Source organism: Lepidochelys kempii, chromosome 1 (assembly GCF_965140265.1).
Source record: "Lepidochelys kempii isolate rLepKem1 chromosome 1, rLepKem1.hap2, whole genome shotgun sequence".
Taxonomy (NCBI): domain Eukaryota; kingdom Metazoa; phylum Chordata; order Testudines; family Cheloniidae; genus Lepidochelys; species Lepidochelys kempii.
In genome coordinates, this window is record NC_133256.1 from 125,125,773 (window position 1) to 125,197,861 (window position 72,089).

Below are 72,089 nucleotides of genomic sequence, written 5' to 3' on the forward strand. Positions count from 1 at the left end.
TTCTGCTTTATTAATTTTGGCAAAGGAAAACTTTAATACACCATTTTAAAGGTTACCAAAGAGTTGATTTCAGATCCAGTTTTCTGTAATTCTTTTTATAAACAGACTTCTGACCCTTTTACAATTTTTTTTCTAATTCACTGAATCACATTTTTACATCCTGTAGACAGTCAGTTTTAGTCTCTGATCTTGCAGAGGCCTAAGTACATGCTTAATCTTTTTGGACTACTTACGTGTATAAACAAGTCGGTGCTCCAGGCAGCGCAGTAAGGGGGCAGGGAACGAGGGGGGGAGTGTTGGCTAGAGGGCAGGTGAGCTTGAGGGGGTGGTCAGGGGCCGGGTGTGTGGATAGGGGTTGGGGCAGTCAGAAGGCGGGGAACTGGGGGGTTGAATAGGGGCAGGGGTCTTGTGGGGGGCAGTCAGGAAGGAGAGTAGGGGTTGGATGGGGTAGCGGGGGACAGTCGGGGGCAGGGGTTCCAGGGATAGTCAGGGGACAGGGAGAAGGGGTGGTTGGATGGGGCAGGTGTCCCGGGGGGGGCGCGTCAGGAATGAAAGGAGGGGTTGGATGGGGTGGTGGAGGGCAGTGAGGGGCAGGGGTCTGGGGGTGGTCAGGGGACAGGGATGGGGCAGGAGTCCCTGGGGGGTAGTCAGCGGACAGGGATCAGGGGGGCTAGATGGGGTAGGAGTCCTGGGGGGGCCATCAGGGGGCGAGAAGCGGGGGGGTCGGATAGGGGTCGGGGGCCGGGCCACGGCTGGCTGTTTGTGGAGGCACAGCCTCCCCTAACCGGCCCTCCATACAATTTTGGAAACCTGATATGGCCCTCAGGCCAAAAAATTTGCCTGCTCCTGCCTTAGTGCAATGCACAAAAATCACACCTTAGTCCATAAGATCAATAGTGGTTTTTAAGAGTGTAAAAATAAAAAGCAGATACACAAGCAAATTAGTGCAAATTCATCAAGTGTAATAGGGTCTTCTGTGGCTAGGCAGCCTAGTGGCTAGATTGCTGTTCTATCAGTCTGTAAGGGAGAGGTAGGGGACCTGGACCCTCCCTCTCTACCGAGTCCCAGCCCAGGGTCCTATGTAGATCAACTCCCTCAACAGGGGAGAGGGGGTCTCCCTCCTGGCAGGGAGTCAAGACCCTCTTCGCTGGGATACTTCCTAACCCTAACCTGAATGCTAATGTTGCTACTGAGCCAGACCAACACAGTGGAAAAAAGAAGAGAGGAAGAAGGAAGAAAAAAAAAAAGGAGTGGGGAGAAAGGAAAGGAAGAAGAGGACAGACAACTGATAAGGGAAAGGAAAGGGACAGAGAGTAGTAGAGAGAAAGAAACAATAAGACAAGGCAGTACTAAGAATTATGGGTGAAAATCTGGCCCCATTGTTATCAAAATATCTTGTAGCTGATGTAATTTCAAAACAATAAATCATCCCCCCACACCCTTGTTAACTAATTTTAACAGTACTGTGGGATACACAACAACAACATATAAAAAAGGGCAGGAAAATGGGTGTGGGGATGAGGCAAGCCCTTCAACTCTGCTAGATTTTCCCTTGTATCATTGCTTCTTGGATGACACTTGCTTTTTATTCCTAGGGGAAATTGTTCAAATTGTTGTCCCCAGGCAGCTAGAAACAGAGCCTAAATAATGATAGTCGGTGTTTCATTGCACAAATTCGGTGAGAACTTTAATGGTATTGTTTGCCTTAGTCACCTTTTCCACCCCACTCTTATGAACTTGAAAACAGGAAATGTATGTGCTTCTGCTTCTGATATATAACTTATGTTTCACATACATAGCTTTCTGTCTTATCATAGCAGTTACTTTTCTGTCTACCAGAATCTAGGGGTGGTCTAGTATGGATAGTAACTTCTTAATAAATTGGAACTAAGTTTCTGGTTTTTTGTTTTTGCTTTTTTGTGTTGTTTTTTTGCGTGGAGGAAGAGAGAAGAATGAAAACACCAGAAAAATACAACATTAAAAGAATACAGCATTGTGACTCTTTTGCTGAGCATTATGCTGCAGGTTTGTCTCATTCAACCCCAGTATTAGCAGCAAGTCCACACACATAACAGGTAAAATGTACACAAGGAAAAAATTACAGCTCTAGCTGCGATTATTACAAATGAATGCATTTTCCAAATCAAACTGGGAGGGCACAGGCTGTAACACAAAGAAGCCATCATTAGCTGTGAATTGGAGGAAAACTATTTTCCTTTCCTGGTATTAATAGGTTGAAAAATGTGACAGGATGCTTAGTTCCCCTTCCTTTCTTTAGTTGACTTTTCATCTGTAGGCAGCATCCTTCTTGCAAAATAAAACTAGGGCACAAAGTTTCCCATTAGTCTATGTTCATGGATGTCATTGCTCAGTATAAATTTATTATGGGGTAATCTAAAAATTGTATTCGGTTGACTTCTTCTACACTGAATTATGTTATCAAGATCAACAGCCACTCAACTCTTACTGTTAATCCATTCTCTCAAATATATCTCAACGATTCTAGATTAAAAATTACACTACCTCGCCTGCTAGCTTCTTCTTGTGTTTACCAACATTAGAGCAGACATAGCCAGTTAGGAGAGGTTTCAGGGGAGCAGCCGTGTCAGTCTGTATTCGCAAAGAACAGGAGGACTTGTGGCACCGTAGAGACGAACCAATTTATTTGAGCATGAGCTTTCGTGAGCTACAGCATCCGATGAAGTGAGCTGAAGCTCACGAAAGCTCATGCTCAAATAAATGGGTTCGTCTCTACGGTGCCACAAGTCCTCCTGTTCTTTTTGCCAGTTAGGAGAGTCTCTTATGTGTAGGGCCCTACCAAATTCACAGTCCATTTTGGTCAATTTCATGGTTATAGGATTTAAAAAATCATAAATTTCACCGTTTTAGATATTTCAATCTGAAATTTCACGTATTGTAACTGTGGGGGACCTGACCCAAAATAGGGTTGGGGTGAGGGGTGTCGCAAGGGTCTTGTAGGAGGATCACGGTATTTCCACCCTTACTTCTGTGCTTCTGACTTCAGAGCTGGGCATCCAGAGGGCAGCTGCTGGCCAGGTGCCCAGCTCTGAAGGCAGTGCCACTGCCAGCAGCAGGGCAGAAGTAAGAGTGGCCACACCACACCACGCCCCCCTCACTTCTGCGCTGCTTCTGGAAGCAGCACTGCCTTCAGAGCTGGGCTCCCGGCTAGCAGCCGCAAAGCTTCCTGCAGCTGGGGGAGGTTCCTGGAGGTGGGTCTGACCCAGCCTCAGGAGCAGCCCGTGCAGAGGAAAAGGAAGTCCTGTCCCCCCCCAGCCGCTCCAGGACTAGCAGCTGGAGACCGACAGTTAATGGCATTCATGCAGCAGCTCAGAGATGGGGCTCTATTGCCTCCGTATCCACACAAACACACCTATGCAGCCTGGGCTCTTTGAAATACCTGATGGCAAACTATACCAGGGGAAATGCTGCTTTGGGGTCTGAACCACTATCACAGAGTAGTGGGAGAGAGTGGTTCCTGAGACCTGGGATGAGCAGCAGCGTGCAGAACTTCTCAATGTGGATGGAGATCTTTATCTCTCTCTGTGGTGACTTGATCCCAACAGTGCAGCGCCACACCTCCAAGGGTGAGAGTTGCACTCCCTGTGAAAAAGAGAGAGGTGAATGCCGGGCGAATCTGGCTTCCTCACATAAGTACCAGGCTGGAGGGTCTTGGAAGTCCACATGGGTTCTATTCTGCTGGAGGTGTAGATGACAATATATCCACTGCTGCAGTGGCATTTGTTCAGTGGCAAATCGAGGGATTTGGGCAGCTGAGCTTCCTGAACGCTACTGAGCCTATAGATAGTACCTGCAATCAAGCCAAGGAATATTTTAACAGCAAATACTATCACTCCATGTAAGCAGTGGTGAATCACTGAGGCCAATGTCTAGGTATTTACATACTATAGAATTGTGAAGTGCCTGATGCCCGATTTGCTTTTTAACCAACTCTGAAATATTCAGGAGTGAACAGAGGGACACAATCTTTGTACCTCACAACATAGACACAGAATGGGGTCTCCATCACCTACTGTGATAATTGGAGACCCTGCATATGCACTGCTCTTCTTGGTTACAAAGCCTGTACCCAAACTATACAAACCTTGATGCCACCATCTTCTACCTGCTGGGACTGAAGTGTTCATTTGGTGGACTTAAAGTGAGGTGGAGATTGTAACCCTAAGAGCCCCTCAATAACAACTGGCAGAGGGCCTACTATATTGTAACTTATATCAGGCCTGACACACTCACTGCCCAACACACTGTTGTCACAATATGTATGTAAAGAGCATCATGTAAGGTATCATATGTAAACTGGTGACATGCTGGTCCCAAAAATCATTGTGTGATGTACATATATGTTGTGTACAAAGTTTTATATGTGTACTGAAAATATGTTCCTAAAATGTGTTTGGGAGGCAACGCGTTCACCATCCTGACAAAACCTAGACACAGGAATGTAGATTTACCTGTCTGCCTGGCTTGATTACAGGCAGAGGACAATGAAAGTATACTTACACATAAGGTAAACAGTCATCAAGCTAGCGAGTGGTGGAGGAGACAAGCACATCAGGGAACACAGTCCGCACCCCATGAAGCCTTCCTGGCTCTTGGGGCAGAGACAATAGAATTTGGGAAATATACAGGGAACAAAAAGACATTTTAGTTATCTATCACTTAAGGGACAGAAGAGGCCAGATCCCTAGGAATCTGTGAAAGATAGATCCTTCAACCTTATGGATGGAAATTTCTGGAAACTAACTATAGCTGAGAAATTGCATGGGACGAATATTGTAATCTCTTAAAATTTAGACACTAGAAACCATGTTTTGTTTTATTTTGCTTGTACCTGTCTTTTTTTTCCCTCTTCCATAGTATCACTTAAATTTCTGTTCTTTCATAGAATCATAGAAGATTAGGGTTGGAAGAGACTTCCGGAGGTCATCTAGTCCAACCCCCTGCTCAAAGCAGGACCAACCCCCAACTAAATCATCCCAGCCAGGGCTTTGTCAAACCAGGCCTTAAAAACCTCTAAGGATGGAGATTCCACCACCTCCCTAAGTAACCCATGCCAGTGCTTCACTACCCTCCTAGTGAAATAGTGTTTCCTAAAATCCAATCTAGACCTCCCCCACTGCAACTTGAGACCATTGCTTCTTGTTCTCTCATCTGCTACCACTGAGAACAGCCTAGCTCCATCCTCTTTGGAATCCCCCTTCAGTTAATTGAAGGCTGCTATCAAATCCCCCCTCATTCTTCTCTTCTGCAGACTAAATAAGCCCAGTTCCCTTAGCCTCTCCCCATAAGTCATGTGCCCCAGCCCCTTAATCATTTTCGTTGCGCTCCGCTGGACTCTCTCCAATTTGTCCACATCCCTTCTGTAGTGGGGGGGAACAAAACTGGACGCAACACTCCAGATGTGGCCTCACCAGTGCTGAATAGAGGGGAATAATCACTTCCCTTGATCTGCTGGCAATGCTCCTACTAATGCAGCCCAATATGCTGTTAGCCTTCTTGGCAAAAAGGGCACACTGTTGACTCATATCCAGCTTCTTGTCCACTGTAATCCCCAGATCCTTTTCTGAAGAACTGCCGCATAGCCAATCGGTCCCCAACCAGTAGCAGTGCATGGGATTCTTCCGTCCTAAGTGTAGGACTCTACACTTGTTCTTGTTGAACCTCATCAGATTTCTTTTGGACCAATCCTCCAATTTGTCTAGGTCACGCTGGACCTTATCCCTACCCTCCAGCATATCTACCTCTCCCCAGAGCTTAGTGTCATCCGCGAACATGCTGAGGGTGCAATCCATCCCATCATCCAGATCATTAATGAAGATGTTGAACAAAACTGGCACCAGGACTGACCCCTGGGGCACTGTGCTTGATACTGGCTGCCAACTAGATATCGAGCCATTGATCACTACTCATTGAGCCTGACGATCTAGTCAGTTTTCTATCCACCTTATAGTCATTCATCTCATCCATACTTTTTTAACTTGCTGGCAAGAATACTGTGGGAGACTGTTTCAAAAGCTTCGCTAAAGTCAAGATATATCATGTCCACCGCTTTGCCCATATCCACAGAGCCAGTTATCTCATCATAGAAGGCAATCAGGTTGATTGCCCTTGACTTGCCCTTGGTGAACCCATGTTGACTGTTCCTGATCACCTTCCTCTCCTCCAAGTGCTTCAAAATGGACTCCTTGAGGATCTGCTCCATGATTTTTCCAGTGAGGCTAGCTGAGCTGGTCTGGAATTCCCTGGATTCTCGTTCTTCCTTTTTTAAAAGATGGGCACTATATTTGCCTTTTACCAATCGTCCGGGACCTCCCTCGATCGTCACAAATTTTCAAATATAATGGCTCTGCAATCACATCAGCCAACTCCCTTGGACCCCTTGGATGCATTACTTCTGGCTCCATGGACTTGTCCATGTCCAGCTTTTCTAAATAGTCCTTAACCTGTTCTTTCACCACTGAGGGCTGCTCACCTGCTCTCTGTACCGTGCTAGCCAGTGCAGCAGTCTGGGAGTTGACCTTGTCTGTGAAGACCGAGGCAAAAAAAAACATTGAGTACTTCAGCTTTTTCCACACCATAGAATCATAGAATATCAGGGTTGGAAGGGACCTCAGGAGGTCATCTCGTCCAACCCCCTGCTCAAAGCGGGACCAATCCCCAACTAAATCATCCCAGCCAGGGCTTTGTCAAGCCTGACCTTAAAAATAGCTAAGGAAGGAGATTCCACCACCTCCCTAGGTAACGCATTCCAGTGTTTCACCACCTTCCTAATGAAAAAGTTTTTCCTAATATCCAACCTAAACCTCCCCCACTGCAACTTGAGACCATCACTCCTTCTTCTGTCATCAGATACCACTGAGAACAGTCTAGATCCATCCTCTTTGGAACCCCCTTTCAGGTAGTTGAAAGCAGCTATCAGATCCCCCCCATTCTTCTCTTCCGCAGACTAAACAATCCCAGTTCCCTCAGCCTCTCCTCATACGTCAAGTGTTCCAGTCCCCTAATCATTTTTGTTGCCCTCCGCTGGACTCTTTCCAATTTTTCCACATCCTTCTTGTAGTGTGGGGCCCAAAACTGGACACAGTACTCCAGATGAGGCCTCACCAATGTCGAATAGAGAGGAATGATCACGTCCCTCAATCTGCTGGCAATGCCCCTACTTACACAGCCCAAAATGCCATTGGCCTTCTGTTGACTCATATCCAGCTTCTCGTCCACTGTAACCCCTAGGTCCTTTTCTGCAGAACTGCTGCCGAGCCATTCGGCCCCTAGTCTGTAGCGGTGCATGGGATTCTTCCGTCCTAAGTGCAGCACTCTGCACTTGTCCTTGTTGAACCTCATCAGATTTCTTTTGGCCCAATCCTCTAATTTGTCTAGGTCCTTCTGTATCGTATCCCTACCCTCCAGCATATCTACCTCTCCTCCCAGTTTAGTGTCATCTGCAAACTTGCTGAGGGTGCAATCCACACCATCCTCCAGATTATTAATGAAGATGTTGAACAAAATCAGCCCCAGGACTGACCCCTGGGGCACTCCGCTTGATACCGGCTGCCAACTAGACATGGAGCCATTGATCACTACCCGTTGAGCCCGACAATCTAGCCAACTTTCTATCCACCTTATAGTCCATTTATCCAGCCAATACTTCTTTAACTTGCTGGCAAGAATACGGTGGGAGGCAAGAATACTGTCACTAGGTTGCCTCCCCTGTTCAGTAAGGGTCCCACACTTTCCCTGACCTTCTTGTTGCTAACATACCTGTAGAAACCCTTCTTGTTACCCTGCACTTGCCTTGCTAGCTGCAACTCTAATTGTGCTTTGTCCTTCCTGATTATATCCCTGCATGCATGAGCAATATTTGTATACTCCTCCCTAGCCATCTGTCCAAGTTTCCACTTCTTGTCAGCTTCCTTTTTATGTTTAAGCTCACCAAAGATTTCTCTGTTAAGCCAAGCTGGTCGCCTGCCATATTTGCTATTCTTTCTGCACATCAGGATGGTTTGTTCCTGTGTCCGCAATAAGGCTTCTTTAAAATACAGCCAGCTCTCCTGGACTCCTTTCCCCCCCATATTAGCTTTCTAGGGGATCCTGCCAATCAGTTCCCTGAAGGAGTCACAGTCTACTTTTCTGAAGTCCAGGGTCTGTATTCTGCTGCTTATCTTTCTTCCTTTTGTCAGGATCCTGAACTTGACCATCTCATGGTCACTTTGTTAATAAACTTATTTTTAGCTTTACTGTGAACCATCTGTGCTTTTATGTTGAATTAAAATGTGAATCCTCAGCTAAAATACAGGCTGGGGTGTGCTCTGTCTCTTTGGAGGCAGCAAACTTAATTTCTGTGAGTGTCCTGTGAAGGGGAACTGGACACTGCAGAGACATGTGTTTGCAGAATTCAGGTTCATTGAGTGTTACCAGCAAGGCAAGACTGGCAGAGTCTCGAGGAGTTTGCTGGTGAAGCAGACAGACTGAGGTGGCAGGGAGCTGACACACAATCTAATCTCCAGCAAAGCTCACTCTTGCTGAGGCAGTGGGGTAACACAGTGGTTTACAATTCTGGGAGTCCTGAACAGAATGTCACAGAGATGCCATCTGATGTGCAATGACAGTGCACTTCTCAATGCCGGTATCACAACAGCTGCTTGTTGTATTCTGCAGAACACTAGTGGAAGCAAAGGTGGAATATTTAACAGAGTATAGAATACAGAGTAAGGATGCTGCAAGTGGCCAAATGCTGCCAGCACCAGTAGTGCTCACCTATTTACAGTTATTTTGCAAAAGCAGGGGAGTGTCAATGTGGGAGATCCCTGAATGCAGAAGACTGTAATTTTTTTCCATTGGTTGTTGATGCTTATGATTTACATTACTTGCAGATGACAGGTTTGATATTAAGTAGAATCTATGTATGTCTCATATGAAGTAATAATCTGATTATTTGGGGAGAAAGTTTATGAGATAGTGAAGTAGTCAATGACACAGAAGAATTAAATATGACAGAGTTTGGAAGGTTAATAGTATTTTGCCTAATGACATCTTGACAGAGATGAATGGTGCACACCAACTTTATTTAATACACAATGTGCAGGCCAGCTGCAATATATAATCATCTCTGGAGTGACTGAAGCAAGGCACTACAAAAAAAATCACACAGAGACCAAAACATGGCTCATTACCAGGCTATGCAGTGAACTGTGATTGGGTTACTGTTCTCTTCCTCGTTAGGGCATGGGGGGAATGCAGTGGGCTTGACCAGGAAAGAAGAGGCAATAGTGCAGCAGTCCAGTACATATTGTTAGTATCCTGTGCCAGAGCACCATAGGGAGGAGTTGCTATGTGGGGGATTTGAGGGGAAAGGGGCCACTGTTTTTTGTTATAGCAGTGCAGACAAGGAGGAGCAGGGGATTTTGCCCTCATGTGATGCTGCAAATGCCCATCTAACAATAACAGTGCCATTCATGGAAACCTGGCACTTTGTTCCCCCACCTCTAAGTACACAGAGAAAATCAGTAAAAATAATAGTAACATGACCTAAGTAAAAAGCTCCATATCTCCCCAATTCTTCTCCTCCTCAACTCATTCCTCACCATATCTGTGAGAAGAGATCTGGGGACATTTGTCATTATCTCAGATGCATCCTAGTTCTGTATCAGGCACTCAGTGGTAATGCCCTCTGCCTCCTGCTCTCTCTGCTATATGGTACAGATTGCCACCATCAAGACCGGATGCCCGTGAACTGAAAACTGGCTCTCATTAGACATTATAAAAAGATCAGGCCTTCCTCCCTGCACTGGAGTGGCCTAGGCCTTAGGTACAGCACCTTGACACCTCGTATCTTCTCTCAGCACCACTTTCTGGTAATTAGGATGCCTAACTGGGTCAACCGTTCAGACCCCTGGTCATAAACCAAGATGTTCTGCATGCAGTTCAAATTATATTGTATCTCCTTGTCACCACACATCTGGAGAAGCATGCTGAAGTGGGCCTCAGGCTAGCTTATTGCATGATCTACTGGAGAGTTCCTCTGTGGTGTGATTCAAAAGAGACTTTGGAAGCTAGTAATGAAATGCAGAGATTGCACAGGAAGAGTGGATACCAGTGGGAGATTTAAGACTTCTGTAGCCCAATTTTTACAGATGAGGAATTTCCAGATAACTTTACCCTAGGACATTAAGATTAAAAAACAAAAAACAAGCAATCAATCGAAAACTCCACAAAGAAACAACTGACGAGGAAAATTTTCAATAACACCTAAGTGCCAGTGAAAGTCAAGGGCCTTCGGCACTTCTGAAAAAACTTACCCCATAAGCAGCATGTGTGTCAGGTGAATCACAAAATCAATCAATGTCAACCAGTAAAGAGAGGTGCAGAGAGAGAGAGAGAGAGTGACAGACTAACTCACTCCCTGAAAAGTTAAGAATGAGCAAGGGCTTCACCATTCTCAGAAATACATGCAGAACTCTTCTCTCTGACTCAGTTTTCCCTCAGTAAGTTCTCCACACACAGAAATTATAAAAATCAAGTTATTTCTCTTAGAGGCTGGCACAGAAGTTAGAGATTGTTATTCTTGCTCGTATTTTTAAGCAGTCAGGAGTGGCTCTGATATTATGGTGATGAGAGCCAAATAAGTACCTAAACAGATAGAATATGTAATTAGATGGTTCTCTTTCACAGAATGCATTCTCTGCTTCTCTCTCTGGTGATGGTTATTTTTCTTCTTCCTTCCTTTCTACTTAAACACTTGCAACTTTCACATAGACTTTGAGTCTTGGCACCTTACCACAGACAGGTGCCAACACTCAAATTCTGTGTAAAGCAACACGTTAGTGTTTAAGTAGGAAGGAAAGAAGAAGAAAAATAAAATTTAACAGCAGAGTTGGAGAGAAGAGACACGTGCACAGTAAGTTAAATTAGCAACTTGTTGTATGTTAAAATTCTATTATATAGCTATACTATATATTTCTAATTCTGGTGCTCATTACAGATTTGCAAAAGGGGGAACATACCTTGTTACTGAAGAAAGAGCACCCTGCCAGAGACAAAAGCAACTCCAAATTCTTTCTTGGTCTTATATTAGTCACTCTCAGATATTTAATTACATTCAAATAGAAATGATTTATTATATTAAAAATAATACTTTGTAGCAGAGTAGGATGTATGGGCTGCAGCTTTCAAAATCCCTATAGTGAATTAATGGAAACTGAATTACAGTAACTCACAAAAACAGAGAATGCTAAAATAAGACTGGTGACGCACCTTATAGAGGTATGCTAGATCTTTCTGCCTCTGTTATTTATTTACTTGTCTTCGGTATTAAAGGAGCCAACAGCAACTGGCAGTTTAATTGGAATGGTAAAGAAATAATTTAATTGAGCGCCTGACTTTAGTAATCCCCAGAAGTTTATCATACCCTGAAAGTAGGAATAGCAAGTGAATCACTATTTAAATATGTACTGTGTTTTGACAAACAATTCTTGAGGTCATGTTACGTACTAAAACAGCGGGCAAAAGAGAGCAGCGTATTATCATGCCATCATGGCGTTCTTATCTTAGCCAAAGAGGGACCGATTTTAAACTGGTGTAAAGCGCCATAGCCCCTTTGCTGTCAATGGAGCTACAGCAATTTGCATCCACTGAGGATCTAGCCCAGTGTATTTTGTTTTCAGAGAGACATAGCTCAGAGCAGCTTAAATTACTTACAGCATGGAAACTACAGTTCAATAAAATAGGAAGCCAACTATATAGCAGTTTATATAAGAACAATGCCTTCTTCCTTCCGATAAAGTGACATTGTGGTATGGAGATATATTTCTTGTAAAAAAAAAAGTGTTGGCAACCTATTTCATGTAATTAACACTGTAATTCATAGTGCAGTATCGAACTAAGCACTTAATAAAATTCCTATTGTATATAGTGCACCTAGATGTGTTCTAGGTGTTTTTAAATGATAGGTCACTTACCTCAATACAATGGGATCATAAAAGGACAACATACAGAAGAAAAGATTACACTTTTTTTAAAGGGAACTCAGGGATCATTTATGAAGCTGTGTAAAAAACTTGGTCTCAAGAAGGAATTTGAAGACATTTTTGTGGTGTTCAGAATCAGAGTACATTCCTGGTGCAAGGGACAACATGGAAAAAAAGCTTTAGGTGAAGAAGATAACAAAGGAGACAAACATTAAGGTTATGTCTACAGTAGGATGAAAGATGTATTATAAAGACATCTTAGCTTACGTGTTAAAATCCTAGTGGAGAAAACATATTAACTAACAGCACTTTAAAATATACCTTTTTTCCCTAGCATAGACATAGCATTAGGAACAGATACTGCAACAGTAGGAAAACTAATGAAAACAAGGTTTCTGTGGCCACAGATGTTTTTTCTATTGTATTATCTACACTGATGCCTTCTGTACAATAGTGTTCCTGCTGTTGTTACCCCTGGGGGAGTGGAACAATTGGGAGAAACAGTGGGAAACTTTCTGTAGGCTTGATATTCTGCATTCACATAGGTAGGTTACTCTTTTTCTATAACTCTTGTGCATACATTCTTCCTAATAGAACTTTGACTATGTAGTTACAAAGACTTGGCTTTTGTAGAGAGATCAGATCTGCTTACTTTGCAAACTACACTTAAGCTGTAGTGTCTTAATATGTCTGAGGTCATGAGGCAGAGACCACTAGGAGAAATCACACAACAGAAGACATTAGCAAAGGTGGAACAATCGGTCCAAAATTTGGCCTCGGGATCCATTCTGTATGCACCCCTAGAACTGACAATGTTTTTTCCACAGTACACTTGTCTGACAAGATAATACAATTGTCACAATCTTTCTGTCGCCAAAACGAGGCAGGGGGATTGTTTACAATTAAGTTATGTTGCAATGTATGTTTTATGTTCTGCCCTCAAGGAGAGGCTACTGATCTGACCTTAAAAATCCTGGGTGTATATACTGATTGAAGTGTCGCAGCTACTCCATGGCTCTAATATTTGGATCCACTGCTGGAGAGTCCTGCTGAAGTCAACAGGATTCTGCACATGCACAGGGGTCTCTGAAAGCAGATCTAAATACAGAATCTGGGTCTATCCCCTTTCTCTCCACTCCTAAATAAATAAATTTAAAAAATAAAGAGAAAATTAGTGTGGTCCAACTTTGTCTTTATTTTAATATTTACTTGCAGTAACCTACAAACATGGGAGTCCCTACAGCCTGGTTGCACAGAGGAATAAATATCATTAGAGGCCTGAATCTGTGCCAGAAGTAGTTTCAACAGAGGCCAGGGACTGAGCAGAAACACAGAGTTCCAGTTTCATCTGACATTCATGTTTTCATAGTGGTAGGTCTACTAGTGTCTCCAGTACTTTGTTTCATTTTCAAATGCATTTTAGTAGTTGAATAAAGTACAAAAGCTACTCTGAAACCTACAAAAGTGATGCGGATATTGGGCAGATGTGAGAGGTACTTTGCCTCCAACCTATTTTTTTCAGTATGCACCTTGAGGTGGTGCCTCTATTTCATAATATCTACACATTGTTGTATTCCTTAGATATGGGTGGGGTTGGCATAAACAAAAGTTTGTGCCTTCAAGTAATATTCATCAAGAGATGCATATCACCAGACTCTGCTGGAGGAAATGTGCCATTAATGGCACATTCAAATAACTTAAGGAACAACAGTTTCTGGATCATATTTTCCAGACCTCATTATGTCAAGGTCTAGGAAATTATCTCCATTTTGAATTAATCAAAGGGCTCTGATCTCCTCTCTATATAAGTATGCAGCTCCCATTAACATTCACAGGACCTGAGTGCATAGACTGAAGGAAGAATAATTTTTATGGTCTATCCTTTTCACTGAGTTGAATAACAATTTTTTTTCAATGTCTGGCTCTAGCTCCTATATCATTTGCTGGAGGCAGGGGCTGCTGGCGCTCCCCTGATTCCCTAGGGACAGCATAAGGGAACAGACAGGTAAAGTCCCAACTGCTCTACTAAGATGATGCTTGCAGAGAAAAAAATAAATATTTGTCTTTCCACTGTCTGTGTAAGGAGCTAGCTTTGAGGAGCATCGATAGAGCCTTACTGCTTCTGGGAAGACTTAAATACACAAGGTATGTGGAAATGAGAGGGCATAAGGTTAAGCTGAGTGGAGACAGGAAACGAGTGTAGCTGATCACATGTACTTCAGAAGAGCTATAATAGGAGGAAACTGGGGAGAATGAGCCTTCATCTCAGCAGCTCATGGCTACCTGTAAAAGTTGCCTTCTTCCCTCTCTGGAATAGGTCTCTTCAAGCCCTGCTCACCTTCCATCTTGTTCCATGGGAACAACACACAAGTTAAAGTATTAACCGTTCCTTCTAAGCCTGTTTGAATTACATGGAAAGTCAATGTTTCACCTGTATTCTTTCCATTCAGAAGATTCCAGATATGGTACACCTGGTAATTCTAAATCATGTGGCCTCATCTAGAATAGCATGTGCAGTATTGATTACCGAGTCACCCTATGTCAAAAAGGATATTGCAGAAGGGTTCAGAGATGGGTGACAACAATGAAAAACTTACATATGAAAAAAGATTGAAAAAATTGGGGTTGTTTATCTTTAGAAAGGAGACAAATAAGAGAATGTGATGAAAGTATATAAAATAATGAATGGTCTAGAGAAGGTAGATCAGGCATGTCTATTCTACCTGTTTTAAGACAAGAACAATGGGACATTAAGTGAAACTAAAAAGTGGAAAATTTAAAATACATTTTCACACAATGCATAATTAGACAGTGGAACACATTGGCACTGGATGTCATTGAGGCCAATTTAGTAAGATTCAGAAAGGGATTGGACAAATATTTATATGCATAACAAGAATATCCAGTTATAATTAATGCTAACATAAATTCTGTAACAGATATTAAACCTCATGCTTCAAAATTTAAACTCATCGCTATCCAGGATTATGAGAAGACCTAGTGTGAAGGCTGGTTATTCCACATCTGCCTAACGCGAGGTTACTTTCACCTTCTCTGAAGATTGCACTTCCTCTGATACTGTCCTCTCTTAGAATTAGAATACTCGATCTGATGTAGTATGGCAACTCCTACATTTTTCCAGTAGTAAACTAGATTCATTTTCTCCTATCAATTAGACAACCAAGAAATCAGTCCTAAATCAAATAATCAAATGCTTAAAATGCTATCTTACCATAAAACATCATTCATTGGGGATATCATAAATACTTTTTTACGGTGTAGTGCACTGAAATTGCTGTTAAACAATTATTTTGTCAGTTGAGAAGTTTCTTTGAATGACCAGTGGTTAATAATGGCTATGAAAAAACATCCCATTAAGCAAAATATTTGCTTTGATATGCAACATGAATAATTTGGTATGTATGCGCTGTAAGTATTTTTGCTAAGCACTCCGTAGCTCTGTTTTGGATCATAGTGCTTATTTGTAATTGATTCATCTCATCTTCTAGGCCTTGATGTCTAGAGCAAAGAAAGCTTTTAAACATTCTTTAAATTAACTTGATAAGACTGTTAATAGTTGAAAGAGACATCTTCTGCTGTTTAGGCATCTTTCCCTTGATGAAAACAGGTAATTTACAATATTTCTTCTTCAAAATTCAGCTTTCTGGGCTTTTTGTTGTTGTTGTTAAGGAAGGATTAATCCTTTTGATCATTTGATGTAAAACCATATATGGGCATTATTTTCATGTATTATGTGTATCTGATGTACTTCAAGAGCCATTTAATAGACTGTAGCCAAACTCTGTTAGCAGATAAGCTCCTCTCTCTGCTTTCATCAGTTAAACAAGGTGGGTCTGATAAGTATTTGGCTAATGGACACGAAACGGGGTTACGGATGGGGAATCGGACAGCTTATGGAGTGGGTGATGATTTTGATTCCTTAGAAGGTACTCTTCCCACTGAATCAGTATTAAGTTATGTACTAGCATATTGGTGATGGGCACTGTGCTGCGGGAGATGCATTATTCTGCTGAGACTTAAAACTAAGCTCCTGAGTACTTGAATTAATATTATAAGAGTCTGTTGCCTGGCCAAATTCTAATTTGATAAACTACAAGGAAAATATAAGGGGCAGAATATAATTTCATTTGGAGAAAGTATTCACTCCCTCTCTCAAACTATTGTATAATGTTGCTGTGTATCATTAAGCTGGTGCAAGTTCCACCCCAAAAGTGGCATCATTTTAGTGATGGTGAAGATACTTCCCAATTCAAGGTACTATTTAGGTGACAAATCTGAGGAACTGTCCCAGACTGAGGAGCACTCAAGGACGATAAAGCCATTGTGGAGAAAGTAAACAAATTCTTTGCATTGCTCTTCAGGGTTGAGGATGTGAGGGAGATTCCCAAACCTGAGCCATTCTTTTTCGGAGACAAATCTGAGGAACTGTCTCAGATTGAAGTGTCATTAGAGGAGGTTTTGGAACATATTGATAAACTAAATGGTAGCAAGTCACCAGGACCAGATGGTATTCACCCAAGAGTTCTGAAGGAACTCATATGTAAAAATGCAGAACTACTAACTGTAGTCTGTAACCTATCATTTAAATCAGCTTCTGTACCAAACGACTGGAAGATAGCTGACACCATTTTTTAAAAAGGGCTCCAGAGGGGATCCCGGCAATTACAGTCCAGAAAGCCTGACTTCAGTACCAGGCAAACTGGTTGAAACTATAGTAAAGACACATAGATGAACATAATTTGTTGGGGAAGAGTCAACATGTTTTTTGTAAAGGAAAATCATGCCTCACCAATTAACTGGAATTCTTTGAGGTGGTCAATAAGCATGTGGACAAGAGGGATTCAGTGGATATATTATGTACTTAGATTTTCAGAAAGCCTTTGACAAGGTCCCTCACCAAAGGCTCTTAAGCAAAGTAAGTTATCATGGGATAAGAGAGAAGGTTCTCTCATGGATTGGTAACTGGTTAAAAGATAGGGAAAAAAGGGTAGAAATAAATGGTCAGTTTTCAGAATGGAGAGAGGTAAATTGTGGTGTTCCCCAGAGGTCTGTACTGGGACCCGTCCTATTCAACATATTAATAAATAATCCGGAAAAAAGGGTTAAACAGTGCGGTGACAAAATTTGCAGATGATACAAAACTACTCAAAATAGTTAAGTCCCAAGCAGACTGCAAAGAGCTACAAAATGATCGCACAACACTGAGTGACTGGGCAACAAAATGGCAGAAGAAATTTAATGTTGATAAATGCAAAATAACGCACATTGGAAAACATAATCCCGACTATACATATGAAATGATGGGGGTCTAAATTAGCTGTTACCACTCAAGAAAGAGCTCTTGGAGCCATTGTGAATAGTTCTCTGAAAACATCCACTCAACGTGCAGCAACAGTCAACAAAGCAAGCAGAATGTTGGGAATCATTAAGAAAGGGATAGATAAGAAGACTGAAAATATCTTATTGCCTCTATATAAAGCCATGGTATGCCCACATCTTGAATACTGCAGGTAGATGTGGTTGCCTCATCTCAAAAAAGATATATTGGAATTGGAAAAGGTTCAGAAAAGGGCAACAAAAATTATTAGGAGTATGGAACAGCTGCCATATGAGGAGAGATTAATGAGACTGGGACTTTTCAGCTTGGAAAAAAGACGACTAAGGGGGACATGATAGAGGTCTATAAAATCATGACTGGTGTGAAGAAAGTAAATAAGGAAGTGTTATTTACTATTTGTCATAACACAAGAACTAGAAGGTACCAAATGAAATTAATAAGCAGCAGGTTTAAAACAAACAAAAGGAAGTATTTTTTCCACACAACGCACAGTCAACCTGTGGAACTCTTTGCCAGAGGATGTTGTGAAGGCCAAGACTGTAACAGGGTTCAAAAAAGAACTAAATAAGTTCATGGAGGTTAGGTCCATCAATGACAATTAGCCAGGATGGGCAGGGATGGTGTCCCTAGCTGCTGTTTGCCAGAAGCTGGGCCTGGGTGACAGGGGATGGAGCACTTGATGATTACCTGTTCTGTTCATTCCTTCTGGGGCACCTGGCATTGACCACTGTCAGAAAACAGGATACTGAGCTAGATGGACCTTTGGTCTGACCCAGTATGGCTGTTCTTATTTGAATGTAATCTTTATATATTGATATGTATCATATTTATTTATCTTGATATAATTATTTTTGTATGTATTTTGGCAAAAAGACCTTCATATTGTTCTTTAGCTCTACCTAGTCCCCAGGGAGAGAGGTATGGTTCAGTACAGTACAAGGGTTCAGTCCTGCAAGTGATGAGTGGGATTACTGGTGTATGGCAGTGCAGATTACAGGACAGGCTTTTAATATTGTATAATATCTGGGGAAGCAGGCAGAGATAAAGGACAATATCCTTTGTGGCAAAGATGTAATACCTCTAAATTGTAACTTTCACGAAGAAATATGGGTTATTTAGCTGTGTTTAAATAAAAAGGTCTTATATTTGTAAACAGTCCTCCCATATCTGAATAATTAACATAAAAACTAAATACGGCACTTAAATACTGTGACATGTTGCACAAGAGAATTTTAATTTAGTCAGAAGAAGTCCAATCTTGCATTGCTTGTGCATCCCAAATTCTCTGCAACATCCAGGAGAGTTTCTGATGTCCAAGCAAAGGAGCAGCTAGCCCTCTGCAGGCAAGATTGGCAGGCTTCTTAACATATGTTTAATTTTAGATAACCTTTTTCAGTAAGTGCAGAAAGAAAATGTGGCTGGATGAAGGTGCGATCTAGCCTAGCAGACCCTGCATTTCAACTATCAAAGCCTGAGAGAGGATTTAATTCATCTAGTTCAGCTCCTTTTGGGACTTATTTTAAATATCTCCCATGTTTGCAGTTAGGCCTGTGAGAGTTAGATGCTAGTGAGAGGTTTTAGAGCTGCAAAACACATGTCCAGATGTCCAACATCCTCCCTCATAAAAGTCTGAGTGCTTTTCATAGTTGGATTCCACCCATCCCCAGGGACAGGCCCCAAGCATGAAATCTGAATCTGGCTTTTGACCCCTCTCCCCTTCCACTTCCTACAACACCTGGGATTCAAGAGATCCTCTCTCTTTTCAACAGGTATGGAGACAAAAGGAAAGGAGTTTTCCATAAGATGCTAACCCTGAAAGAGGCCAATCCCTGCCAATTCACTTTCTGGAGGCAAGAAACTTATACCTAGCAGAGTCATCTGAAACTGGGAAAGATTAGAGAGATAATATATTTTATTGGACGAATAAAAGATATTGCCTCACCCATGTTGTCTTTTAGTATCCTGGGACCTACCTGGCTACAACTACACTGCATACAATCCAAGGAGGAAGTCAGTTTCTTTGCAGGTCCAGAAAAGAGCTCCCTGCTGCCGCTTTTGCTAGACAGCAAGGGGAAAAACAGCTTTTGGCTCCTATTGCGTTGAGTCATTGCTCGCTCGCTCTCTCTCTCTCTCTCTCTCTCTCTGCACCAGTTTCTGGCACAGATCTGTACTCTGACAACCTTCCTGCCCTTCCACTGCAAACCCTCCCCGTGCCCGTTAGCAGCCTAACGTGCCGGCTGCACTCCCAAGCTATTTTCCGCAGCTCGGGGACAGCCTCTCCCCATCTGCAGGGCGAGCCCTGCTGCACCGCACCGCACCCGCTCGCCTCCCGTGACCTAGGGCGTGGCATGCCCTAGCAGGCTCGCACTGTCTCTTCTCCCTGCCAGCTGTGGGGGGGGGGGGGGGGGAAGCGAGTTGGCTGCCCCTTCGTCTCATTGGCTGTCTGGGGCCAGCTCTCCCTTCGGATTGGCTGCCTGCCCCTGGGAGGTAGGAGTCTTGGAGAGAGCGGGCAACCCCATGCCTTTTTTGGCTGCGGGGCTCGCGCTGGAATTGCTGTTTGCGCAGCAGGCTCCTGTGCGCGGGGAGGGCGGCGGCTGCTGCTGCCTGCGGCGCACCCGTGACCCGCTCCTGCCTTCTTGGAAAGAAAGTTTTGAGAGAGAGAGAAGGTGGGTGCGTGGGAGGGAAACCTGCGGGGAAAGTTTGCACCTTAGTCCCCGGAGCGGCAGCAGCGGATCATGCAGCGGGGGAGACTCACCCTCCTAGTGTCTCTGGCTTTTCTCCTGCTCCACGTGAGAGGTAAGAAGGTGGAGCAGACGCTGGGGCGAGAGGGTGGGTGGCTGCCTGCCGTGCAACTGGCCCTTCTTTCCCTTTGCCCCGCCGGGGATCCGTGGCGGGGGGGTTTTCCTGTGGGGCTCTGTTCCCCCACCCAGCGCTCCCTTTTGTTACGCCGCCAGCATAGGCGGAAGAAAGGAGGGGCTGTATTGGGAGCGGGCAGGAGGCTGGTGGGGCGCCCAGGCGGGAGATCTGCGTGGCTCTGAGGGCGGGGCAGTGCCCGGGGCTCCCCTGAGGCCATACAGCGGGGCGCGCCCCGGGACCCCTCGCGCTGGCCCCGGCTGGGCGAGAGCGGGCGAAGAGCGGGAGGCGGGCGCGCCAAGCGGCGGGAGGTGTCGCTGGGGTCGGGAGCTCCGGGCACGGGGGCGCGCCCTGGGTCCACAAATGGCTGGTCCCCCACCGCAGCGCTGCCTCCCTAGGTGGGGTGGGCCTGGTGGTCTGCCTCGGCTCCCCCAGCGACAGCCACCGAGAAGTCCTCGGATAGAGGCAGCCGGATGGGGGGGGGGGGGAAAGCCTTCCTTTTTTGCGAGCAGGAGGGGCGTGCCACGTTTTAGTTGGCGACTCCTCTTTTTGCGGTTGAATTTAATCCCTGGGGAAACTGATCTGCAGTGATTGTGAGGAAATCGCCTTAACTGTGGACACTGAACATGGCGCTATTGGAAATGAGGCAGAGGGCGGTGGGGTTTACCACAGGGCTGAGACAGGGAAATAAACCAGGTATATTATGTGGGACCGGTTGTCCTGCTTACTGTCTGGTTTGGGAGAGCTGAAAGGATCTGGGAGTTGTCTCTTTATGTATTGCTAGCCTGGGGAGGAGAAATGTTACATACATGCTGGGAATTCTTAGCTGCCTTCCTGCCCCACCCTAACAGCTGGTGTGTCCAGCTGCTATCTTTCAGAGGAGGTGGGATGCCTGAAGTGCACATCATTCCTCCACTAGATCTGCACAGAGTGGTCCTCCCCACATTTGCCAGTTGAGCCATAGATACATAAGGGGTAATGTGGTCACTTACAGAGGAGGTGATGATATCCTTTAAAATAAACACCACAATTGCTAAGCTTCATGATCTTACTTGTACCGTATGAAATTGTTTACTTTTTTCACCTCTCACTTTATATATTGTATGTACCAAATCAGTTGCTCTATTTTGCTGTGTTTTTATTAGTTTGTTTGTAGGAGGAGGGGGATTTTCTTGAATGCCACTGAGAGTTTTCACAAAAAGAAAAGGAGTACTTGTGGCACCTTAGAGACTAACCAATTTATTTGAGCATAAGCTTTCGTGAGCTACAGCTCACTTCATCAGATGCATAAAAGTGGAAAATGCAGTGAGGATATTTTTTATCCACACAGACCATGAAAAAATGGGTGTTTTTCTCTCCCCCCACCCCACTCTCCTACTGGTAATAGCTTATCTAAAGTGATTACTCTCCTTACAATGTGTATGATGGAAATGGCCCACCTTGATTATCATACACATTGTAAGGAGAGTAATCACTTTAGATAAGCTATTACCAGTAGGAGAGTGGGGTGGGGGGAGAGAAAAACACCCATTTTTTCATGGTCTGTGTGGATAAAAAATATCCTCACTGCATTTTCCACTTTTATGCATCCGATGAAGTGAGCTGTAGCTCACGAAAGCTTATGCTCAAATAAATTGGTTAGTCTCTAAGGTGCCACAAGTACTCCTTTTCTTTTTGCGAATACAGACTAACATGGCTGTTACTCTGAAAACTGAGAGTTTTGGCACTGTCAGAGTTCTAAAACAGCTTCCATTTTAGGAAAGAAAGAGGAGGTACTTTAAGTCAGAGCAACAGTTAAGTCAATGCTAACTTTCTAGTGGGTATCAGCACAATTACTATGCTATGGGAAATGCCAAGGTAAACAAACAAACTTTGCTGACAATTTCCCTTTGGTTTTAGTATTCTTATTAGCAGACTTTAAGCCTTGAAACTTTTGCCCAATTTTTTGCACAGAATATTTAAAAACAATAGGTTGAATGCTAGGATTCTGATGCATTATTTGGAGAAATGCAGCGACAGGCTAAAACTACTTTATCCAATAAGAAGTTATGTAAACTCTATTGGCTAAGATCTAATGTGATATAAGGATATATGATACAAATAGTAACTTACTTTGCACAATTTGTTATTTAATTACTTCTTGCAAGGATGGTATTTTTGCCACACTCCAAAGAAGGCTAGGTTTCAGAGTAGCAGCTGTGTTAGCCTGTATTCGCAAAAAGAAAAGGAGTATTTGTGGCACCTTAGACTAACAAATTTATTAGAGCATAAGCTTTCGTGAGCTACAGCTCACTTCATCGGATGCATACAGTGGAAAATACAGTGGGGAGATTGTTTCATGTTCTCTGTGTATATAAAATCTGTGTTACCATACAGACTGTAACAAGAGTGACCAGGAAAGGTGAGCTATTACCAGCAGGTGGGGGACCTTTTTGTAGTGATAATCAAGGTGGGCCATTTCCAGCACTTTACAAGAACAGTAGGAGGGGAAATAAACAAGGAGAAATAGTTTTACTTTGTGTAATGACACATCCACTCCAGTCTTTATTCAAGCCTAAGTTAATTGTATCCAGTTTGCAAATTAATTCCAATTCAGCAGTCTCTCCTTGGAGTCTGTTTTTGAAGTTCTTTTGTTGAAGAATTGCCACTTTTAGGCTAGTTGATGCTATGTAGTCATATTTTTTGTGTCAAATATTTAGCAAAACTGTTAGTGTAAAATCACTTGTTGCTGCAGAGCTCCAGAGGACATGCCATAAGGAAAGGAGGATGTTAAGTGTTTGACAAATCTTTGCAAGAAGGTAAATTGTTCTGACACGATCAGTAACCTTAACTTAGCTTGTTGTGCCTGGGGTTACAGTTCATAATGTGAATGCATTATCCCAACCAAATGCGTAAAAGACAAATAGGATCTTTTTTTTTTTTAAACAATACTTGATGCATTCATGCATGGTATGAAGAAAGCTTCAGTTTTAACCAGCATGAAGCTACTTTAAATAAAGCAATTTACATCAATTATCTAAATCACTTGATTTTAAAATATCAGTCTAAATCAGGTGGAGGCTTTGCAAAACTAATTTGAAAACTTGTGCTCTTACAACATTAAGCTAAAAATATATCCTAAATTTTTAAATGGGTCTTCAAAATCCCAATGTCTGTAGGGTATCTTATTTGAATTTTCACTACTTTGCAGTAGCAGTTCTGTAAATGTCAGACTCTGATCCTGCAAACACTTAAGCAGTTGCGTAACTATACTCACATGAATAGTCCTATTAACTTCAGTGGGGACTACTCCTGTTGCTAAAGTTAAGCATGAGGGTTTGCAGCATCAGGGGCTAGCACTGTATTTTTTTAATTAAACGTCTCTCTAAATGGCATAATCTTTCTCATTCCAAAACAAAATTGCTTCAGTGTTAACTAACGATGTTATAAACACAAGCTAAATTTCTTTTAAAATAAGAGCCTAAAGTTAAGTTTGCATTTAGACACATGCAGGTGAGATTTTCATGGTGTGGAACTTCATAGCAGAGAAAAATCTCTATGTAGCTGCTGAAATTTTACTAACAATTAGAAAATTTAAAAAATAAATACAAAACAACCACCTTATCATGTTAAGACTATAGAATAGAAAGAATGTGAAGAACTAGAAATTTATAAATAAAAATTGTGATTTTTAACCGCCCTGGCCTCATTTCTACACTTCTTTAGTTGGTTTAAATTCAGACTTTGAAAAAAAAGGTCAAAATACAGTTAAATTATGCATTTTAATGTTGATAACAGGTGGATCAAATTCCCCCAGGCATCATTCTAAAAATGTAAATTCCATTGTATCCTATTGCTATTCCCCAATTTCTGGTGGGGGTATCATTTTATTGAGCCACACATACTCTACTATGAAGCTGAAAATGTGCAGCAGACTATTCTTTACCTCTGTCACTGAAAAGAGTTCAGATCTGTGACTCAGACTCTGAAGACTTTTACTTTTTACACTGATAACTTATATAAAAGGACAACTGTGCATGCTAAATCAAAATGACTTCATTGCAGCAGTTCTTTGAAGTCATGACAGTGTAGCTTAGCAACTATTGAACACTCCTCAGCTTTACACTGCACAGCCAGAAACAATTTCTATATATTAATGTTTGCTGTTACTACTTTGGCATGTCACGTGGGGTGGCAGCTATACTTAAAATGTTTGTCCTTGTCTGACACTGGTTAGTGTGATCCACATACTGGGGAAGGCCCTATTTGAGTGGAGGATACAGTTTAGTAAGAAGCTACTGTAATTGACATGTCCTTTATTCCTTTAGTATTGCAAGAAGATGAAAGAGCACCCAGAAATCTACTAGCCAGAGACCAATAGGACAAGAGTGTGTAAAGGGTATGAGGGGAGGGAGGAGGAAGGCAAGTCACCAGGGAGTTCCAGGGGTCAGGGTTCATCTTCAGCTGGTAGAAAAGGGGAGGGTACATGGGTTTGTACCTGGTTGCATTTCCTTTTTCCTTAGAATGTGGGAGGGGGGAACAACACTTCATCCTCCATATGAATCTTTGACTAGTGTTTGATAAATTTGAAATCCCAGGGCTACTTGTTGGGAAAGGAGTAAGTAGTAGCAGCAGCATTGAAGTCTTCTGTCTGCAGACTCAGACAGCACCACAACAGTTAACATTTGGAAGGTTCTTTGCAATCATAAGGAGACTGCTAATGAAAGCAGAAATTATGTAGAAGCTGGTGACTGTGTGTGTGATACCTATACGCACACGTTTGCTAGAGTTCCTTACTTGCCATGGAAATACATTTTTCAAGGTTGGGTATTGCATTAGTGCAGTGTACGGGAACGAGTTAAACAGCTTCTATTAAACAAGTTGCTATTTCTCTACACACAACACTGAAAACACAGCCCATAAAAAAGGATTTCTAAGGTTTCATACAAAGCTTGTCACCAAGTCATGAAGCAGATTCCCTGTAATAGTCTCTTACTTGGTAGTTTAATTGCTTCTGGCTTAAGTAGTTTATTCAGTAGTTTGACAAATGAACAGTATGTCATGCCAATAAAATTTGTTTGCATTTGAGATGTGAGCTAAATAAAGAACTCCACCAAATATTTTGGGACAAGACAGCTTAAAGTGCATCAAATGAAATAAAAATCCAACTTTTTATTATGAGAGAAAGGAAACACAAATGCAACTTTAAGCCACAGTCTCAACAGAAAACATGAAGGATTTAGAAGTGTGACAAATCATATGTACATTAGCACTCCTCAAATATCCAGTCTTAATTCCCTTCCCCAAGTAGGTTTCTATCATCAATGTACAAAATGTCAAATGGACACTTTTTATAAAGAAACGTCTTTAACTGTACTTATTAAAAGGCAAGTCATTAGTAACTAAACTGGTAATTCACTCTACATGTTACTGGTCTCTATTCTTCTCACATTTTGAGTGACTTAATAGTCTGTCTTCTTGGATCTCTGCCAGCAGTTTTATAGATATTCCCCACCCGACCTCAAATGTATACTTATTGTGTACAGTAGAACCTCAGTTACGAACACCAGAGTTATGAACTGATCAGTCAACTACATACCTCATTTTGAACTGGAAGTACGCAATCAGGCAGCAGCAGAGACTAAATTTAAAAAAAAGAAAAAGGCAAATTCAATACAGTACTGTTAAATGTAAACTACTAAAAAAAAAAAATAAAGGGAAACCAGCATTTTTCTTCTGCATAGTAAAGTTTCAAAGCTGAATTAAGTCAATGTTCAGTTGTAAACTTTTGAAAGAATCACTATAACATTTTGTTCAGAGCTACAAACATTTCAGAGTTACAAACATCTCGGGAATGGAGGTTGTTGGTAACCCTGAGGTTCTACTGTATAACTTTCAGCTTTGTGCAGGATGGAGGGTGAGAATACTTCATCCGCAAGATCTGTTCACAAGAAATCTTTTAATCCCAGGTCTTTTCTTTTGAGTAACAGAATTTTGGTCTAGGTAAAAATAAGTTTGGGGGGGTGGTTGTTTTTTTTGCTTTTGTCCCTTCACACATGATATCCATTGCCTTTTTTGTTGTCTGCCAAATCTTAGTTGTTTGAGTCTGAATAAAAGGTTCCAAGTTGGTATTTTTATTAAACAAAAGCAGTTTGTAAACTCCGGAGCTTATGTTGTCTGGATCTGATCTGTTGACATTTTAGTTATGTTCTCTTCTCACTCACACTGGTCCTTTTTTATTTTAATTTTAAACTAGACCACAGACATTCATTTCACATTTTTCTTTATTTAATTTTTGCTCAAAACTAGTGAATTGTTTCACAAATAGAAATTAAACTGTGGGGATACAAAAGTTATTAAATACAAAATTCTCTACCTAATGCTGGGTCTGCAGTTTTAAAACAGAGTATATCTAATAGGCTTGGTGTTAATGATACAGTTGTCAGTAGAGTTTAATCTTAAAGATGCTCACTCCAAAGAATTACTCTTTCAATCTCAATGTCAAGAATTATAACATTCATAAACCAGTCGGAGAACACTTCAATCTCTCTGGTCACTCGATTTCAGACCTAAAGGTCACAATATTAGAACAAAAAGACTTCAAAAACAGATTCCAAGGAGAGACTGCTGAATGGGAATTAATTTGCAAACTGGATACAATTAACTTTCTCTTGAATAGAGACTGGGAGTGGATGTGTCCTTACACAAAGTAAAACTATTTCCCCCCCCTCCCCCCGCGCCCCAACTGCTCCTCACTGTTAACTGCTGGAAATGGCCCACCTTGATTATCGCTACAAAAGGTTCTCTCTCTTCTCCCCCCCCCCCCTTTGCTGGTAATAGCTCATCTTGAGTGATCACTCTCCTTACTGTGTGTTTGATAACACCCAGTTTTTCATGTTGTGTGTGTATATAAATCTCCTCAAATTTTCCACGGTATGCATCCGATGAAGTGAGCTGTAGCTCACGAAAGCTTATGCTCAAATAAATTGGTTAGTCTCTAAGGTGCCACTAGTACTCCTTTTCTTCTTTCAATCTGTGGTGCCTCGTGCATAAAACAAGTAGAAGGAATGGAAGTGCCAGATAACCCTTATTTTGTCTTCCTAATCCCTGCCCCACATTTGGGGCAACCTACATTTGGGGGCAGGAGGGATAGCATGCTTAAGAGGTGAGTAGCAGAGTAGGGCTTTGGTAAAGGGTTCTGGGAATCTTGTGCAAAAGGCTCTTGGAAGCTGGTGGAGCAGAGTCTTTCTTCAGATCCCCCTTCTCAGTTTTCTTGGTTTCGTTTTTTCCTTTATCAGATACTTGTTTTTCTTTTGTTCATTCCTCTTTTCCATTACACTCCTTCAGTATTATATATCCTTTCCTCCTAACACCACTCATCTGCATTCTCCCTCTTTCACCAACCCCCACAGCTATGCACTCTCACTGCCCAACTCAACACTGTCACCCACATCTCCAAATCCTGTGCAACAATCCTGCATCCCAGTCACTCTTCCAGCATCCTCTCTGGTAACTCCCTCACATACATAGCAATCACCGGTTGAAGCAAACCACTCCATGATTCCCTCCCCACAGCAATTCTGCACCATGGTTTCCCTTCCCACATATACAGCAGCCCACTATCCCTCTCCCCTGCAGCAGCCTTCTCCCCACTGCAACCATCCTTCATTCCATCTATCTCCCTGCCTTTCCCACAAGGCACCTGGGAATCCCCACTGCATCCTACAACCACTTTCTGCAGCAAATCCCTGGCTTCCTCTTGCTACCATCTCCGTCTTCCACTTCCCTTCCACTCATGTGGCTGTGACCAGGCACGTAAGGGACTGCACCAAGCCCTTTTGAATGTCCCATGTCTGCAGCCAACAGTGGTGAAATTTGTGGTGGGAGTTGAGGCTTGAAATCTCATCATGTTGCCTTGATCAACATGTATTCCATATTTTACAGGGGGGCTAGGGCATTTTCAGGGCCACAATGAATCCCCCGGTGGCCGCAGGCTGTTTTGCACTGTATAGTGTAACTGCTACACTTGCAACCAAATCATGCAAATTGATCTTTGAACGTAGAAGTTGAGTGACTCCATACAGGTGTAAGCATCATTGGGTTTCTGGGTACATGTAAGCATCTGTCCACACTGAACCTATTGGAGTCAGAGGAAGAGACTGTGGGATGGATTATGTGACGGGTTTGGTCACAGAGATCCCCTTGGGATTGTTACCTGATGTGCTGGAATTACCTCTGAGCCCGTTTGTCCTGCCAGCTTGGGACTCCAGAACCCTGCCTTGTTGAACCAGACACGCTAGCATGCTGCAACACAAACGCGTGTCTGGTCCACGCCCCTAAAGCTGCAGACTTTAACCAAAAACTGCTCACCAGGTCACCTATCTCCAGCAGCCAGACACCCAGTTCCCAATGGGATCCAAACCCTTAAATCTGTTTTACTCTGTTTAAAGCTTATACAGGGTAAACTCGTAAATTGTCCACCCTCTATAACACTTGTAGAGAGAGATGCACAGCTGTTTCCTCCCCCAGGTATTAATCACTTATTCTGGGTTTACTAATTAACAAAAGTGATTCTATTAGTATAAAAGGAAAGATTTAAGTGGTTTCAAGTAATAGACAGACAGAACAAAGTAAGTCACCAAGCAAAATAAAGCAAAAAACATGCAAGTCTAAGCCTAATAAGTTAAGAAAATGTTTACAAGTAAAATCTCACCCTCAGATGTTTCAATAAGCCTCTTCCACAGACTAGACTCCTTCCTAGTGTGGGCCCAATCCTTTCCCCGGTACAGTCCTTGCTGGTTCCAGCTCAGGTGGTAACTAGGGGATTTCTCATGACTGGCAGCCCCCTTTTATAGGTTTGGCCCAAGGCGGGAATCTTTTGTCTCTCTGGGTCCCCACCCCTCCTTCAGAATGGAAAAGTACCAGATTTAAGATGGATTTCAGCATAATGTGACATGGTCACATGTCCTGTGAGATCCCCAGCCTCCATTCTTCCTGGGCTGGCTTACAGGAACATGGGAAGGCTTGCATGTAAACAGCCATTTACAACCAATTGTGCTAGTAAATGGGAGCCATCAAGATTCTAAACCACCATCAGCTGCCCACACTTCACATAATTACAATAGGACCCCAGAGTTATACTTTATATTTCTAAAAAAAGGAGGACTTGTGGCACCTTAGACTAACAAATTTATTTGAGCATAAGCTTTCGTGAGCTACAGCTCACTTCATTTGTTAGTCTCTAAGGTGCCACAAGTCCTCCTTTTCTTTTGCAGATACAGACTAACACGGCTGCTACTCTGAAACCCTGTCTATATTTCTAGCTTCACATACAAGAATGATACATACATTCAGATAGGAGGAATATATTCAGTAGGTTTATAACCTTTGTTACGATACCTTACAAGAGACCTTTTGCATAAACCATATTCCAGTTACATCATATTTACACTCCTAAGCATATTTCCATAAAACATATGGAGTGCAACATCAGATTGTCAACTTATTAATTGTGGTATAATGGAGTGGGAATGAGTTAGGATTGTATTAGTGACATGCTGTATATTTTAGTAGTTCATTGTAACTTTTGATTGTTTTAGTGGAATAGTATTCAGAGTGTGGGATGGGTGCTCCTGGAGAAATCAGAAGTGGCTTTCAGCGATAAGGATGGAAGATTTAAACACATAATTGCTATAATTTCTGGGCAAGAGCCAGCACTCAAGGTGCAGTTCCCTAGTAACTGTTAAAATGCTGCAGTCACTTTATTTGGGGTGGGATGTGTGTTTACTAATCCACTAACCTGCCACCTAAGACCTTCACCTTCATAGCTACACAGATAAAACCTTTATGAATATTGAAATTAAACTATCAGGATCTGAGAGCTGTCCTTTGTCATAAACCATGATTTACATTAAGTCATGACTTATGACTTTTTACCACCTGGTCTTTAAAACATATGATATTCTGTTCCCTCTCTCTAGCAAACATGGGAAAGACACTGAAGGGTACAGGAGTATAAAATATTCTTTAGTGGAATGATAGACCATGCCAGTAGTTAGCTCTCTAGTGAAGAAAAACTGTCATAAACCACTCAGTGTGAGTTTTATTTTCCTATCTGAAACAGGTTTTGATAGTCTCATTCTGTTAACTGCCTGCTTGGGCCAAACCTTCTTTTAATGAACCTGAATTTCTAGTTGATTTTGAAACTGTTTATCTGTTAATTTCCTTTAATTGTCACAATTTGCCAAGCTGTAGAATTCTTACGAGTAGCTTTAACATTTTAGTCTTTTACCACAGTTATGTGAGAACTGCTGAGGCCTGATATGCATAGGGCCAGGTATGCATGAAGTACTTGTGAGAACACTGAAACTTGCCACTAAACTTCTCTGACCTGGTTTGAGACACATGCTCTGTTTCCATGAAAATCTCATGGGAATAATGTTGTCTGCTTGTGATCCCCACATGAGGAATACAGTACATTAACATTCCTTGAGGAATGTGCAATGGTCCTGGAAGCTCTGTAGTTCCAGATATTTGTGTAATTTTCCTAAACAGAAATGGAAAAGAGTATTGCTATAACTGACAACGTTCTTGTTGCCTTTAAACCTGGAAATCGTCAATGAGTAGCATAATAAAGGAGGCTACGGATAATTTAGCTTTGGAAAGCAGAATGAACAATGAATTGACATTGACAGTTTCTTCTTTGGTGGTGGAATGTGTGGAGGAATGAGAACTTTCAGGTAAGTGTTTCACCGGTTAAGGAAAGCTGATTGTAGCAAGTCCTGTTCACTGTTGATCACAAGTCTTTGTTAGGTTTGTGAAAGTTTAAAATACCAGCCCTTGGACAAGTTAAACTTGGAAGCTGTGTGCTGTAGATGATATAAATACTATGAAGGTTTGTTTGTATGTCTTTTGGTCATGGAAAATGAACGAGGCTTATTATAAACTTTCAGGTTTCAGAGTAACAGCCGTGTTAGTCTGTATTCGCAAAAAGAAAAGGAGTACTTGTGGCACCTTAGAGACTAACCAATTTATTTGAGCATAAGCTTATGCTCTAATAAATTGGTTAGTCTCTAAGGTGCCACAAGTACTCCTTTTCTTTTTATAAACTTTCAATAGCTGGATTTTCAAATGCCAGGGGTGGAATTTTCAAAGGATACTAAGGGAATTAGATGCCCAATTCCCATTTAATTTCATTGGAATTTGGGTGCTGAATACCCTGAGGTTTTTGAATGTGTTTATAAATGATACAAAACCAATATAAAAGGATTTCCAAAGAGCTCTAGATTTGAAAGTCTGTTGCTTTGAGGAAAAGACTTCCAAATTCTGTGACTTGGATGCATTATAAAATTACTTGGTTTTGAGGACTTATCATTGTTGCTAGTATTTTCCTTCTTATTGGTAACATGTGGTAACTTCTTGGATGTCCTAAATTGTATTAGCACAAAGTAAGTCTTACAATTTTTTCACTGAGAAAATGTTTACCGAAAAAAATCTTTCCACGATATTTAACTCTTCCCTGCATAAATTGGGGATCATTCCCTGTACATCAGCTGTAGCCAGTACCTGAATGTGAACCACTTTCCAAATGTAAAGCTAACTTTTTCTTGGGGGAGGAGAGGTGAATGACAACATTCAGCTTTTTAAAGGAAAGCTGAATGTTACATTTGTTGTGGAGGTGAAAGTATTTGTTTTTGTTCTATAATAGTAAGATGACTTAACCTTCGATTAAATTTAGGCCTTTTCTACACTGCAGAGTTTTGTCGCTAAAAGGCAGCTTTTGGGGACAAAATGTGGAGGTGTACACACTGCAATAACGCTTTTGGCGACCAAACTCTTCAGTTTCAACAACACAATAAAACCACCTCGACAAGAGTCCTAAAGCTTTCTGCGGCAAAATTAAAGTGACAGTCTCAGTGTAGATACTGCTGTTTGTTATATCTGTTCGCTATATCACTGTTTTCAACTCTGCGGGCATGTGCCCCTCCCCTTTCAAAGCTTTGTTGTCCAGGGCAGAGTTGCACACTCAGCTGTCAGAGCAAACAGCAAATCACGAACGTGTAATGCTGCTCTGTCCCACACTCGGAACGCAGGCAGGCAGGCGGGGGGGAGGGGAAGGGAGGTGTGAGTGAGAGACTGACTGCTGTGAAGAGCCATGGCGGGAGGTGGGGGCTGATGCCAGGGGTGTCTCCCTCCCACTGCCTCAGGACTGACTGCTTCCGCTGCTGTCTGAATTTAGGAGACAGCATGCTGACACACTCACTCCCCAATACATACCGTCTCTCCTCCCTCACCCCACCCCCATACACACCAGACATGCCAAACCCATGAAAAAAAAAACAGAAATTGTACTTGTTATTGGCTTGTGAGTTGCTTTTTGGTTAGTTTTTGGCTTGTAGCTTGTTGCTGCTTCTATTTTTTTTTTTTTTTTTTTTGGTCGGCTCCCAGCAAGGGGGGGCAAGCAGGGGATGGGGTGGGGGGGGGAGAGAGAACTCTCAAGTGTGGTAAGCTCACCTCTGGGGGGAATAACTTTCCCAGAAACAAACATGGCAAACATTTAGCCCTATGCTATCTGACTGTGTGCTCCGAGACCATACTGAGGCTCCTAGGGGAAAATAGTCACCTCATTTCTGAACCTATGTCCTTACTGACCCTAACCTGTGGAACTAAATTCTGGTATAGAATTAGTTCTGGCATGTGGATAGTGATTTGAAGGTTGGACACTGGATCTTGGGCCTTAATCTACCCAACCCAACTGAATGGCTTCAGATTTGTTGTTGCTATGCAGCTGGACTGGTTTTGGTTTCTGGATAACAGCTGTCATTAGCCTTACTAAACGCTGAGCTCCTTGTGCCAGATTCTGTAACCTCCTGTTTACCCTACTCTTGTGTACTCTAGTCAGATGTTCATCTGGTGATTCAAAGTACGCTACCCCTAACTCTTTCTTCCTAAACTAAATGATCCTGTCAAGCCATCCACATTATCAGCACCAGAGTTTGTTTTGTTTGTGATGCAAGCTCTCAGTGAATAGGTTTCTCTTGTTACAAAATGTGCCACAATTCCTAATTTCTCTATCCAGTCTTGAATGGATATTAACGCAGATCAACATAATTTGTGCTACATCCCCTGAGTTCCAGCATGCTCCACAGACACATGTGGAAACATAAAATTCAAACTAAGGTATGTGTGGGAGAAAGGTGGCCTCTTGAATGGATGTTCACTTCTGTCAAAGGATCCTGTGTACATTTTCACTTCTGTTCAGTGGAAGGAATGGTCTGTTCTGAACTTCAGCTTCAGGAACTGAAAAGTGATAATGGACAACTGCTTATTTGCTCCTTGTTTAGGTACCCCATCACTTTAAAAATGTCATTGCTACCTTGGAAGGGGTGTCTAGAAACCATTCTTTTTGCATAAAGGCCTGTTGGGAGACTTTTGTATGTGAACAAATAACCTTGGTAAGTCAAATACATCTTGAGCAATAGGAAAGAAATGTAGGTTTCTCTTTTTATTGGTCCTAGAGGAAGCTTAACTGTCATGGTTACCAATGTTTTCTGACTGTGAACATGCTAAATCCAGCAGGACTGAATATGCAGCAAATAGGTGCTTTTTTTGTATTTAGAAAATCTTCACTTCATAGTCTATCTGTATCCTTGTCTCCTACTTAGAATTTAAGCTCTTTGAAGTAGGGTCAGTCTTCTTTTTGTATATTACCTAGCACAGTAGGTTCCTGGTCCATGACTGGAGCTCCTAGCTACTACCACAGTGCAAATAATTAATAGAAAATAAACTTAAAGATTTTCATATATGAGCAAAGCTTTGATAGGTGAAGTCTTGTAAGAGGGTTGCAGACTGAAAACTACGGTACAGGATTTCAATTCTGAAGATTTCATGGTATGCTGCTGCAGAGCTAATTATAAGCTGCTGCTTGGCAATGTCTGTAAACATCTTGTCACAGTTTTTGCCTGATCAGGACTGGTGCCCACAACTCTACCTAGAATGAGATGACTAATGCAGCTGCAAGTTCTATTTCTCCCGCAGTGAGTCATCATCACATTCAAGTTTCTCTGCTTAAAACTTTAAAAAAAGCAGTTTTTGCAGAGTTATAAGGGGAACATAGATTAAGAGAAATAGAAAAGTTTTCACTTTCTCCTGCACTGCTTGTTAGTAAATTGGTTTTTCTTTTTTGGTTCTAGCTGTTTGTGACATTAACTATTTTTTGGGGAAAAAAAGACTGTCAGAATGTGGGCTATGCAGTAGATGTTTTTAGTCTTGGATCACTGTACGTTGACAGGAGGCAAATAACGGAATTGGAAACAAATGCCAGTGAGCTCAAAACAGCAGTTCCTTTTTTGAAGGTTTAAACTTCAAAAAAATAAAATTGTGCAAAATACGTTAAAGTGTTACTTTTACTAATTGCTTATGTGCAGACCTATCTACCATAGTCCCTCATGGCTGGGTAGCAGATATTCCCATCCTTCATTGTGCCAGCAATGCCCCTCTGCCATTTACATTGGTCAAACTGGACAGTCTCTACGTAAAAGAATAAATGGACACAAATCAGATGTCAAGAATTATAACATTCATAAACTAGTCGGAGAACTCTTCAATCTCTCTGGTCACGCAATCACAGACATGAAGGTCGCTATCTTAAAACAAAAAAACTTCAAATCCAGACTCCAGCGAGAAACTGCTGAATTGGAATTCATTTGCAAATTGGATACTATCAATTTAGGCTTAAATAGAGACTGGGAGTGGCTATTTCCCCTTGTTTTTTCCTACCCCCCCCCTCCAGATGTTCTGGTTTAACTTGGATTTAAACTTGGAGAGTGGTCAGTTTGGATGAGCTATTACCAGCAGGAGAGTGAGTTTGTGTGTGTGGTTTTGGGAGGGGGGTGAGAGAACCTGGATTTGTGCTGGAAATGGCCCACCTTGATTATCATGCACACTGTAGGGAGAGTGGTCACTTTGGATGAGCTATTACCAGCAGGATAGTGAGTTTGTGTGTGTGGTTTTGGGAGGGGGGTGAGAGAACCTGGATTTGTGCAGGAAATGGCCCAACTTGATGATCATGCACATTGTGTAAAGAGTTCCCACTTTGGATGGGCTATCACCAGCAGGAGAGTGAATTTGTGTGTAGGGGGGTGGAGGGTGAGAAAACCTGGATTTGTGCTGGAAATGGCCCAACCTGATGATCACTTTAGATAAGCTATTACCAGCAGGACAGTGGGGTGGGAGGAGGTATTGTTTCATATTCTCTGTGTGTATATAAAGTCTGCTGCAGTTTCCACGGTATGCATCCGATGAAGTGAGCTGTAGCTCACAAAAGCTCATGCTCAAATAAATTGATTAGTCTCTAAGGTGCCACAAGTACTCCTTTTCTTTTTGCATCCTTCTTATAGGTCCACTGAAGGAGGGGGGAAAAATGGAATTATTGGTGGGGTATAGCACTTAGCTAGTTAGTTCATTTTATCATCCCTTTATCATTGTGGTGTTTGGCATTATGGTCAATTCATATGCTATTTCATAGATTTAAATTGTAGGATAATAGAAGTGTAAGACTGACAATTATTTAGGAGTGATGAGTGTGTGTTAGGTATATAAGTAAAGCATGGCTGGAATACAAGGCCTATAGTGGGGTGGCCAACCTGAGCCTCAGAAGGAGCCAGAATTTACCAATGTACAATGCCGAAGAGCCACAGTAATATGTCAGCAGCACCTCCTCCTCCCTCCCATGCCTCCTGCCTGGCTGATCAGCTGTTTTGCATGTGCAGGAGGCTCTGAGGAGTAGGGGGGAGGAAGGAGGGTACAGCACGTTTGGGGGAAGGGGCGGGGGCAGAGCAGCGGGTTGAGCAGTGAGTACTCCCTGGCACACTGGAAAGTTGGTGTCTGTAGCTCCAGCTTCACAGTCGGCACATATGCAAGGAGCCGCACATTAACCCCTGAAGAGCCAAATGTGGCTCTGGAGCTAGAAGTTGGCCACCCCTGTCATATAGGCTGAGACCTGTAAAATTTTAGCTTAGTAATAGTCGGCCAGGCTTAAGAATGCTTGGCATGAATAGGTGATCTAGGAATAACCTTATGCCAGAAAGGTCACAGGATCACTATAAAAGATGTGCCCGATGTTACAGAAAACTAGATTGCAATAAACTGCAGGGTATTGTTCGAGATCATGGGACACCTGGTTGTAAGATCATGGAATGTCCTGTCGTGACTGCAGCATACATGTTGTGCATAGATGCTGCTAATAACTGAAAGTAAGAAACAGCCTATGAAAAATGGGGCACTCCAATATTCATGGGGTGTGGAAGTACAGATAAGGGAAACCCTCCTATATCTGCATTAGGTGTGATCAGAACAACAATATAAAAGAGGTCCCTGGTTATGTAAAAGTGGGAAGACCGTCCCCCCAGGAAACCCCAGCAGGAACCATCCCTCCATCAATAATCATCTGCTGAGAGGTCCATCAAGACCCTAGGATATCTTTGAGGATGTGTGTATGACTGCAGCCTTAGTCATTGCATGGGTTTTTGTAGGATTTATATATGTATGGGTAATTGTAACTTTATACAGATAAGACTTTGTACTTGTGATTGTGTTTGTGGTCACTATCCTTGGACTTTGTGTGGTCCTGGAGTCTCCAAATTTGAGAAAAACACCAGCGGTGATTTTCACGCAGTTGAGCTTGAAACTGTAGCAACAGCAGCAGAACCCATGGTAGCTTAATACAAAATTACAAAAATATCCAATTAATACAAAATTGGATATTAGGAAAAACTTTTTCACTAAGAGGGTGGTGAAACACTGGAATGCGTTACCTAGGGAGGTGGTAGAATCTCCTTCCTTAGAGGTTTTTAAGGTCAGGCTTGACAAAGCCCTGGCTGGGATGATTTAACTGGGAATTGGTCCTGCTTTGAGCAGGGGGTTGGACTAGATGACCTTCTGGGGTCCCTTCCAACCCTGATATTCTATGATTCTACTAAATTCAACTTAAATTAAAAAAAGGCTACAGGAGAATAGGAGTGGTATTAAATATGACTATAGGGAATTGTGCAACCTGCTTGGGACAAGCTGTTTTACCCCCTGTGGAGATGCATGATAATAAATCCTCAGTCTCAGCCTGTACTCTTGCTCATGACCAAGGCCGGAGCTCCTCTAAAACTGTTGTCTCATGCCAGCTTCTGCAGTGGAATGTAGTTACCACTACTGGCTCTAGCTGCCATTTCTTTCCCACCCTGTTCAGTGAAGGAGCTTCCATGAGTCACAGCAACAGAGTTCCATTTGAATGTCTGTTTGGTCCTCTTCAGTGGCTTCAATTAATCAGCCCTTCAAAGCTTTGTTTGCTCAGAAATAGCTTTTGCCTAGTGCTTCAGGTGTCATATTTTTATGTTCATTTTCCCAGCTACCGCCAGCAATTGACATAGCCTATGTCAGCCAGGGCGTCAAGGGTGGCAGCTTCTGCTCTGTTAGAGAGGCTAGGGTCTTGTTTGTTTTTTTTGTTTTGTTTTTGAGAACACTTGCAACTCATGGATTTGTATATTGTGGGTATGGAGAGGAGGCAGCGCAGCAGTTTCAAAAACTGCTCTAATGCTGCACTATGCCTCTCTCCTAGACAGGCATGACTGATGCTGCCTTGATCCCTTGCAGTTTCCAATACTAGTTGCTTCAGAGGAAATTGCATGAAATGCTATCCATGGACAATTATAAAATAACCCTTTATTCCTCCATTTGTCCTGGGAAAGAAGTTTGCCATCTTCTCCTTAGTATCTGGACCTCATCCCAGTCATTCATACCTCTCAGCTCAGAACTGGATTATTGCAGTGCATTCCATGGGCCAGAACTTCAAAAGAGTTCTGCATTCACCACTGGGGCCGGATTTTCATTTTGAAAGAAGTTTGACATCTGGGGATGCTGAACTCTTGAAAATCTGGCCTTAAACAGGACTGTACCAGAAGGCCTCTCAGTAACTTCAGTCAGTACAAGACAAGGCTTCCTGCTTTAAGTGGTTACCCAGAGCATACCATACATGCCCAGCAGTCAAAAAGAAGCTTCAGTCTTATTTGTGGGTGATGTTTACAAGTTACAACAATAAAACCTTAGAACTACAGTACTTTTTTGGATCTTGGCTGTCTTAGACTGCTTCTCCCCCTTCTTGGGCAAACCACCGCAGAGGCAATCAGCTGAGATACTCACCCTTGTGCTAAATGTCAGTTGATCGTGGAGGCAGAGTGCTATCAGTGAATAGTCCTTTTCTCTGCAATTGGTATCTCCCCTCCAAATACACCCTTTACTCCACCAAAGCCTAGATCTAATGCAACTGTTCCCCCTGTGATGCTTTTAATGCCTCACATCAAGTGTTTCAAGTTTTTGCTTGTCTGGGTTAGGTCCCATTTTCTGGCTATTTTGACTTTCTGCATGCCCATTGGAAACAGGCCAGTTTATCTGCAGATCTTATACAGAAGAGATTCTCTTTGCAAGATGGATAAGCTTCAGGCCTTTGTGATCCACTTTTATGCTGAATTCCTAAGATGGTATGGATGCATCTTGCATTCCTTTCAAAGGTGGTGTCAGTTCCAGCTGAATCATTCTGGCAATATGTCTCATGTGCATGCCCACTCCTATGAAGTAGTTTTTCCATGAGCTGGGTGTTTAAAAGATCCCACAGCATTTCTCAGGAGTGGAGTAAAGAAAGGTGGCTTGTGGGAAGATTCTCTCCTCTTTCTGCCCTTCACCCCTGTGGAGACTTGGAGTACCTGCCTTGGCTGTGCGATGGCTCTCTTCAGAGAGCAACTACAATTAAGAGCTTTTTTTTCTTGCATCCCTTCAGATTGCCTACTTTTGTCTTTTTCAGATGCCTTCTGTTCTAAGGCTACGTCTGCACTAGGAGCTAGGGGTGTGATTTCCAGCTTGCATAGACATGCTCGTGCCAGCTCTCATCAAGCTAGCATGCTAAAAATAATAGCATAGCTGCGATAGCACAGGCAGCAGGGAGTAGTGGCACAGGCTAGCCTGTGCCAAGTACGTACTCCCAGGGTCTAGGGCAGCTAGCCTATGCCGCTCCTTGCTGCTATCTGTGGTACCATGGCTACATTACCACAGTAGAACCCCAGAGTTACAAACGCCAGAGTTACAAATTTACCAGTCAACCACACATGTCATTTGGAACTGGAAGTATGCAATTAGGCAGCAGTGAAGACCCAAAAAAAAAAATGCAAATACTGTACCATACTGTGTTAAACATAAACTACTAAAAAGGCGGGGGGGGGGGGGGGGAGATGCATTTTTCTTCTGCAAAGCTGTATTAAGTCAATGTTCAGTTGTAAACTTTTGAAAGAACCACCATCACATTTTGTTGAGTTATGAGCATTTCAGAGTTACAAACAACCACTATTCCCAATGCCCATCCCATTTCAGTAATCTGAGGCCCAGAATGATGGGGAGGAATCAGTGAGGCCAACCTGCATGATTGGTTAGTTTCAGCTAAGACTGTCCTGCATCCATGAAGCAAGTTTGAGTGAAATTTTGGCCGCAGAATGTGAATTTCTTCGGAAGCAAAGAACTATCTCAACTTCTCCCCTCTGGATGGCAGAACTTGTTTGTTGTCTTGGTTGCTTTCAGATAACTTGGCTCCCTGCATCTTGCTATTGGGTTTTCCCATATTTGTGTTTTATGTTGAGGACAATTCAGCTGAGAATCACTATGAAGGGAAATCAGGCTCTTTCCTTTCAGTCCTTACCCCTTCCCAGGAAAAAACCTAATATATTGTGAAAGATGAGCCAAACATAAAACCAGTTCTATTTTCAGAATGACCTCAAGAATTAATGATTCCTCTATTTGGTTGTGCTGGAGTAGCACAATGGTCATTGAGGACCAGTGAATTTCCATTCTTCTGTATCTCAGACTGGCATTTTCTAAGTTGCATAAACCACAGCACTGGTATCAAATACTAAGGTTTATTAAAACCCCTGTTTTCTTAGTTAAATTTTTTTATTCAGTTTTGATACAGAAATAGCACAAATTCAGTCTCCTTTCCTGGCCTTGTTTAAAGGAAGTATGTAGTGAGTAAAGTGCAGAGCTTTCCTTTAAGGACCCCTTGGATGGTTAAACCTGAGAAGACTCAGGTCAGAAAGAAATGTTTTGTGTGCATCTACATTAAGAGTATTAAACACTTTGCTGAACCAAGCTAGCTGTCTGGTTCTGGCGGCCTGATAATTAGTCAGTGTAAAAGCCCAGTGGACTCCTAGGGTCATGAGAAGTATTCCTTTTGCAGTTCAACTTCTTGAGTTGCTGCAGTGGGTTTTGGTTGCTCTTCTTCTTTTTCCTCTACCTTTTGCTTGGTGCAGTGAAGGTATAGATAACTGATATCTGGGCTTAGAGAGCTCTGGGTGCTTCCCACAGCTCTTGTGTTGTACTTGGGGAAGATTTCTGTCAGCATTCAGTCTGTCTGATCAGTTTCACTAACCACTGAAATTTGCCACCACAGCATTCATGATGTGAAATCAGTTTGTATCACAAAAATGTGAATCAACGTGAAGCAAGTGGCCGGAAGCTGTTGAACAGCAGTAGTAGATATAGTGTTTATCATGATGTGATGTAGAAATGTTCTGTTCCGTCTCCCTCAAAATGATATTTATTCCAGCAGGAGGAGGTGTCCGTGGTATTAATACTTGAATTAAAGTGCCAATCAGGAGTTTAAATACAATTTTTAAAGAGAGACCATGCATTGAAAACTTACCACCTTTGGACTGGATATCTTGTGTATGGGAGGAAGAAAGATAGCAGATTACAGTGGAACTGAACCAAAAGATAATTATTTCAGATTATGAAGAAATTTATATTGTAAATTCTTTACATGATCATGCATGTTTCAGCCCCCCTTCATGCCCTAAAACCCCTAGGTAGAGAATCTTTCTCTGCACAGCTGGACCAGTTGTGTTCATTCCTATTGAGCAGAGCAATGCTCCTGCTAAGCTTGTGGCTTTCTGGAGGTCCGCTGAAAAAGCGCTGAAGATCCCGGTTCAACATCAGTGAATCCTTTGGGAATGAAACAGGGTTCACTCACCATTCTGGCACCTCCTGCTGGTTGTCTTAGGAATTTAGCTCTGTACGGTAGTGTATCCTCTTTGGGTGGTGCCTTGCCACCATCACTCCTGCTCTAGGACCCACATCTCTCCAAGGACCACGGCGTTCTCTTCAGCAATACTGCCCTCCAGCCCTGCCACACACTGTGCTTCCCCTTCCAAGGGATCTGCAGTTCACTGTTCAGCCACTTCCCTTAGTGGCTACTGCAGCGAGTTTTCTGGCCACTTCCTCATGGCCCCAGCATCCTCTTTGCCTTGCCTCAGGGCCTCAGCCTTCAAACCCCAGTAGCCAGCCAAGAGCTGTCTCCCACTCCCCCAGTGTCTGTCTGCAGCACTGCTCTGTCCAGGCTGTGGGCAGTTCTCTCAGCCCTCCAGAGACACAGTCCTTCCTCCCTGGGCTCCCAGCAGAGAACTGCCCTCCTCTGCTCTGTAGCTCCCTTTTTAAATGGGCCTGCTTGGCCCTGGTGGGCTGCTCCCTTCAGCTCTTCTCTGGCTGCCTCCGGCACAGCTTCTGTAGGCTGCCTTTAAACCTTTTTCTGCCAGTGATGGGGTGTCTGCCCCTCACAAGGAAGAATGCATTTACTCCATGGAAGACTGTCTGCAGATACGACCCTTATAATCCATATCCCTTCTCTTCTAAAGGAGTGTTTTGCGGGGAAGCTGCTTTTGCTTCCTGCCCACGATACTGAGAAAGTCCCTCTATTCTAGCTGCGTGTGGGACAACATTGACCAGGATCTGAATGGCATATTTCAGAGTGAGAAAGGTGTCTCCTCATTCTGCTGCTAATTTCTGGCTTTTTTTTTTTTTTTTGTGTTGCTAGGTGAAGACGACTTTAACTTAGAAGATGCATTGGACATTGGTAAGTAATATGTTCTTGCAAAAATCCCTTCTTGTGAGATTTTTCTTCATATAGTGTTTAGCATTAATGTTAAAACATAACAAACACTTAGGGCCATATTCTGACATCCATAGAGAATGTGTGTAACACCTTTCTCCATGAGTAGTTGTATTAACTTCTTTGGCACAATTTAAGGTATAAGGTGCTAGTTAGTCTAAGAGTGTACCAAAACCTGGACCACATAGAAGTGGAGCAACCTGTTTAGGGGAAAGTCATACAACTGTAGAAGACTTGAAAAATTATTAGTCTAATACTTTCACTTATTTTAAAAGGAAGTCTATTTAAACTTGTTCTCTAAGTATCATCACAAACATTTCAATTTGTATTAACTTCTATGTCCTTGACATAACAGGACCTACAAAGAAGCCTGATTCAGCTACCAAAAAGCCGGAGTTGGGTGAGTAGTGATTGGCACATAAAGCACCTTACGGTAAATGCTTTATTATGATTTTAGATGTGTAGTTACTGACAAAGAGTCATGGTTACACATTGCTGTATATCTGGGATAAATTATCCCAATGTGTCTATATATATATTTTTTTTTTTAAAGTACACATCTCAGGCCTCTTTGGGGACAAGTGGAGGATCAAATAATAGAACCAAGCTGTCTTTAATAATACAGTAACTCCTCACTTAACATCGTCCCGGTTAACGTTGTTTTGTTATGTCGCTGATCTATTAGAAAACATGCTCGTTTAAAGTTGCATAGTGCTCCCTCATAATGTTGTTTGGCAGCTGCCTGCTTTGTCCACTGCTTGCACGAAGAGCAGCCCGTTGGAGCTAGCTGGTGGGGGCTTGGAACCAGGGTGGACCGGCAGCCCCCCAATCAGTTCCCCACTCCCCTAAGTTCCCTGTGCAGCAGCCACTTCACAGGCTATCGATTGCCGGGCAGTTCAGCTGTCCCTCCCTCCCACTGCCATGTGCTGCTCCTGCCCTCTGTCTTGGAACTGCTTCCTGGAGCCTCCTGCTTGCCGTGCAGGGGAAGAGGGGTGTTGATGTCAGGGTGTACCCATCCTACTGCTCCTGTACCTCATCTCCACAGAGCGGGGACAACGACCCACCACAGGGCTCAGGACAGAGGGAGCTTGCTGGCAGCAGCTGCTGTCTCGACTTGCTGATCTACTTTAAAATGCAGTGCTCTTAGAGTGGGGTCAGCATACTTAAAGGGGCAATGCACATCTCACGTACGTGTGTGTGTGTGTGTGTGTATATGTCTGTCTCTCTCTCTCTCTCTCTCTCTCACACTCACATGCACCCCCCAGCACTTTGGAAAGTGGAGGGAGTGATGCGCTCCAGTGGGATAGCATGGGTTCATTATCACGTTCAGTTTCCACAGGCAATGTTTGCAGCCACTGCCGTGCGTCTGTTGTGTCTCCTCCCTCTATTCGTGCTGCCTTGTAGAGTGTGAGGCTACATTAACAACGTGTTAACCCTTGAGGCTCAGCTGAATGCTAGTTCATCATTTAGCAGTAAGGCATTCCCTGGGAAATATCCCACCCTCTGACTTCACCGCCTCAACCAAGCTTCACAATCATCATTGCTCTGGACAATATTAAAATGTTTGTTTAAAATGTGTGTATGTGTGTGTATGTATATATATATATGTGTGTATGTGTATATATATATATATAATATTAAAAAAATATGGGGGGGGGAATTTCCCTGGAACCCAACCCCCCATTTTTACATTAATTCTTATGGGGAAATTGGATTTGCTTAACATCGTTCTGCTTAAAGTAGCAGTTTTCAGGAACATAACTACACATTAAGCAAGGAGTTACTGTAATAATGACTCTTTTAGGCTTTAGTCAGTGTCATGGCAAAACTGAGAGATTGGCTGGCAAATCTTTTGGTGATGTCATATCTACCTCAGTCTCCAGGAAACACATTTTTCTCTGACATCTGCTGAACCACCACATTGAAATTGTATTTTACTATATCTAAGGGTTAAATAGTGGCTTAACTAGCATGGTGGAATAAGAGCATAAGGACACCCTAACACCCTTCTGCTGGCTACATGCATTACAGATAGTAGGGAAAGCAGGCTACATAGAGCTGCTACTTCTCTCCCTCATGCAGGTGAGTGAGAGGGGCAGAATATAGGCTTCCCCCTCTCAACGTGCTTGTTGGCATAGCTGTGCAGGGGATATATGCTGCAACAAATACAGTGCAGTTACTGCCTCCCTGGAGTCGAGGGAGAAACCAGGAGGGACACTGAGACTGAGTCACAATCTCCCTCTTTTGCTTCTTTGGGGGCAGTGCAATGACATATTGTTGTCTCTTGCTCAGATGTTAGTCATGATCTAGTCCATAATTAGGAAAATAATAATTAGTCTTCAGAATATGCATTTAGAATTTAGATTTGTCAGTGAATTTAAAAAAAACTCCATTAAAAGCAGTTGCTTAAAAACAAATGCACATGCAGCCTCATTGGGGTTTTGTACTAGCTAGCAAAATGGGACGAGCAGGATGATCACAGCCCTAAGACTTGCTCACAACCCATGAATTAGACTATAACAGGGATTGACAACCTTCGGCACGCAGCCCATCAGGGTAAGCCCTGTGGCAGGCCAGGCTGGTTTGTTTACCTGCTACGTCCACAGGTTTGGCCGATCGCAGCTCCCAGTGGCCACAGTTCGCTGCTCCACGCCAATGGGAGCTGCGGGAAGCGGCACAGGCTGAGGGGTGTGCTGGCTGCTGCTTCCCACAGCCCCCATTGGCCTGGAACGGTGAACCACGGCCAGTGGGAGTCACGATCGGCCGAACCTGCGGATGCGGCAGGTAAACAAATCGGTCCGGCTCACTAGGGGGCTTACCCTGGCGGGCTGCGTGCCAAAGGTTGCTGATCCCTGAACTATAACAACGCATAATAAATACCTAGCCCTTTATATCACTTGTCGTCAGTAGACCTCAAAAGTGCCTTGCAAAGGACAGCCGTGTCATTATCCCCATTCTACAGATGGAAGGTGAGAGCTTGCTCCTTTGTAAAGCACTTTGAGGTCTACTCATGAAAAATGCTATATAATAGAATAATAATACTTATTATTGAGTTGTTAAAGCCTAGTACATGCGTTGCAGGCAAACCTTGTGGCTGTGACCACACTGCTCATCCCATTTTGCTAAATGGAAGGGGGATCCTCAGAGGTAAGTAGGGAATCTTAGTAAGTAGAACCATGGAATATTAACCTTTGTATACTAAAGCCTTCATAATTAGAGTGTGCTGCAGTGGGCTCTGGGGGCTGCCTGGGCAGAGCTCATTGCAAGATCAGGTCTAAAAGATATCCAAGGAACAACATAATGGCTTTTTAATATAGGAGTGGTGATGGCATTATATTGAGGTGAGTTAGAGCTTGTAGGACTGCTGGAAGAAGTGAATAGCAAGAGGGATTCGATTAAAGGGAGGTCAGTGCCATGCACAGAAATTGATATCGTAGAATTTGGTATTGATGATCCATGAGTTTCTGCTGTTGAGTTAGAGGCCTCGTTTGAGTGCATTAATGGCTTTGGGTTTTTTGTTTTTTTCCAAATGGCTTTTGATTAGTTGGCTTTAGGGATGTGTCATCACCTTATTTTCAGTAGATAGCACTAATTGACTAATATACCATTCCTAGAAGTGGTTGTAATTTGAATATATTACCTTTCTAATCACTCCCTAGAAGGGTGGGGGAGAGGTGCTCTTTATGCCAGGAAGTGGGAGTCTGTTGTCAGAAAGGAAGGCTTTCCCTTTCCTCTGGGATAATCTCTTTGCAAAGCCTTTAATGTATTTTCAGCTAAGTCACTTTAGCAAACTGCAGTATCTTTGCCATGCTCTCACTAGTGAAGTGGAACATAGTTTGGCAGGTAGTGGCTGTTAACTCTTTAAATTGCTGAACAACACCTGAAAAAGCCAGTATCCCACTAGCATTGCTGTGCTTCAGCATTACTGGCAACTGTTTGGAAGGGGGAAGCTAGTCTGTGGGAACTAACAATGGGCACAATTCCAGAACTATAACAATGTTTGTTCCTTCAGTTTATTTAGTCATAGAAGTGCCATGGTGTTATAGGAGGCCATTAATGCCTCTGTTAGAAGGATGTTGGTCAATTAAATGCAAATTTTGCAATCTGTAAAGTTATTGGCTGGTTAGGATTCAGGCTCTTTATGTGAAAAGTTTCTCAGGTTATACGTCATGGATACACTTGTGAAGTTAAATCTTTAATTATGACTACATCAAAATGCTCAACCTTACTGTTCAAATTTCATGACTTTTAGTGCATTGGAGTGGCAAAGTAAATCTCCATATTTATTTCCTTTTTTCTTTTACTGTTTCTTTGTAAATGGGGGGGAAAAGTGTCTTCATTTTTATAGAATTGCCAGTCAGAACAGATGAACTAGTGGCCTTTATTAGTTAACTCATGTTTGTAGAATCAACTGTGTGTATATGTTGTATGCAAAGTACATGCTTCCATATGCATTTATAGCTCTGTGTGTGTGTGTATGTATATATAAATTAAAATGAGGAGATGAGGCTGTCTTGGTCTTGCTAATTTTAAATGTTCATAACTAGAATGAACTCAAAATGAACTGATTTTCTTCTTCACATGGATTGATATATTTTTTTTTTGAGACTTTGAGATCTACAAAGCTGCCAGTCTGAAATAAATTCAGTTCCATAGTCTTAAAGTTGATGCATACTTGATGCTAGCTACTTAGTTTTAAAAATGCCATGTTAGTGCTCAGGCCTGTTCCCCATTCTATTCAATGGGAGTTTTCCTCTTGCCTTCAGTGGGAGCAGGAGCAGACACAAAACTGCAGACACAAAAATCGAAATGAGGTATGATAGTTGGGAATGTAAGGGTTCTCAAGGGATTTCTTATTTACGATCTTGAACACAGTGGATGAAATCAGCTGCCATAATATTAGTAAGCATAAGTCATGGAGGGTTTTTTTGTGGGGGAGAGGGGAGGAAGATAGAGAAACATGGGAAAGGTAGGGATAATTTTATAAGATTAGGTAGGTTATTCAGCTTGTTTCTTCACTTTTACTCATCTGCAATTTTAACTCCCCCCCCCCCCCCAACAATATTTGTCAACAGATGGCCACCCAAACGCTCAGCCCGGAAGCAAGGACAATACTGGTGGTAAGGATTTTGTAAATGTTTTAAATAGCATTTGTCAGCCATCATACTCGGACCATTCTATTGACTTTTCTTTTTAAATGAACCATTCATATTTAAATGATTTGGTACATCAAGGCATTTACTTCTGACTATGCAAATAATGAACTCGATGAACTTAGACACGATGAAAGAGCAGTTGAGAACGAAGAGAAAATGCTTGATTTTGCAAACAAATCATGCAACAGCCTTAAAGTGACAGTAATAGAACAGGAGAGTCAGTTTCCTTTGCTCTCATTTTTAAAAAAGAGAAAAGGTGAGCATGGGTCAATATTTGCATTTGAGTGCCTAGAGCAAGGCACCTAAATAAGTGCTGATTTATCGTCTCCCCACCTTGACAAGCTGCGTTCCTACAGATCTCATTCAAGTCAATGGGAACTGCAATGTTCCAGTGCTATTCTGACCAAACTTGCTAACTGGTTAAAAGGTTGTTTTTAGTATCTCACATGCACATTTTGAAACTATTTTGTGTTAACCTGTAGCATATAGAATATGCTCTATGTCAGAATTTCAAAATCATAAATAAACTCCTAATGTTTTTTTGTGATTTCCAATCTAGCTGAATTTTTAACATACCTTTTGTGAGTGAGAGAGACACTAGTGGAGGAGAGTAGTTGGGGCATTGCACTAAATTTGTTCTTGAAAGTCTACCTTAAACCTTGGACTTTCTCATATATGAAGTAAAACATAGTTTTCAGCACGTCACGGATAAATGTATGACACACGTGTTCCCAATAGTTGGCTCAAGTTTCCTATCAGCTTATAGAAGCTAAAAAGGGGTTAAGAGATCAAGGATGAACATGTCCTAGTAGTTTAAAGGAAGAGTCAAGATCAGGTATAAACACCTTTAGAAAGGAAGGATAACCATTTTATTTACTCTTACAGGGAACTTTAAGGATGAGGACTTACTTGATGGTAAACTTCCACCAGAAAAAAGGGGTAAGATAATGTCCAACACTTCACAGTGAAACCCACTGCTATCTAGTTTTTGCCTTAGACTTGTGTGTCACAAACGGGTTAAAATGAGTTAGGAATGCTAGATTTTTGTCCTGGTCTGTTTGAGGCATGGAAATTGTTATCTTCCAATTTAACCATTATGTACTTTGTTCATTCAGAAAAATTGATGATCCAAGGAGGTGGAATTGATTCAGGAACTCTAAACAATAGGTTTAAAACTACAATGATGTGAAAGTGGTACTTGTTTCAGCATTCACAGTGGGGAAAATTTCCAAATGTACCTCAGCACCATGTCTAGTGACTTAGGAGCTTATGTCCTATTGACTTTCAATGAGATTTAGGTTACTAAAAACCTAAGTCCCTTCTGAAAATAGACTTAAGTGCTTTTGGAAAAAAATTCCCCAGCCATTGTTGAGAAGCTCTAGTGCCTTGCTTTGGGACAGACTTGAAATTTGGCATAGGTATAGCACTGGTGCCAGGAATGTGCATCTTGCTTTTCCCATGGGGGAAAAACCCACTGGTATTTGGCCAAGATATTAGCCTTTGAAAAATCTGTTTGCACACGCTCAGTAGAGACTTTAGTTTGCAGTTAAATTTTCTTGAGAATCTCATCTGCAGAGAACATGCAGCAGCCAAGGTCTTCAGTGGGTGAGCAGGACTTTCCCTGTGATTACTGCTCCCAACTGCTGCATGCTGCTGTGGTTCTCAGTTCTGATACCTGGCACATGGAGACTCTCTCCTATCCTCTCTGTGCTGGCACCAAGCAGCAAGGATGAGGAAGCCACCTGACTTGAATAGAGGGGACAAGAGCTGGAGTCGGGGTGGGGGAAAAATAGGTTGGGACAACAAGCTATGGAGACTAGGAACTTAAGGGTAGGAGGAGAAGTCAGGTGTGGAGAAGGGACAGGTTAGAGAGGGTGGGGCAGAAGGGTCTGTGCCCACTAGAGCACGCACCTGCAGCACCTGAGATTCCTCAGTGTCAGTATTCTCTGCTTACAGAAGATATCTGTGAAACGCACTGGCAAAGAGTGTCTCCTCACCATCTGGTGATTTGTCCAGAGAGAGGATGACAACTTACTACTGCTACCAGTTACTCCATTAGCTCAAATGGTAGAGGTCTGTGTGGTGGATTTAAAGGTTCCAGCCTCTGTGGTGTCACCTGATGGAATTCACATGTCAGCTTGCTTTTCAAATGCTTTGGAAATTATACACACAACCATGTTAAAAGAATATTAAGGTTGCAAAGTCAACCATTCAGAAGTTCAGAAATACCAGAACTAAGGTTGCCTGTGCACTGTGGTAGACTTCAATTGCACGGTCACATAGGATATCTGCATCATTCAGTGCAGAGGACGGGTGGCGCTCTGGGAATGAATCAGAGTTCCTAATGAATAGGGCTGTTACTTGTCGCACCCCTGCCTCACTTGTTACAGAAGTTGGAAGGGGTGTAGTGAATGAGGCAGGGGACTGCAAGAATGGAAAGGAAAGTCTCATCTCCGATGGTTAAGGCAGTTGAATGCTGCAAAGGAGAACTGGATTCTCTTGCTGCCTCTGCCACAGAGTTAAACCAAACTTTTCACAAGTGGCCGCTAATTGTATTCATTTTCTAGGTTCCCAGCTTGAGACCCTGGGGCCTGATTTGAAGAGGTGCTGAGCACTTACCGCTGCAACTGAAGTCAGTGGGAGCTGTGGAGCTTTGAGCACAGAAAGTGCTATATAATGCTAAATACTCTGGCACTCAAAATTAGTTTTAATCTCTGAGCCTCAGTTTCCCATCAGTACAGGGGAGATGCTAATGCTGCCTTACCACACAGAGCTGTTGTGAAATTAAGTTAATGTTTGTGAAACACTTAAATAATTTGGTGATAAGCACCACAGAAAACCCCATGAGGAAATCTAATAACTTTGTGTTTAAAGAAGAGTTTGAATGGTGTGCAGTAAATTAGTCCTGGGGGCTCTACATTGAACCATGAGAATAATATTAAAATATTGAATTAGCTACTCATTCCCTGGGAACCATTCATCCTATGCATTTGATGCAGGGTCCTGTAGAATAAAATGGTCTGTGATTACGCAATTAACGAGAGTATCACAATACATACACCCAAGGAGGTTGAATTAAGTTTGCACAGGCAACCCTAGGTCTGGCATTTCCTACTTTTGAGTGCTTGACTTTGCAACCTGAATAGTCTTTTAACATATCTTGTGTAATTTCTTTATTAGTTGAAGTCTGTTTCTATTGTATTGACTTTGTTAATGTAGCATCCGGAGATAGTGGGTCATTTTGCATGATGCATTGACATAGAGCGCGGATTCTCATTGTGATAAGGCTGTTCTCTAAAAAGATTCTTCTAGCAATGAAATTATTTGTTATCTTACAGGTGAAGGTGATACCAATCCCAAGAGTGGAGGAGAGGCGGAGGGTAAGTGCATGGATTTTCGTATATCTGTTGTATCTGTACATCATCTTTAAAAAGTTAAACATCTAACATTAAGCATTCCTTTTATTGCCTGCAGGTTTAGAATTTTAATAGTGCTGAATAAGCACTGGCGGTGCTTTTCAGCTTCAAAATATTATACAAAATCTCTAGTATTTTTACTTCCAACAGCTTTGTTCCTACCACTTTTTTTTTTTTTTAAATACTTCACTTCTGATGGGTCAAATACTGAGTTCTTAGCCCTGGTCTACACTAGGACTTTAGGTCGAATTTAGCAGCGTTAAATCGATGTAAACCTGCACCCATCCACACGATGAAGCCCTTTATTTCGACTTAAAGGGCTCTTAAAATCGATTTCCTTACTCCACCCCTGACAAGTGGATTAGCGCTTAAATCGGCCTTGCCGGGTCGAATTTGGGGTACTTTGGACACAATTTGACGGTATTGGCCTCCGGAAGCTATCCCAGAGTGCTCCATTGTGACTGCTCTGGACAGCACTCTCAACTCAGATGCACGATTGTCTGCCATTGCCCTGACACAGGGAGGGACGACTGATGACATGGCTTACAGGGTTGGGTTACAGGGAGTTAAAATCAACAAAGGGGGTGGCTTTACATCAAGGAGTATTTTCAGGCAGGATTTCACGGAGGGTTCCAATAAGAAATGGTGCACCTAAGTAATTGTTCTTATTGGAACAAGCAGGTTGGTCTGGCCTCTGATTGATACATGGCTAGATTTACCTCGCTGCACCTTCTCTGTGAGTGACTGCAGTGTGACCTAAAGGAATGAGCCCCCTAGATGTGGGGGAGGTGGGTTGCAAATGAGTACAAAACAAATCTGGTCTACTTCTTGTTTTGGTACATTCCATCTATCTTTTACATCTTTGGCTGGTAGCAGACGGTGCAGAAGGACTGCGTGCTATCCACATCTCATGGCTGCTTGGCAGAAGATGGTACAAGAGGACTGCTAGCAATCCGTATCGCCTGCCTGCTCACGATAAGGTGGTTCTATAGGACTGACTGCAGGACTAAAGAGAATGATGTGGTCAAGTCACTCCAAATTTGGTCCCTGCGCCCATGTCTGCCCAGGCGCTCCTGATCGACCTCACAGAGGCAACCAGGAGCACCTCAGACATGACTATGACGGCTACCAGTCCTACTGTACTGTCTGCTGCCATAAGGCAATGGGTTGCTGTTGCTGTGTAGCAATGCAGTACCACGTCTGCCAGCACCCAGGAGACATACGGTGATGGTGAGCTGAGCGGGCTCCATCCTTGTCATGGTATGGCGTCTGCACGGGTAACCCAGGAAAAAAGGCGCAAAATGATTGTCTGCCCTTTCTTTCACGGAGGGAGGGAGGGAAGGGGGGGCTGACGACATGTACCTAGAACCACCCGCGACAATGTTTTAGCCCTATCAGGCATTGGGATCTCAACCCAGAATTCCAATGGGCAGCAGAGACTGTGGGATAGCTACCCACAGTGCAACACTCCGGAAGTCGACGCTTGCCTCGGTACTGTGGAAGCACTCCGCCGAGTTAATGCACTTAGAGCATTTTCTGGGGGGGGACACACACTCGAATATATAAAACCGATTTCTAAAAAACTGACTTCTATAAATTCGACCTAATTTCGTAGTGTAGACATACCGTTAGAGTAGAAAATGTGAACCTTGCACACAGCATTTCACAAGGTTTAGATCCAGACTTCAGAGTGGTCGCTCGTTTTTGCATGAGTGTACTTCATACCATGTCTAGCGCCATAATGGAATGCACTCATGCTGCTTAACATGAACTACTGAAAAATTAACTCTTCTAAATCTATGCTTGACTCTTCAAAATCCGTGAAAAGAAGGCAGAATCAATGTCTAAGATTACTTCAAATGTTAGTGCTGTTTTGGAAACATTCAGAGTTTGTATATCTTTTGAGAAAGAAGCCAAGTCTGTCCTCATTTATATCTAGAAAAAAAATGTCTTGTTTATAGCTTCTCAAGGAGTGATACCTGGAATTATAAGTGCTGTGGTTGTAGCCGTTGTTGGAGCAGTATCTAGCTTCATTGCTTACCAGAAGAAGAAACTCTGTTTCAAAGCAAGCGGTAAGATTTTAACTAGTTTTTCTCCTTTGTGATCTGTTGTAGCTCTTATCTAGAAAGATAGGGAATTTAGTAATCAATATAAAACATATCAGCCAATCTTAATGGCCCAATGCATTAGCAGTCATCATGAAGGAATAATATATTTTAAGTGAGTCTTAAAACTAAGAAGTTTGAAATGTTTTGGCCAAAAAAAAAAGATTTTTTTTTTTTAAAGTAGGAGGTGTCCGTCTTTCTCCCCCTCCCCCCGGCCCCCCAAGATCCCATAGCTCAGAAAAAGCTGGACTGAGGAATCTCAAAATGTTTCCAAAAATTCTCTACTCGCCAGAGTGAGCATGAGAGAGTTTAAGCAACACTTTTGAGAGGAAAAATAGAAAATTAGAGGAAATGGGGAGCAGAATGTTTACAGTGGAAACTGCCTTTCAACTTTAACAAAAGAGTCATTATCTTGGCTCTGTAATGTCACTAGTAACCCACACTTTGGGAATTATGAAGACTAAGTACACAGCTGTTTCCCACACACTAGGCTTCTAATAACAGCACAGGAGAGTTTATTCCTTTTTGAGATGTTCATCTTCCCACCATTGGTTTCTATCCCTCTCTCCTCCCCCACTGTCTTCCTAAACCAAGGATATGAAGGCCAGGATATGACATGAAAAGTCACACAACACAAAACTTCCCCCAAATATCTTGCAAGGGCAATAACATGGTTACTGGGTGCAACTTAATGCTTCATTTGGTCTTGGTGGCACTCTTCTTTCTTTTAGTTGTCTAGGCTCTTGTAGGAGCTCTGAATTATGCACCCTAAGCTTTCAGTGGCCACCCTCTGGAGAAGCCTCTCCGGAGGATGATCACTTGGCCACCTAGTCAGTGTAAGGAGGCTATACCCATCCATCAGTGGTTTCGCAGGCCTTACCTTTTTAAGTTGCTTTGCTACAGAGCATCTCCAGCCTCTCTCACATTTGCTTTTGTCTCTGCCATTTCCGGTCTTAGGGAAATGCAGGTAACACAAATGCCTGATATCTTACAATGTTTGTTTGTGTTTGTATCTCAGGAGATCAAGAGAATGTTAATATGGAAAATCATCAAGGAGCACATGCAGAGCCACCTGGTAAGAAAAGGATCTGGAGGGGGAACAGAATTTTTGGCAGGAATCTGTGTGGACTTGAGTCACAGAAATTAATCTCATAAAGAGACTTATCACTTGCACTATACATTCTTGTAGTCAAGTGTTTATAACTGCAAGAGAAATGAATTCTGGACTGAAACAAGTTTCAAATTGAGTTTCATTTATATTAGATGGTAAAAACATAACTAAAGCAAATTAATAACCCTTTGCATTTTTTCTTTATGGTGGTTGGATGAAATACCTGAAATATTAAAATGTGTAAGGAAGTAGTGGGAATGTAAATGGGTATTGTAATCAGAATTGTGAACTGAAAGAACACAAAGCTGCTACTTTAAATCAATTATTTGAAAAATGATATGGAATGGTGGGTGGCTGGCATGTTTTTTAGTGGAATGTGTTGGGAGTCTGACTGTAGCCGTAGCTGTGCTGTCTGACACGAGACCAATAAAGCTGTGCCGGAGTTGGCATTAATAAAAGGGTAACGGTATTTGAACAAAGATGCAATTACATAAAAGCAAGCTGGAGGCAGGGAAAGTTAAACTGACTAGCATACTGTTGTGCACCACAAAGAATCTTTTATAAAAGAGAAGCATAAAACAGCAAACTTAGTTTTTTTTTTTTTTTTTTTTGTCTGATCATGTCTGCTAAGAGTTTTTTCAGCGAGCTCCAACTCTGTAGTGCAATGCAGACATGGCTGTTTAAAATGATTGGCTAGGGAAATTGATGAGGTATTGCCAGAGTAGGAAACCTGGCTCCAGGAAGCCCTAGATAAATTTGGATTAGGGAATTGTTGAAGTGGTATAGCCAGAAAACAAACTTGGCTTCTGTCAGTTTCACCCCTTCTGACTGGCTAATGAAGGGATGAGCGGGAGTACTCAGCAAGGCATTGAAGTTTTGGGGAGGATTCTGCATGTACCATATATTTAAAAAGAAAATGAAGTTGAGCCTCTCACAAGAGTGTAGGTTATGAGTAACTATACATGTCCTCCTATGTGCTTAGTTTAAAACCAGAACTAGGCCTTTTCTGCTTTTTAAAACTGGGCAAAGTTACCTGCCTTATTACTCCAATACAGTCAGTTTGTCCCCACAGACTTGTTAGCTGGTTCAAGATGTCTTGCATAAACTTTTCTGTAATACCTTATCAATTCTTTTATAAAACGGGTACCTTTCTCTCCAACTGTTTTCTGAAGGTGAGAGTGCAGCTAGTTCTGGATATCCACCTCAAACTAGAGTTATTCTGACAAATAGTTTAAATACAGATATTAATTCTAGTCCTTTTAAAATTAATCTGGTTATATTAGCTCAAAAGAGAAGCAGATTTAAAATATCTAGATATTCATTAGATTTTAGTTTAACACTGTATCCTATCCCTTTGGCCGTAGTGAAATATACCTTTATAAGATCCTGGATTAGGTTACCATTGTAATCTAGATAAATATAATACTGTAAGACCCCTGCAAAATTCAGGTTCATGTATGAAGTTAAACAGAGTAGGTTAAAAGTTTAAACTTTGTTCAGGATTCCTGGACTTGGTTATGATATGCCACAATTGTTATAAAATTAGTGATTTTTTTTTAGAGGTTTAATAAAACCGCACAAAACCAAAATCTTTGTATACATTGATATCTGACCATTTTCTCCTAGATGCTTGTGCAAGCATATTACATTCCAGTCTGAGTTTACTATAACTGCATATTGCATAAATAAAGCTAAACTTCCCATGACCCAAAATCACCCTTGTAGACACAATTTGTGCCTGCAAAAGTACCCCTTTTGTTTTGCATCCACAGTGAATTGCAGGGAAAGTTCGTAGAAGTTGTATTTCTGAATACTTGACTGCAGATGTAAATTAGGTAGCCATGTACGTCACTAAAATTTATGTCTTCAAGTTACTCCTGGGTGCAAAAACATGCAACCACCACTTTTTTTGCAAGCAGAATTCTGCTTACAGAGAGATCAGGCCTCAGCCCACCCCACTATATCAAATGCCCATTTATTTACTAAGATTAGAGTGTTCACACTTTTAAAAGAATCGCTGTTCTACAAGTTGGATTCTCATATATTGATAGAGAATTGTACTAAGCTTGATTTGGTTATTTTGTTTTTATATTTGTTTGTTTCTTTCTTTTTTTTCCCCCAGTTCAGCAAACTCTTCTGCAGAAATAATCCAGGGAAACTCAAGCTGAAGAAAAGAACAGCAAAACTGGATAGAAAACCTGCATATCTGCCTGAAAAAACACAATGTAAACAGCAGGGGCTTGAGTTTCAAAATTGCATGGAAAAAAAAATATCCTCAGAAAGGATGGGAGGGATGTTTTCAAATAGCTGAGCGTTTTTCTGTGGTTAGCCCTGTGCAGCACAGTGTTGCCCACTGACAGTTGGCCTTAAAATAGTGACGTTCTGAAACAACTTGTGCCTTTTAATTCTCAACTCTGCTCTTGTGGCAAGAACCATCGCTGGTGTGTATCTGAACTGACTACTATTATGGCTAGCCCCCTTTTCTTACCCCTTCAAAAAAAATCTGTTGATCTGTTAAGGTACCATGACTCTGAAACAGCTCTAACATTGTAGCGTCGTATGGGAACGGCTACACCACCCACCTCAGGGAGCCTCCCACCCTGGCTTGACAGACTTGGGCTAGCGAGACTCACGCTAGTGCTCTTAAAAATAGCAGTGGAGGCAGAGCTCTGAAGTTGCAGCTCGGGCTAGTGCTCTGGCTCTGGAGCTTAGAGAGGTGGGTGGGCTCCAAAGCTGGAGCTCCCACCAAAGCTGTGACGCCCACACAGCTATTTTTAGTGCAGGCAGCGCCAAGTCCCAGGAGCCCAACTCTGTTGACCAGGATTGGGAGGCTCGCTACCGTGTGCTGCGTATCCTTACCCTAAATTGGGTAATTGTGCCAGTGAAGACACCCTTACAGTTCACTTGAAAGTGAAGTTTAAAAAAAAAAAATTCTAGTAAATTTTACATTTTGTGGGCACCTGAACGCAAATTTACATAGGTTAAAAAAGTAGCCATGTCATCTGAAATATTTGACCAAATGAGTGTGTGTGTGTGTGTGTGTGTGTGTATTTGACAATGGTGTTTTCTGTGCAGCTGCCTGGATCAACTAGCAGGAAGGAGGTACTTGTATCTGTCCTCTAAGGAAAAAAAAAAAATTTTTTTTTTGTTTCATTTTTCTTCATTATGTCTGTCTGGTACAGATCCAGAAAGCCCCAATGTGCTTTAGTGCATCCCTCAGAGTCTCAAAGTTGCTTTTCATACCGATTAACTAAAATTGAATTGATCAAAAAAGGAAAGGCCTGACTTACAAATCAGAACCCTACATTGGCTACTCTTCATTTGGCTGGGAGTGTTTTTCTGGTATTTGTGAGTATTCAAACAGCTGCCAGGAATTAATTTGTATGCAAGTTGGGACTGACAGACATTTCCATAACTGCTCACCTGAAAGCTTGAACAGGTCATTATTTACAGTTTTGCTTTTGAAAGGTTTGTCATCCAGTCGGAAAGTAGAAACAACACAACTAACTTATGTGGTAACTCTGCAATGTGGATAATCAAGAGCACTCTACACAGGGTGACCAGATAGCAACTGTGGAAAAAACGGGACGGGGATGGGGGGTAATAGGCGCCTATATAAGAAAAAGTCCCCAAAAATGGGACTGTCCCTTTAAAAGCGGGACATCTGGTCACCCTACTCTAAACTGAGTTCCTAAAAATTACTCTCCATGCGATTCAGCAGAAAACAGCCTCAGTCCTGCAGCTGATAGCACACAGGGGCTGCTGGACTTGTATGGAGCCCCAGTAAAGTCAGTGGTGCTCCATACAAGCACAGCAGTCTGCTTACATGCTGTCATTGAAGGACTGGGGCTTAGATTTGTAACTAGTATTGGTTACAATGAATAGTTTGACCAGCTGTACCGAGGAGATTTTGTTTGTAATAGAAGTTCAGTTTTTGTGCAATTTTACAAAACACTGTGAGACAATTTTACTTAGAAGTGCATCTGGTAAGTGCATAGGTGAGAATCTGGAGAATTACAGTAATTCATACAGTAAACAAATTAGCCTTTTTACAGAAGGTTATAATTTGGACTAGCACAGACTTTTTTTCCTGCCAAAACCTGCAAATCTCTGTGCATGCAAATATTAATGCATCTAATGAGAACTCATTTTAAAGAACATGTACATGTTATTTTAGGAAGTTGATGACAGAGCTTTAAATGTTTGGGTTTTTTTTGTTTGTTTTTTAAATTATGAAACTCATTGGTAAACCAGTTTTCCCCATTACTCTATTTTTTCCTGGATGAAAATGTTAAAACATGCAAGTGTGTTATTGATGGAAAAGTTACTATATTGTAGGTGAGATTCTTTGACTGTAAATCGTTAAACTAATAAAATGCCTTACTTACCTTCACCAACAAATGTATTTCATATGTATCATTGTCAAGTACATTGAAAGATGCCAATAGCTGTTTTGGGGTTCTTTAAACAAGCTTTCAATTAAGATTGTGGATCCTTCTTTCAATTTCTCAAACCTCTTAAGAATTAGTCATTAAAACCTCAGACTATTAACATTGTGCCTTTTTTTAATAAACATTTGTAAAGTTACTTTGGTTAAGTATCTTAAAATGTACTCCAGTTTATTTCTTTGAGCAGAAAACAATGTTAACTCTACTTCTGTGTTTGGATGGTCTAGAAAAAAAAGTTGGAGGCAAGAGGGGAGTAGTCTACAAACTTGTTAGTTTTACCTTTTCTCCTAAAGAGTTTAGATTTATTTTGAAAACCTCTAAACATAAAATTACACACATGTATTGTTGTAAGTAAACCGTGGGGAAAAGTACTTGCCTGTTTTATTGTCTATTGTGCAATAGATTGGAGAACAGACTGCAGGATTTGATTGTGGCAGATTCATATGCACTCAAATTTCTGTAGGTTTGTTTATATTACAGAGCAATTATTAAAACATCCACCATGGAATGACATTGTTTCTGTGCTTCCAGTTAGGCAAACAAAGACAAGTGGACTATATCCGTCTTGCCAGGTTGAAGACATTCTCCAACTTAATGCCATTGCAGCTCCTCCTAGCAGTAATTACTGCAATGATACCTCTACCGCTTTTCATCCCAGCCTCTGAGTGAGGAGCTCATTGAAACACATGAGTGATAACAACATGGGAGGGGTTCCAAGTAATAGTGTTATAACAGTAGTAAACTTACTGAGTACCTCAGCTTTGGAGGATGCAAACTGATATGTGAAATTTGAGCACAGAGGAGACTAATTCCACCACAATTTCAGTTACAGACTTTCCGTTCAAATAGTGCTATATGATGCGACTGTCTTAAAGCAGATTTTAAATTTTGCACTGTGCTCCATCCCTCACACTGCTCTGTGCTTGTTCGGTTTGTGGCTTTACAGACTGGAAGTATGGGACAGGGAAGAAATGTGGCACATTGAGACATTCCCGTAGTATCACAAATATGCAGTGTCACTATTGACAGCCAGAGAGGAAAGGCAAAAAAATAAATCCTTGAAAGCTTGAAAACTCCCTGATGCCATTCTATAATGTGTGAGCAAGGAGCTGATTTCATGATAGAGGTCCCTGTCAGCCACAAGGGTGACTGTGGGAACAAATTTTCCTACATGGCCCCTGTCAAGGTTCCTCCCCCACTCTGAACTCTAGGGTACAGATGTGGGGACCTGCATGAAAACCTCCTAAGCTTACTTTTACCAGCTTAGGTTAAAACTTCCCAAGGTACAAATTAATTTTATCCTTTGTCCTTGGAATAACCACTGCCACCACCAAACTCTAACTGCGTTTACTGGGAAACGCAGTTTGGACACATCTTTCCCCCCAAAATCCTCCCAACCCTTGCACCCCACTTCCTAGGAAAGGTTTGGTAAAAATTCTCACCAATTTGCATAGGTGACCACAGACCCAAACCCTTGGATCTGAGAGAAATGAAAAAGCATTCAGTTTTCTTACAAGAAGACTTTTAATAGAAATAGAAGTAAAGGAATCACCCCTGTAAAATCAGGATGGTAGATACCTTACAGGGTAATTAGATTCAAAACATAGAGAATCCCTCTAGGCAAAACCTGAAGTTACAAAAAAGACACATAGACAGAAATAGTCATTCTATTCAGCACACTTCTTTTCTCAGCCATTTAAAGAAATCATAATCTAATGCATACCTAGCTAGATTACTTACTAAAAGTTCTAAGACTCCATTCCTGGTCTATCCCCAGCAAAAGCAGCATATAGACAGACCCAGACCCTTTGTTTCTCTCCCTCCTCCCAGCTTTTGAAAGTATTTTGTCTCCTCATTGGTCATTTTGGTCAGGTGCCAGCGAGGTTACCTTTAGCTTCTTAACCCTTTACAGGTGAGAGGATTTTTCCTCTAGTCAGGAGGGATTTTAAAGGGGTTTACCCTTCCCTTTACATTTATCACAGCCCCCCATAAAGCTGTTAGGCCAAAATTTTCAAACTTGAGGGGCTGAAGGAAGGCACCTAAATATAGTCACCTGGTTTTGCAAATTTTAGCCATAGTGCTTAAGTTTCCCACTATCAAACTAATTCTGCAGGCAAAGCTTTTAACATTAGCATTAAACACCACTTGCCTGTCCTTCAGAATGTTTTGCACTTGACCATTTGCTTCCCTGCATAATGGCTTGTCTCATTCCCTACTTAAATCCCTACCTAATTTCTGTATTGGGTTTTAATCAGTCTGGTACCTGAGGATGGAGTACCAGTCTTCAGCTCCCTCAAGCGTCTCCTCTCCTAGCCAAAGCAATTGCCAGTTCAACCTTGCAAGAGATCTTCAGTACAGCAACGAAAGAAGTTTAATTATCATTAAACTATCCAGAGATGAAAAACATTTTGGGATACAAGAAACTATATGATCTAGCTCTCTCTCTCTCCCCCAAGTCTTCACCCTCTTACTGTTTCACTCGGGCTTACCTTCTGGGTGCAACATTCTATGTTATGTTAATATGCCCAATCCTTCTCTTACATGAAGATATTATCCCTAAATCCCTCTTGCTTTACTAGCATGAGTTTGTGATCAGTTATCACCAACCTATTGTAATATCAAACAGGAAAGTCCAGTTGGCCCATCTAGTCAAAGAAACACTTCAGGATAATAATTTGACAAGGTTTTCACACTCTGGCATTGATTATTTTATCCCATTAGCATCCATGAGAGCTGAACAGCATGACAATTTGAAGGGCACAGAAACTTTTGGAAAACTGTATCTTTGACCCGTAACTTTTTTTTTTACCCCATAACTCCCACTATTGGCTATTTTAAAAACATGCCTAGTTTAAATGTTTCTGAACATTAACTTTTAATGTAAAACTTTGATATAACATGGGTCAGTGCAACCACTTTGAACTGAATTATCTATGAATTACATTTTATTTTTTAAAGTCCGTTTTCAACCCTGCTGTCAAATCCCTTAGGCAACTGCCTGGGTGCTAACTGAACTCTGTATGCCATGGGAAAGACATCAAGATGGAAAAAAAGGAGAACAACAATAGGAAGGAGGTAAGTGTAACCCTTCTGCCCATCAGAGTTGGCAGCAACAGGGGCCGGGTTCAATATCTAGGGGATCCATTCCAATCACACAATGCAAACCGGCTCGAGCCCCCACCCAGTGACCTGGGACAAATATATACCACCCCCACTGGGCGCCTCCAAGAGGCAATACTTCTCCTCTCGCAAGCACCTAGTCTGCGTGTAGCAAAAAGCCTTTTAATAACAGAGAGAAACAATGTGGCATTATGTTGGGGAAACACCACCACCAGGATTCATAACACAACCCATGAGCAAAAACCCCACCCCAAGCAAATTGGGGCATGCCCCTTTCCCTTTGGTTCTTGAGTCCAGCAACCCCAAATCACCCAAAGTCCCAAAAGTCCAATGACCCAAAAGTGTCTGTCCCTGGTCAGGGCAGCCCCAGAGTTCAAAAGTTTATCTGCAGCGCTTTACCTCCCAACCTGGGTGGAGATGGGGGCAGGGGTAAAAGGCACCTTACATGATCTGAAGCTGACCGCTCCATAGGCCTTCGCTCCGCTCCGCTCCACCAGCCGCCCCACAAATTGCTTCGCTCCGCGGCCCACCAGCAGCTCCCACCATCCCATGAACTGCTCCACTCCACATCATATCCCACCAGCAGATCCCGCCGTCCCACGAACTGCTCCACCAGCCTGTCCACAAGGCACTCCAGCCATCCCACAAACTGCTCCACAATATATCTTCAGGCTCCCCCACTACTTAACACAACACTCAGTGATTTCAGCTCTTTGGTGAATTCAGCTTGTAGTAGGGGAGCCTCAGTGCTGGTGCACCGTTAGCCCAAAGTGAGCTCAGCAGCCTGTAACTAGACTTCTAATGAAATCAAAATTACCTCTGATATTCCACAGTGGAGAGAGGAGGAAGTGCAATTAGCATGTAAGGCCCTCACCAAGGGGCCCATGCCACCAAGTATTAATACTTGTCCCCAACCTCTCTCAATTCACAGAGTTTTGGAACCCATGACCCTTGCCTAGCGAGTGCTACTTAGTTGATGGTGAGTCCCTCCATCATAACAAAAGGCCACGTACAGTTCCAAGCATAGTTCCCATAATCAGGGTAATAATTTATTCTTCCTGCCCCAATAACAGAGACACTGGGAATCCCACAGCAGTCAAAGTGACCATTTGGGCAGCTATGGCCTCATTCAAGGCGGGGAGGGTGTGCCTATGCAAATGAGATCGGCCCCTTAAGTTCTTTTCCACAACTTGCCACACCTCACCACCAGATGTCAGGGTGGAGCTCATCCTGATACTGCTTACATAAGTAACAGTGTATAAAATTTAGAGGGAAGGAAAAACAGCTGTGGAGGAAGGAAAAAATAATGCTGGTGACAATATTACAGAAGAAAGTTGATGAAAGGACAAATGGGAATAGGAGGAAAAGAGAATTTGAGTTTGAAAATGCATGTCCAGTTCAACCTTTAGCATTTGAAAAAATACTTTAAGATCTACTGATGGAAAATGCTTATAAGAGCTGTGTATTGTTGCACTATTGTAAAAAAGGCTAATAGGGCCAAGCAACGTTACTTATTAACTTTTCCTTCTTTAAGGAGTTGTACTTATTTCTTTTATGCATTGCAGGCAATGTAGAAAGAAAAACTTCAGTTTGGGAGACATGCTGGAGGACTCATGTAGCCCATAGTGAAATATCATTATACTTTGTTTCTTGTTTGTTTGTTTTCTTAGACAATTTTTTTTTTTTTAACACAAAAGGTATTGCACCACGATGATGTAGCTCTGTTACACATCTTTATGATGGAGGAAGATTAGTGGCAGAAATGGAAATTGGTAGGTTGCATGGGGACCAATTATCGTGACCTGATTACATTCAATAAGGGCAAATAGAGCACAGTCCAACCAGTAATTTATATACTTGGTGCTTCAAAAGAGCTAACTTCCCAAAGCTGAGGGATTCAGTTGATTTAAAGAATAGGAATATAATTAATGCCAGTGCACACAGTTTTATGGAACATAGGTCTTGTCATGCAAACTTGACTTCATTCTTCAAGACTACAAGTTTGGTTGATAAAGGTAATTGTGTAGATGTAATATACTTCAACCTTTGTACACAAAGACATTCTGATTTTTAAAAAATAAGAAATTATACATATCAATAGAGCACATCTTAAATGGATTAAGAACTGTTTGACTAATTTTTTAGATTAGTTAATGGGGAAACAACACCGAATGAGGATATTTATAGGGGGATTCCACCAGGGGTGGTACTAGGCCTGATGCTAATAAAAATTTTTATCAATGAACTGGAAGTAAATATAAAATTTGTGGAGGACACAAAGACTGGCAGAGTGGTAAATAATGATGAGAGGGCAGTCATACTGAACCATAAATTGGGCCCATTCAAACAAATTGTGTTTTTAATACAGCCAAATACTTATACATCTAGAAACAAGCAAGGCAGGCCAGGCTTACAGAATGGGGGCACTGTATACCAGAAAGCAGGATGTTGGAAAAACTGGAGAGGATGCAGAAAAGAGCAACAAAAATGACTCGAGGGCTGCAGAAAATGGTTTACAGTGAGATTTAAATAGCTCAATCTGTTTGCCAAGAAGAATATTGAGAGGTGATATGATTAAGGTGTATAAGTATCTTCATGGGGAAAGAACCTAGTGGAGAAAGTCCCTAACAAGAACCAGTGGCTGGAAGTTGAAGCCAAACAAACCTCAAAGCAGAAGTAAGGCACAAGTTTTTAATGGGGAAGGTGGAACAAACTACCAAAGTAAGTAATGGATATTCCATTTATTGTCTTCAAATCAAGACTGGATGCTTTACCCAAAGACAGGCTCAGCCTCAGGGTAACTGGGTGAGAGTTAATGGCCTGCAATATACAGAAGATCAGATTAGATGATCTAATGCCCCCTTTTGGCCTTAAACTCTCTGAAACTATATACAGTCCAGGTATGATAGCTCCTATTATAGTCTGTGTGTGTGTGTACATACATGCATACACCAGGGGGCCAAATTCAGAGATCATTGCAAAATGCTCTCACGCCTTCCAATCCCTTCAACTTGTAAATTAGTACAAAGGCAGGTTAACAGATCCAACGTATACCACTGAATCATCTCTGAAGAGGATTAATCAACCAACCAAGTGGCCACATGAGAGAGAGCAAGAAAAACAGGAGGATGTATCAAGGTATTAGTGAAAATACTTCAGTTTTTGCTCTCCCCAGAATTCTGATAGGGGTCCATTGAGCAATGCAGATAGAGCAATAAAACAGGTATCTGGCTCTAGTGGGGTAAGGCCTAACTTGTCCTCAGGAGGTGAAGATATGACTGTGACAAGGGTGTAACTGCCACTACTCTCCCCACTTCAAGCTTCTCAGATCTAACATGCTTATTTACAAAATACCTGATATGATATGGAGAACACAAAGAGATTTAAATGAAATGTGGGAACCATTTTTAAATTATATCAAGAAAAGAGTGTACATACAAAAAGTGTGGTGGGCCACCGTGTATACCAAACGTACATGCACATCAGTTATTCATAGAATCGAAGGACTGGAAGGGACCCTGATAGGTCATCTAGTCCAGTCCCCTGTACTCATGGCAAGACTGAGTATTATCTTTAGACCATCCCTGACAGGTGTTTGTCTAACTTGCTCTTAAAAATCTCCAATGATGGAGATTCCACTACCTCCCAAGTAATTTTATTCTAGTGTTTAACTACCGTGACAGGAAATTTTTTCTAATGTCCAACCTAAACCTGCCTTGGTGCAATTTAAGCCCATTGCTTCTTGTCCGTCCTATCCTCAGAGGTTAAAGAAAACAAATTTTCTCCTGCTTTCTTGTAACAACTTTTTATGTACTTGAAAACTGTTATCATGTCTCCTTGCAGTCTCTTCTTCTCCAGACTAAACAAACCCAATTTTTTCAATCTTCTCTCAGAGGCCATGTTTTCTATACCTTTAATAATTTATTGTTGCTCTCCTCTGGACTTTTTCCAATCTGTTCACATCTTAATGAGTTAGAAAATAAGGTTTACAGGGAATCTACTTTTATTCTTGCATTTATTCATCGTCTACTCTTGGGCTAAGGTTTGAAAAAGAAAAATGGTTAAATCTTTTTATTTAATTTTTTTAAAAGAAAATGCTTAGATTTTTGTGGTGCTTTATATGTTCAAAGCACTGTACAGCTGTTACTCCCCCTGGTGGGTAGGCACACACTTTTATCACCTATTTACAGAGGAGTAACTGAAGCCAAAAAGACACAGGCCCAGATCCTCAAAGTAATTTAGGTGCCTAACTCCTATTGATTTCAATGGGACTCAGGTGCCTAAAAACTTGTGAGGATCTTGGGGATTTACCCACGGGTGCCCACTGCATTAGTAGCAGAAGTGGGATTAGTACTTGGGACATCCTGACTCCCAACACCGCTCATTGCTTCAGCCTACATTTTGTAAAATGCTTTGCCATACCAAATGACGCATTTGTTAGTGATTTGTGTTCAGCAGAGATGTGGATCTAAAATAGTTTTCTCACATAAGAAATCTTGCCCCAACATGAAGAGAGGGAAGATATGGTACATACAGAAAAGCCACCCACCAAGAAAATAGCTATTGTAAAGTAAAGCCATTAAACCTCAATGAGCGTGCCTAAGATTCCCTATTATTCAACTGCACTAGATTCTCTGTTACCTTCAGGATATCAACAGTTTCATCATTGAAATCAGGCTTAGCGCACACATGCATATGTTAGTTTGAAGAGAGGCCTTCAAAGGTCTTATGATGACTCCCTATTGAGTCATATAGCCTACTCCTTTTGTTGAAATTAGAAATGATTTCCTCAGCCACTTAAACTTAAATGCCAATAACTTTCTCAGCTTCAATGTTTGGGACTGACAAGAATGAATATATTTAGCTGTCTTAGCCAAAACAGTGATGACAACAATTTTCATGTCTTCCATCATAGCAAAAACAGTTTCAATATCAATTTACATTATTTAAACTCAACTTGCTACTTACTATTTGTTACTTGTTCAGTTTCCAAAGCTTTCATTCTTCTTCCCATTCTCAGATCACAGCAATGTACTAAATGTCTTACTATTTACAGATTCCTCTTTTCATTATAATGGGATCTTCATTTACTATTTCAGTTTAACCCTCTCCTGAGTAGAACGTGATCACAGGAACTGTTGTACATAGGCGCCAACTTTCTGGATGCTCTGGGGCTGGAGCACCCACAGGAAAAAATTGGTGGGTGCTCTGCACCCACCAGCAGCCAAGCTCCCCGCCCCACATCTGCTCCGCCTCCTCCCCTGAGCGCAGCATCCCCGCTTCTCCCTCTAGCTCCCAGGGCTTGCTGCCGCAAAACGGCTGTTTCACAGCAGCAAGCGCTGGGAGTGAGGGGGAGGAGTGGGAACGTGGTGTGCTCAGGGAAGAGGCGGGACCGGGGCGGGGATTTGGGGAAGTCCAATAGGGGCAGGGAGGTGATGGAGTTGGGGCGGGGACTTTGGGGAAGGGGTGGAGTCGGGGCGTGGCTGGGGGCACCGGGAGGAGGGGGTCGAGCACCCACTGGCGCTGGGAAAAGTTGGTGCCTATGCTGTTGTAGCCTAATTTTTCAAAGATGCAGGCTTCCTCCGTGCATGTACCCGAGCCACCCCTGGCCCCCTTGATTTCAGTGGGTTGTTGAGTGCTCAAGCAGTTCTGAAATTGAGCCATTTGTGCCCCCACAATAACACCACAGGACACATGAGGACAGGAAGTAAAGATCGAATTGAAACTGGAGCAGGAAGCATTAATGCTCTCTACTTTTGCAAATCATTCCAGGGGATTTTTGATGACTGCTAATGCTGTCCTGCCGCTCATTTTTTTTAAGACCCCTATGCTCCTGTGAGTAACTGAAGTGGCATAATAATAAAAAAGACTTTGACAGACTCATTGAAACTCACTCTAGGGTCCTTCCAGACATAGCTGCAATTCTGGGTGTCCCTTTGAGTATATTAACTATTAAAATCACCAAACTTGGCTGCAAATATTAATAGAACAAATATACAATAATATTGGAAAGGTGTTTGAACAAGAACAAAGGCTAAATGGATCATGTGTCTCCATGAATCTGAAAGTTGAATGTGAATTGAATGGAAATCCCTGTCCAGTGAATTTCTGCTCTTCTAAATGTAATCTCATCCCTCTCTTTCCCTCTTTTTTTTTTTAAAGTTAGAGCAGAGAGGTCTAAAATAATAGAAATTTGTGGTATTGGAGTGCAAGTTCTGACTGATCTGTAGCCCTTTCCATGATCATACATTTTTGGTGACAGTTGTGAAGATTCAGGATTAAATCTTTGGAGTGAAAACCTGGCCCTATTGGAGTCAATGGCAAAAATACTGTTGACTTCAAAGGGGTCAGGATTTCACCTGTGAACTTGTTAGTAATCCCTGTGGTCCTACCTGTTTTCCCCTCTTCCACAGACCTCAATCTTAACAAATCGTTAAGCAAGGTTTGCGTGCACCAAACTGCCTCCTCTTTCAGTATTTCCAGAAGCCTCTGGGTTATGATGTTGCTTCTTTTCTCTCATTTTCCATTTTTCTCTTTCTCCTCCAGCAGTCTCCTGCAGCATTGCCACAGTCCCCTCTGCCTCTGGTTCCTCCAACTGAGGTTTCCAGCACAGTGACTCTGTCCTCCAAATCGGCAACTTATTTCTCCTCAGCCAGAGCTTTGATATATAGATCAGTCCTTAATGCCTAGATTCCAGTCATTCCCAGCCTCGAGACTGTTTTTGGTTTTGGTTTTTAATTCTGACTTAATTTGCAGTTATTTATGGGAGCCATTCCTTCACTAGCAGACATCTTCTCATGCTGCAACCTCCCATCCTCTGCACAAAAATAGCTCTTTAAATGTTGGGATTTACTTGCAAGACTCCACTACTTGCACCTTGCACTCTGCCTAGTCTAGGGATGGAAAATGGGGGGAGTGAAGCAAGTTCAGGGGTTGATAGAGACACCCTCCTGTTATCCCATTCAGGCCTCAGGCAGTCCTCTTATGTCAAGCTCCAAACTGGTCTCTGTGCTCTTGCTTTCCTGTTACTTTTGTTTGCTTACTCACCAGCAGAGTGAATCAGATTTTTTTCAGAATAAATGTTTGTCCTTTTTTTGACTAGCTGCACTCAGTAATTCACAAAATTCATTCATTTGCAATGGCTCTGCCAGGCAGCAGCGTGAATGAACAAGGTTCCACCGCTCTTTTGAAGTGAATTAAAACCTCTGAACCAGAGAGGGTTGCTTATCTTGCAACTGCTCAAGCTCCCAGCAGATGACTCAAAGGCAAGTTGTGACAGCTATTACATTTAGTTTGTGCAATTTGGGTGCTTTGTTTTGCATTTTTTTCTCCTCTATTGAGTGACGGGTTAGAAATCTGACAAGATGTCACTCGTTACTGCTTAGCATCCAAAAAGTGAACATGGAAATCGCAATTATGCCTATGAACAGAATGGTATCGTTTGCTGGGTATGCTGTATGGGAAGTTTCTCTTCTGCGGCGAGTTAGTCCAGCTGCAGCAGCACCCCACCCGACTCTGCAGGTGTCTCATGAAGGGAAGGTTTAAAAACGGTGTCTTGGCTCTGGGGAAGGAGGTGGGTTGGGAGAATGTTGGTTTCTTATGTTCCTATCTCCTCATTGGTCGGTTGCCTTCCCTTCTCATTAGCTGCGGGCCTGAAGTTTCTTGGCGGGGAGGATGTATCATGTAGGTATATGACCTATATGTATAATGAATAATATTATTCATCAGCTCTGCTATTTGGGATTGGAGGCTTTGGAAGTGGGTGAGTTGTTAATGACTTCTCTCTCCACTGAGCCATCCATTTTTGAGTGTAATAGTGCAAAAAGACTTGTCTGATCTGGCCAATTTAAAAAATCTCCAGAGGAAAAAGCTGTTAGTGTTTGGAGAAGCAGCAGGTGAACTGTAAATAAGACCATGATGAGGCTGAGAACGACCCTTTTTTTGGGCCTGGGTTTTCTTCTGGTCCATGTTAGAGGTAAGTTATTTTATACCTGGGACTTAGTTTGAGACAGTGTTAGAAAAGCAATAAAACTTGTGTAATGTTAGCACTGCTTGGTTATTTAGTAACAATACAAAGCGTTGCTGTTTCTCTTTTATTGTACTTGTTCAAAGTATTTGACAGATGGACCCAGAGTGTTCAGATAGGCACCTCTTGTAGTTTTTATATATAACTTTTTGGACACACACTTACAATTGCCAGAAGGGGAAAAAAAGGAGGAGCTGAGAGAGAAGGATGCATGAGTTAAAGTTACAGTTGACAACCTAAACTGGAGATCTTTCTTTTCTTCCCTCAAATTATTTAAAACTTGGGGCTTTGAATTAGAATGTTTTTAAACAGTAGGTTTAAGATGAAAACTTACAGGGAAATGTGTAATTTATAAAGAGAACATTTGCCAGATAAATACATTTGGACACATGGACATTTTTAATAGCATATTTGCTCATTGATATTTTGAGGCTTATTTTTATATTGTAAAAGCAGATGCTGTGTTTGCAAGATGGCTGCGCTTTAATGTTGCTGCTTTATTGACCTCGAGCTCTCTATTCCTAAATGTGTAGGATTCACATTACATATTCATTCCTAACATTAATACACAACTGAAAACGTTTTGCCCATCATGGGGAGGAGGAGTCCGATGGTTATTTCTTCAATATTTGCTACATTCAGAAATAAGTTATAACAGAGCTAACAGCAATATAAAGCAACCCGCATCTGCCAGTGTGCAGCACCTTTGCAAACTTTGATTCTTGTTATGTTTTGATTAACAATAAGTGTTAATAGGTGTGTTTGAAGGGAGAAATCACTGGTTAACCAGCAGTTACGAAAAAAATAGCAAATCTTTCCAAGCCTAGTTCTAATCCCTAGAAAACTTTGCAATGATAGATGGTGACACAGCCTTATCTTTAGTGACTGGAATGATACTCTATTAAAGTGAAGGGATGTATCGGGGGGAGAACTTATCACAGCTGGGGAAGAGGAAATATCAGGGAGTAGTATTACAAAGCTAGGAATATGAACAGCGATGAGCCACAGTCTCTCTAAGATTGGCATGCAGACTTTCTTGTTCTCAAGTATTATCTTATGCTGGGAGTCGGCCGTTTATGTAATACGGGCATGTGCAAGCTAATTTCCACATGCATGAACGCCCTCTGTATTGCATGGTGTATTTTCACTTATGGGGCAGGCACACAGAGCATTGAACTGGTGTGTATAGAGTGTTTTATAAATAAAAACTGGAAGGCATGAAGTTCTGTGGCTGGCTCCCTGCTCTAGGCCCAACTATCCCATTCTACTTAGCAGATCTGTTTCTGAGGAAGAGAAAGAGTCTGGAGAGAAACACCACACTTCCACTAGACATACAATTTAGGAGCTCGAGATCTAACCTTAGTCTCATTTGCACAGTATAGAAACACCAACTTGCTTCACCTGTGCACCAAATTAGTAGCTGTACTTTGCTGTGCTTTTGGTAGCTTGTACCTAATGGTCAGGGTGCTTTCCTTTAAAGGGCACCTTAGAAAACTAAGGCTGGCTATTTTAAGTCTAGGGCAGCATCCACTGAATTTTATTATCAGCATATTTATCTTGCTGTGGTGAAAGTTCCAAGGGGCCACTCCTCAGATCCTGCCAAGCTGTGTTTGGTGAAGGACCTGCAAAGGATGGCCAATGTGCTTTTATGCCCTTAACCCTGAACCTGTGGGTGGCTGCAGGACAGCTCACCCTTGGTACAGCCTCAGGGCTGGTCTGAATTGCACCTGGCTGCTTGGACTCCCAAAGATTGCTGGAGCACAGCTGCCTGATGGCCATGCTCCCTGCCGCATTCCCACACAAGCTGTACAGCAGGCCCGAACAACATGCGACCTCCGTGGTCTCACTGTGTGGCCCGTGGAGGGTGAGTAGGCAAGTGGCAGGGTGGAGCAAGCCAACGGCTGGCTGGCTGGCTGGCCGGCGGGCAGGCGGGGTGGTGAAGAGGCTAGTGGCTGGGGGCAGGTGAGCTGGTGGCAGGGGAGGGAGGCTGAGGAGGCGAGCAGGCAGCGGGGGGTGAGGAAGGGAGCCTGGGGGGGATGGAGGGATGACGAGCCGAGTGGGTAGTAGCAGCAGGAGGGAGGGGGAAGAGCGGAGCCTCAGTACACTTGCTGCTCCGGGGAGGAGGAAGAGAAGAGGAGGGAGCATGGCCTTGGGGAAGGGGCTGGAATCAGGGCATATCTCCTCCAGCCCCCGCTGTAAGTGCCCCCACGACCCCAGCCCTCTGCCTACCTGACCCCTGCACCGACCCCTGCACCCCCTTACACCTCCCCAGCCCCCCGCATCTCCCCTCACACCCCCCCGTGCCCTGACTCCTGCACCCCCTCACACCGAGCGGGGTGGCCCTGGGGAAGGAGGGTTTGTTTCTGCGGGACGGTCAGCGCTGGGGAGGGGTGCGGGGGTGCGTGCGGTTGTTTCGGCCCTCAGCTGTTTTCTTTGCAGTAATATGGCCCTCGCTGCTTTACGAGTTGTGCAGGCCTGCTGTACAGTATGTCATATGGGGATTCCCATGTGTCGTGGGAATCCCTCTTTGGCTGGTTAGCC

The 72,089-nt window shown here is 42.3% G+C and overlaps 1 protein-coding gene across 3 annotated transcripts; it reads left to right on the plus strand.

Annotated features, from left to right (window-relative positions):
* The first annotated feature begins 19,878 nt into the window (after positions 1 to 19,878).
* On the plus strand, positions 19,879 to 56,112 carry LOC140914962 (CD99 antigen-like). 3 transcript variants are annotated; one of them, XM_073354118.1, is made up of 9 exons: positions 19,887 to 20,157; positions 42,092 to 42,130; positions 42,522 to 42,566; positions 47,242 to 47,286; positions 48,208 to 48,261; positions 50,661 to 50,702; positions 52,700 to 52,810; positions 53,862 to 53,918; positions 56,077 to 56,112. In XM_073354118.1, the coding sequence occupies exons 1-9, from the start codon at positions 20,097 to 20,099 to the stop codon at positions 56,100 to 56,102; spliced, it is 480 nt and encodes a 159-aa protein (XP_073210219.1). In that variant the 5' UTR covers positions 19,887 to 20,096; the 3' UTR covers positions 56,103 to 56,112. The 3 variants fall into 3 exon arrangements, with proteins under 3 accessions (XP_073210237.1, XP_073210228.1, XP_073210219.1); XM_073354136.1 differs by lacking the exon at positions 52,700 to 52,810 and having other exon boundaries at positions 19,879 to 20,157; XM_073354127.1 differs by lacking the exon at positions 47,242 to 47,286 and having other exon boundaries at positions 19,880 to 20,157.
* The last annotated feature ends 15,977 nt before the right edge of the window (positions 56,113 to 72,089 follow it).

Bases quoted from the DNA above. Each gene is read 5' to 3' on its own strand.
- LOC140914962 (XM_073354118.1), top strand. From the start codon at position 20,097: ATGCAGCGGGGGAGACTCACCCTCCTAGTGTCTCTGGCTTTTCTCCTG. The intron at 42,131-42,521 runs GTAAGTAATATG...TTGACATAACAG, and splicing joins AGAAGATGCATTGGACATTG to GACCTACAAAGAAGCCTGAT. The intron at 42,567-47,241 runs GTGAGTAGTGAT...ATTTGTCAACAG, and splicing joins TACCAAAAAGCCGGAGTTGG to ATGGCCACCCAAACGCTCAG.